The following is a 60,948-nucleotide window of genomic DNA, read 5'->3' on the forward strand; positions in this document are numbered from 1 at the left end:
GCCTGAGGTTTTACCCTCCACGCTCCCATTTCCTTTCTTGATTCAAATTATGGATACTGGTATCGAGTCTCATACTGCATGGAGTATTCGTACTCATGAAAGCTCCCTGATACAACCCGGCGAGTATTACGTGATGTCATCCGTTAGCAAGAGAGCACGAGTGATGCCAGCAGTTTGGAGATTCAATTAATATTGATGTGTTGATTAATGACAAACATAAGACAGACTGTATATTACGTTCTGACAAAATATCAAGAGAAGGAGAAAGTACGTTTGTACGATACCAGTAACTTAATCACCATCAGAGTCAGCCTGATGTCCCTCATTAGTTTAACGGCTCATTGGATACACCTGAGCAGTGCTACATGCTACATGCTACATGCTAAAGAGTTTCAGGGCTAACACAACCAGCGATGCTACATGCTAAACATGATGAGAGCATGTGGTAGCACAGAGCAAGCTCGGCCCCTCTGTCGGCTCTGTGTCCCTCGCAGATGGTTTGTATAAAGAGCATTAATGAGGCTTTATGGTCTTTTGTAAGTTTGTATATCAGCACTGCTGAGCAGCTAAGCTTTAGTTCTCCTACGTAAAAACAAGTGGTATAGGTGCTTCCCCAAATCAAACCATCTGGTCATGTAGGAATGTTTTAATCACTTTGATGTGTTAATAAACCATAAGTCAAGTTGTTTAAGGTGAGGGTTCGCAGTGTGTCTGAGCGGCACTGACAAAACTTTACATCTCCAAAGCTGCTTGTTTGGTAGGAGTTTGTTATCAGATGTCAACAGGCTTCTTCTGCCACTTGAGCCTCGCTGTTATCTGGAAACACCGAGTCGCACACTTCAACAGGATGACCCTTCAGACGATGATACGCTGTGAAAAGCCTAGCTCTCTCTCTCTCTCTCTCTCTCTCTCTCTCTCTCTCTCTCTCTCTCTCTCTCTCTCTCTCTCTCTCTCTCTCTCTCTCTCTCTCTCTCTCTCGCCCATTCAGCTCAGCAGTGGTGTTGAAGGAACTCCAGCTCTGACGTCGGTGAATGAATATTAAATGAAATGTTACACAATATGTCATAAAACCTTACCCAGCCCTCTCTGATCATTACACATGTTTATCGTCATAATGAACATTGGTTAATGGTGGAGGTATTGTTTCGGGGCAGAGTAATCTAAACTACATTACTGATTCAGGGCCTGTGGGACTGTCGGCCAGTTTGAAGGAAGTGTTGGATCCACTTGGTGTCTCTCAAATGTTTGACTAAAGGCCACAGACAGGAATGAACATGGACACTTCAAACGATGCATTACCCACCAGTCAACCTTCACGTCACCTTGACAGCAGATTCTGTTGCTGAATAACTCTAACAGTAATCCAGCAGATGGACATCCGGGTAAAAGAGTGTTCCTTTGATTGGTATTTGCATTTCAACAGATGCAAATGTGTGATTAAAGGTGAGTGTGAGGGCTTAATCAAGCTTCTTGTAGTCTGTAGTTAGATGGACTCTCTTTGCTAAGGACTCGTTTACAGTTTCACACTTCCACGGCAATGGCAGAAATGCTGTCATCTATGTAGTTTTCATGTTGGGCCACTAGTGGGTGCTATTGTTTGTTTTACAATTGAAACCAACCAGACATGCACTCTGTTATCTTTAACAATGGAAGTACATGGACATTCATATGGACAGACGACCAAGTTGGATTTCTATTTGGGGTGAGTCTCAGCTGTAAAACTACCCAAAGAACATGAACTCTGAGTCTTGACCTGCTGAAATCGTCCATCTATTTGCACTTGTGCAGAACAACTGTTGACTGCGGAATGCACCCTGCCACTGTCTCCGCTGTCTCCTGTGTGCATTTGGAGTTGTGCAACAGAGTTGAACCGTTTTCTGAAAGTCTTACCTTGGGAGCCGTTTTCAAAAAGCTGTTTTCAGTGGCTCCAGGCTCCATTGTCGTGTAAACGGACCCCAAAACTAGATAAAAGTTTTCTGTTGTCACTTGAAATTGTTGTCACATAAACGGGGCCTTAATCATTTGATGTGGTAGAATGCATAGTCGTGGTCATCTCAAAGCAGAACTTCACCATAAGAAAGAAAAACAATCTTTACAATTAACAATTTTATAGATTGACTTTGTAGTGACAAAGAGAGGATCGCTCTTTCTTTAATTCTTGTGTAAATTGGACATAATGTTATCCTCTTCACTTTGAATTGTTTCTAAAAGTCCCATGCACCTTGTGGATGATTAAATATTTTTGAAGACATTCATGTTTTGGGGCTGCTGAGCGATGCTGGCAGCTTCCTGCCCTGGCTGAGCTGCTGCTGCCGGTCGCTGCCCTCCAGGAGAATCTGAGTAAGCATTTTGTGATCTGACCGCACTATAGACAGGACGACATCACCGCCTTAAAAATAAGGTCATTTTATGCTACATCACTGTTATGACATTCTCCTGACTGGTACTGCTTCTGCTCCATTGGCCCCGCAGGCTTTAAATGACAAAAAACAAGTTTCATGTCTAGAAGAATATAGCTATTTAATTTACCGTATTTTCTGGACTATAAGTTACACCGGTTACAAATTTGTCCTGAAGTGAAAGATCTATATTAATCATTCTGGTGTGTAAGATTAGTTTCTCCATGTGCAGCTATAACTTCACTGTTGATGATCTTGGTCCAGCAGCTTTTGTTCCAGAAACCTTCTCAGCTCTTAGTCCATGATTAGTCTTCTTCGTTTCCTTCATCACAACAGTTCATCTGCTTTTCTCCAGTCCCTCACAAGTTTCTCCCACTCTCCTCCCTTTATGCTGCTCTTTTTCTGTTCTATTTTTACTTTAAATTTAGCTGTGAACATATCTTAAGTCCAACGATCAGCCAATTAACAATAGCAATTAAAACGCGTAAAGTGAGATTTTAAAAAAGAGGTATTCAAATAAGATTAAGAAAGTGTGTACACATAAAACACATCTAGACAACATGCAGAGAGGCTGCTGTCTTCTAAAGACCTGAAGATATTTTAGACGAACAGATGTGAAGTCTAAAACTCTTCATTTTGTGTTCCAGTCGAGCAACATTTTAAACTTTCAGAGGAAATGATGGCTCATGAAACACCCACGACTGAAATATTACAGAAGAACATTCATAAGATTCAAGGAAACGAGTGCTGTGATTCAGACCACATCTTTTCCAGCGACAGGTTTGTTAACATTCATACGGTGGAGTAAAAGGCATTAAGGTGGCGACGATACATTCCAGCCTGTCACATCTTCCAACACAAATCACACTCTGATCACCACCTGTACCTGACAGTCAATATAAATTTGACATATTATACATTTTAAAAAGGAAACTGCGAAAGAAGTAATGTATGAAACATGAAGAAAAACTATTGGTCTCCTTCATTCTGAAACGCTTCTCGGCTCTTTATTAAAAAGAGCACCTTGGTTGCACATTGGTGAACGAGTTTGATTAACGAGTCTCCCTTCTCTTTCACTTTCAGCAGTGAGTTTGAAGTTCACACTTCATTCCAGCATTTTCATGTTTCAGTGTCACTACTTTATGGAGCTGATGTTGCACTTCCTGTTGAAATGATGACAGGCCACAGCTTTAAGCTGCTTATATGACCGTATCATTAACATAGTCTTCTAGATTATAAGTCTAGAAAAAGTGAGAAATATGAAAGTATACCATTACATACAATCCTTGACCACTAGATGTCACTGTATGACGACAGAAAGCTGATGCAACATCACCGAATGACAACCATTACTGTTTTTGACAGAGGTAGTGAAGTACGACGGTGCCGCAGTGCCGCGTGCTGTGTGCCGCGTGCCGCGTGCTGCAGCCCACTAATCCAATCAGTTATATTTTAATCATGTTGTAACGTCGCTACTGTACGAGCCCCGCAGCTCGTTAACATGCTGGAGGGCGGAGTTACGTGATGCACCTGAAGGCATCACTCAGCTCCTGCATTAAAACCAGACCAACATGGCGGCTCACACACAAACCTTCTCTTTATTACTGAAACAGTTGAGAGAAATGTGTTTCTGAAAACATCGGAAGCGAGAGGTTATTGGAAAATACGGTAGCTGTGAACTGTTCTGAGTTCAATGAAGGCTTTGAAGAACTCATCATGCTCCTTCCACACATCACACTGGATGACTCAGGGGTTGGTTTTCTTTTAAAGTGGGACAAATCAGCCCTGCACAGTAATTGTTTGCTACCCTGCAAGCACAGACTTTCACGGCTGACGCCACGCTGAAATCCATCACAGGGAGTGTGAGAGGATGGATGGGCTGCAGGTGACCGGCACTTGAACCCAAAATAAAACTGCCTCATCTGGACACGAGACCCATATGTACCTCTGTAGCCTTATAATCCCTGCATTTGGTGGCCAAAGACACCCTGCTGAGTTACCCACACTCCTCGTCTAGTGTTCGCCCCGACCTGCTGGACTGTGACTGCACCACATTATCATCTCAGTTTTCTGCCGACGTGCGGCAGCACAATGTGATAAATGTTCCCCCCGTCGATGCTCACAGCAGTTCATAACCACATAATGAAGCTAATGTTTCTATTGGCTGTCCTCCTCGGCTGCTGATGCTTGCCGGCCTTGTCTTTCATGTTTCCTTCTCGACTGCGTCTGCATTTATCAAGTCATCCTGGATCACTCAGCACAGTGACACTGAAAGTCAAAGCGGGACCATAACATCTTGGCCACATGGGGGATTAATGAACAAGCATTTTTTTATATGTGAGAATGAGAACGTGATTTACAGGTGGAATAAACTATCAGCTCTATATACCCCCCCCACCAACTTTTATTGCCATTTGGGTGAAAATGTATAGCCTCCTCACAGCAATTATTGCCACTTCAAAAGCAGATTGCATGAAACATCTTAATAAATTCATTTTAAAATGGAAGTGATGTCGGTTGAGAAACATTAAAGTCAGAAATGGAAGTTCTTTCTCATATTAGAGCAGAAATAAAACTATGACTATCAGCTGATCCTATTTCTACAGTCTTGGCTCTATACAGTTTGTACTAATCTACCAACGTCAATGAACACTGTCAGCAAAGACTATATACAGCCTGATTTATTAAGATGCTGTGTAAAGCATGTTGAATTGGACGCTCATGCAAATAAATTGAGGGTTTGTGCATTTTTGTAGGTGATCACTGAAAACGCAACTGTTTAAGAAGAGCTCCTGATTGTTGAAAATGCTCGGGCGCCATCGCTGTATAAATGAGCCGAAAGCAACACTCAGGCTCAACCTGGAGCAGACAGCAGAAATAATGCCACGGTGAATGTGCCCCACGGAAGTAGTAAATAGTGCTTCTGTACATGTGTGAGTAGACAGACAATAACAACAATGGCGACCTCCGTCGTGCCGTGACTCCCCGTCCATGTTCTCCTGGACTCGGTAGTTCTGTAGTTGACAGTCAGTGTAATAACCATACCAATCTCTGTGTTCTCCCATTGTGAATGTTTAGAGTGTATTGTTCTCTGCAGGCATGTGTGTGTGGTTTCATTACAAGAAAAACCAACAGCGCCAACTTGTGAGCTAACATGCTAACTACATTGTTTTCAGTGTTTGTGCTATTTCTGTGTAAACAGACAAAACCAAAACGATGTGTTTTCACTTGAAACACTTAAAAATATTCAGCAATAACAAGTCTTAAAGGCTCATATTCTCCTAAATCCACTCCCTAAAGGTTCTCCAGCAGTACTACTCGTCCCCATACCTGGACTGACGTCCCAGAAGTGAAGACAGTCTGTCCTCTCTGTCCCTGGCTTGTTTCAGGTTTTAAAAAGTGTGTTGCTCCAAGCAGCCAATCAGAACTCAAACCCTATATAGTGTCATCGGGGGTTTAGCCAATCCCAATCAAGGTAGGCCCTCCCTTTGACTCCTCCCACAATTAGGCAGCTCTGCTCTGGCACATGGCACCACGAGAGGAAGTACTTCCTCCTCTTCCCAAGATGGGCATGTGTGGGCGGAGCCAGTCTTTAAAGTTTCCAAGCATTTCAATGTGTGCCCGATAACAAAACTGATGTTGAAGTAGTTGAGGTTGGAACTGATACCTGTTGTCGGGCTCGGAGCTGCAGACGTGTCAGTGAAAAGCAGCTCGGGCTCTGCTGTTATGTGAAGGTCAGACTAACCTCCTGGCTGGAACAGGCTCTTTGTCATGTGCATTTCTGAGTCTCTGTCTGATCTCTGCCTCCAGTAGATATCAGGTGATGACAGGGATCCGTCTTAAATATCTGCAGAGATATCTGTGGCTTCACTGAGAAAGTTCAGGAAGAAAGTGAAAACAGGATTCTTTTTAGGGAGAAATTTGAGACTGATAATCGAATCCGGCTTTCCATAATGACAGAATGATTGCTCCGTGAGCCGAGCCACAAGGTGTTCGGGACGGACCTTCTGTGCTCGTTTGGCTTGTCAGTGTCAGTGAGGCCTGACAGACTTGGCTGAGATGCATTTAGTCGGCTTCTGGAGCAAAAGGCTGCCTCATCACTGACTGCCTGTTTGCATGTCTTAAACATTAGAGGATGTCTCGAACATTAGAGGGTCTAATCAAGAACCTTTGCTACCACTAATCTCTACAGACACACTCTTCACTCACTATGCCTCGACACTGTTCATTTTTCCACATTTCTTTTTAGACATAATTACACCAAAACATCATTGAGACATACTCAAGCTGAGTGTCAGTGCTTAGAAAGAAAGGTGATTAAAGTGACCTTGAACGCATCATAGTTGTTTTTCTCAGTATTTCACAAACAATTTTTTTCACTTGCAGGAATCTGTAGAGCTTCAAGGGCTGCAAGAGCAGAGATACAATCCAGTGAGCAGCATTGTTCTGGGTGAAGATGTGTGGTTGAAGATGTTGGAGGTCAGAAATGGAAACTGTAGTCAGACTAGTTAGAGATGACAAAGATAGCAGGAACTCGAAAAGTGAACCAGAGGGTAATATTCACATAGATTCACAAACACTGAAAATCTGAATAGAAAATACATCAGATAAAAGAATAAAGTGTCAAAACAAAGCTCTACAACCTCAAGCACATTATATTTCCCTCAAGTCATATTATTTTGGACTTAATGCAGACAAAGCGACGTCTCAAACCACAATAGATGTTACAGGCGCATCAGTTGGTGACTGAACGTTTTTAATTTGATCTAAAAGTGTTTGTCATTGAAATTTGCTTCTCGCTTTGAGACAACGGGGAGCTTAGTTTCATCCTGAGTTTTACCCTCACAAGACATTTCATTGTAGCTTGATCATACAGTGTTCATGACCCCCCCCCCCCCCCCCCCATCTGTCCATAGGTCAAAGACATCCTAATTGTTCCCAGTGGGGGGATTGACTTGCCTTGCATGCTCTCTGCCTCCATTGGTGTTTAGGTGATTGTGACTAACACTGTAAAGTGCACTGGGTACTGTTAAGCCAGTGGAAGTGCTCTAATTAGGAGAAATCCATCATGCAGAGGAGATGACTTTTATCCCTTCCCGCCTTAAAAATAATAAAGCAAAAGGGGGAATATAAAGGCCAGGGGGGAGGGGCTTGGTTGTAATACGCATGGGTCATTTAAACAGCTTGTAAAATCAACCAAAACTTTAAGCATTAATTTTCCCGTCCCAGAGACTTTTGCTCAATACTTTATTTATTAGTGTTGTTTTGTTTGGTGACAAGGTGCAATCCTTCATCAGCCGCCTCTGGAATGACCAGGGAGAGCATCACATGCCAAAAAGGTCACAAGTCGGGGTATTTGAGCAGAAATGGCAGGAAATTTACACTGAAAGGGGCAGCAACTAACTTCTCACTAGAGAGGTGAGGCAGCTTCGGCCCTGTCAGAGCAGAGACATCAGCTGTCGTCTTCTTCAATATGGGTTGATTATTTTAACTCGGCCAAACCACCAGTGAACCTCTTAGTCCAGGACTTTCCCATTATGGGCTCTTTTTAGTCCATACATATGCTCCATTCACACATTTGGCCTGGGTAACCTCACCGGACAACCAAGACTTCAGAAAGCCTCACACAGCATGGAGAGCCACATGGAGAGCCACATGGAGAGCCACATGGAGAGCCACACGGAGAGCCACACGGAGAGCCACACGGAGAGCCACACGGAGAGCCACACGGAGAGCCACACGGAGAGCCACACGGAGAGCCACACGGAGAGCCACACAGCACATCAGTGTCCATGATGGCCGAAGAGCCACAACCAACAACACAACAACCAACAACCAACAACAACCAACAACAACCAACAACCAACAACAACACAACCAACAACACAACAACCAACAACCAACAACAACACAACAACCAACAACAACACAACCAACAACACAACAACCAACCAACAACCAACAACAACCAACAACAACCAACAACCAACAACAACACAACCAACAACACAACAACCAACAACCAACAACAACCAACAACCAACAACAACCAACAACCAACAACAACACAACAACCAACAACAACACAACCAACAACACAACAACCAACAACAACCAACAACAACACAACCAACAACACAACAACCAACCAACAACCAACAACAACACAACCAACAACACAACCAACAACACAACGACACAAACAACAAACAAACAACAAACAACCAACAACACAACAACTGTTTGGAAGGACCAAAATAAAATGTTCACTTGTTTTACATGGTTTGTTATTAAAGTACCATGATGCAGTATGAACAGGTCTAAAAACAGAGACAACTTGGATATTTACAACCTTTTTTTTTTCTTCCAGAAACTCAGCAGGCTGATTGAAGTAAGAACAACGGTCCTGTTGTCTGTGCGTACTCTGAAATCGAATGGTGGCGCTGCCACTGGTCCTCTAAGCTCGGCTGAGTTTAGAAAAGCGTTCAGGCGCACAGCCGAAGTAATTCAAAAGTCGTGCTGCTGTAAAGAACAGAATGAAAAAGTTCTGTCTTCTCATCAGCTGCAAACAGAACTGCTTCATTTCCTGCTAAAACTCATAGATAAAGATTCAATCAATTACCTGAGCAAACCAGTCAGCAGCTGAGAGGGCTACCTTTACATTAGAACGAGTCACATGAAGAAAACACTGAACTCAGTAGGTCACTGTCATCAGAATGGCCTGAATGAATAAGAAACAGTGATTGGTGCATTTTCTATTCCCCTGGAAACTCTGTGACGTTCTCCAACCTCTTCAGAATCTCTCACATTCTCAATGGAACAGAACATCAGTCAGCCTTGACGTGTTTTTCCACCTTGAGATTTCCTTCAGTTACTCGTGCAGTAGTAGTAGTAGACTAAGACTGGGTCGTATTACACTTTGCCAACTATGTGTTAAATGAAAACGTGGTTCTTTTCCTTCCTCTATAAGTGTTCTGAGCAGTGGAGGAGTAAAGTAGAAAACTGTACTTGTAATTTCGGTTCAATTCAGGTTGTTCATATTGTGTGATCTAATGAGGTGTGGTGCTGTGAGAGGAAATGAAGGTGGGCTCACATGTTCCTCCCAGCTGCCGGCGCTGAAGTGATTGATTGGCTGACACTAGCTGAAGCCGGCCCCAGGAAAGGTGGGGTCATACATAAACATGTTCCCACTGCAGCTCCCAAAGCAGCAGGGTTATTAAAGTCTCCATCACTGCCTCACATGACTCTGTCCTCTCCTTCTGTGCTTCACAGGCAACGTGTTTGTGGTGAGCCTGGCCTTCGCCGACTTGGTAGTTGCTTTCTATCCCTACCCTCTGGTGTTGTACGCCATCTTCCACGACGGCTGGTCACTGGGGGAGACCCAGTGCAAGGTGAGCTGTTCGATCTCTGAACATTCTGGAATGGAAAGGGAACTTTTTTTATTTTTATTTAATTTGGCAGTATCAAAACATCATAGAAACAAAAGGCTGAAAGAGTATTTCTCAACATAATTAAGGTTCATTTGTACTCATACATATGCATGAAAACTAATGTGAACTAAAGTAATGTGTTACTGCCCTTTTTCTTCCATTTGTCCTTTACATTGACACGGACATTAAGCTATAGCTCCTGAATAATGCTTTGTTATATTGCAACGTGAAAGCTGGTTAAATGCACTGGCTTAATCCGGTCTATTATTTTGCCACTTTAAAACACATTTGCATGGGAGTAATTCAGATGCAGGTTTGTTGGTATTCATTACTGAACCTTCCTTTTGACAGCTGCCTGGGAGACAAAACAACAGCATGATCGTCCGTGAAAGCAGTTGATGATGGGTAGATTAGTAGAACATGAAATGCACGGTGCACTTCCTGTGGTGCAGCAAGAAAGCAGCTGGGGTGCAAACAGTGGGCGTTGTGTGGTGTACCAGGGAGGGTTTCCACAGCAACAGTTTGTGAAATCAGCTTCCCAGGTGGAACTTTCTGGAAATGCTTGTGCTCCGTCGTTGCAGAAACGGGCTGAATGACTGTTTCTGGAGATATTCTGGCTCCATCTCTGAATCCACAGTTAAAGTAGAGTTTGTCATGCTAACTAGATCGTTTTCAGCGTTTCTGTCACTTCCCTACAAACAGATTTGCTTTTCAGAATGTTGCCATGTAAACGCAAAACTATTCTGAAGCAAAAGCTGAAAAAACGATGACTTTTCACTTCAAACGCCGTCATGTTAACAGGACTTCATTAGCGGTGCATTGATTTAAACAGGTTTTCCTGTAATCCTCTCCAGAGTGTTTGTGAAAACCTTCTCCAGAGGACACCGAACATCTCCTGAAGGCTCATAAAAGGAGATATATTAGGTTTTACAAGTTTGATAGACTTTAGTAGACTTTGGGTTTTGGGATTTTTTTTCAATTACTAGTAGTGTTGGTTTTTGTTTTTTTAAATAATAGTGCACCAATAAAATAATTATCTGCATAATGAGAAAAACAAGTTCAAGTGGTGGAAGAATCCCATGGATAGCAACGGTATAAAGACTCCCAATGGTCCCTTCTTCTTGCTGCTGTTGATGGCTAACATGTATCTGGGAGCTTTGGTGATGTGAAAACAAAAACAGAATTCTCATCTTCGGGCCTAGAAATCATGAACTACAATATTGAACTTCAGCCGAGTTTTTCTTGCAGAGATTTTCTCCAGATTCTCTGATCAGTATCATTTAATGTCACAGTTACTAGAAAAGCCATAAAACTGTATGGTTGAATCTATAAAGCTACGAGGAACAAGTTTATTTTCAATCACAGCGAGTTTATTGTTGGGATGCAGCCGATACCAGTATCCAGTATCGGATGTTAGGTATCGGGTCCAATACTGCATAGAATACTTGTACAAACTTCCACGTACTATGCAAAAGAGCACCAGCGGTGTCAGCAGTTTGGAGATTCTTTAATATTAATGAGAATAGCAAAAATCAGAGAGACTGTAAATAATGTTCTGACAAATTATCAAGAGCACGGAATTCTGAGCTGTGCTACATGCTACATGCTACATGCTAAAGAGTTCGGGGCTTACACTAACCCCAGCGATGCTACTTGCTACACATGATTAAAGTATGACTGATACACTCATTAAGAGTAAGCTGAGCCTGCCGTGGTACACCCTAGGTCTACGGTATGCATAGTGCAGCGTGCAGATAGATTCTACGCACTGCGCTACGCGTACTGTAGATGCAGTCGTGTACCGTTGTCTTCATCGCTGTTGGGGGTACGAGGTGAAGCTGTGCGGAGGTGGTTCATAGCGAATCATAGCCTTTACATATCATTTCCATACGGAGTATGAATTAGGCTTTATGGCATTGAAAAAGTATCTCCAGGTAGGTTAAGGTTAGTACTCGAACGCGTTCCGTAAAAAAGATAGTATCGGTGCATACCCAGTTCATTGTAACCACAAACAACAACAGGAATATACGTGCTTGACTTCAGGCTATGCAGGCCTGCGTTTCTGTAGATTGGAGAACCTTAACTGGCTTTACTTCTGTGAGATTATATTAATATACTACATCATAAAACTGACCTATTGTCAATGATCCTAATAGGTTGAGAAATGCTCCTCAGGCTTTTTTGGATTTACTTGATTTGCCTTTTGTTGCTCTGCAGATGTCTTGATTTGAAATTGTGATGTTTTTTCTTTGACTTGTACCTCCTGGGATTATTTGTTGCCTTTGTCTGATCTGCCTCTCTGCCACAGGTGAGCGGCTTCCTGATGGGCTTGAGCGTCATCGGCTCCATCTTCAATATAACGGGCATCGCCATCAACCGGTACTGCTACATCTGCCACAGCTTCAGCTACGACAAATTATACAGCTACCGCAACACGCTGCTGCTGGTGGCGCTCATCTGGCTGCTGACGGTCATCGCCATCGTGCCCAACTTCTTCGTCGGCTCCCTGCAGTACGACCCGCGGGTCTACTCATGCACGTTTGCGCAGACAGTCAGCACGTCGTACACCATCACCGTGGTGGTCATCCACTTCTTCGTGCCCATCGCCGTGGTCACCTTCTGCTACCTGCGCATCTGGATCCTGGTCATCCAGGTGAGGCGGAGGGTGAAGACCGAGGTGCGTCCTCGCATCAAGCCAAGTGACCTGAGAAATTTCATCACCATGTTCGTGGTGTTTGTGCTCTTTGCAATTTGCTGGGCGCCGCTCAACTTCATCGGGCTTGCCGTCGCTATCAACCCAGAGGCCGTGGCCCCGCGCATCCCCGAGTGGCTCTTTGTGGTCAGCTACTTCATGGCTTACTTCAACAGTTGCCTTAACGCCATCATTTATGGCCTGCTCAACCAGAACTTCCGCAGGGAGTACAAGCGGATCATCACGTCCGTGTGGATGCCGCACCTCTTCTTCCAGGAGACGTCGCGAGGGGGAACTGAAGGCATGAAGAGCAAACCCTCCCCGGGACTGAACAACAACGAGCAAGTGAAAGGAGAGACTCTGTGATGCTCTTTCTTCTCTTCTTTCATTTCCTCATCCCCCTCTAGCCGTCCTCCTCGTCTTCTGTGCTCACTTGTGCGGTGCCATTGATCATATGTGCCAAAGCAATGAACTCCAGACAGCCAGAGTGAGTGAGGCTTTAAGGGGAAAAAAAGCTTAAAAATGCTTATAGACACAATTTGCCGTGGTATAATTTTTATAGTGTGCCATTCACAAAGTCTGAGGCTCATCAATTTTGGTTTGGTTTCACATTTAGTTCTGTGTTTCTTTTACTGGCAGAAACAAGTTTCTACTAAGATGGGATCAAAATTCAGGATAAAGTTGTCAAAAATGTGCAGAACATTTATAGTATGGAAGAATTTCCTTCTTCATGCATACACAATACTTCTCGGGTAATGTTAAGATGTACATTACGTCACATTTCAAATCGGATAGGGTCAGAGGGAAACATTAGAAAGACCCTTTCAGATCCTCGTGGTCAGGGTGGGAACATGGGAAAAACAGGAACTCTGAACGTCCTGAGACTCATGCATCTCATCTACATGACAAATTGGATTTATTTTATTTGGACCTCACCCGTTCTCACAGGAAGTGAAGGGAATCACGTTTAGAAGTCTCAATTATAAACATTAGTGACATTTATTTATCTGAAGGTTTTTTTTTTTCTTACAGCTGGAATCAGACATCAAGATTTTGCAGCCAAGGAACAAATATAAACTCATAAAAGCAGAGAAAGTAAAGAAACGATGCCTTATTGTCAGCGTTGATTTGAAGCACCAGCCTCTTACTGAGTAACTGAAACCTGGAGTCTGTCCAGTCGTGTGACAGTTAGAAAAAAACACTTGAAAGATAGACGTGAATGTTGTTTTTTTAAATGCTTTTTTGTAACAGAACTTTTTAAAGTCAGACACTGACTGATATCTACGTACCAGTTTACTCGACAGCGTTTCAAGTGAAAAAGCAGCTATGATGCTCCTGTGCAGCAGCAGCGCTTCCACCGTCTTCTCCGGACGGAGCTGGAACCTTTCCAGGACGTCTCGTTTTCATCTGTGTTCAAAAAACTCACATTGAGAGCTGTTCTTCCAAAAAAGTTGCATTTCCAGTGGCTCCAAGCACAGTTGTCATGTGAACAGACGTCCAAAAAGTCGTTGCCGTGAAACGAGACTCATCAAGCAAGGTCTTTGTTTGTACGTACGAAGTGAGAAGCTGCAGAGGAATGTCTTTGACCTTCCTGCTCAGCAGAGGCTGGTCTGTCCTCTGGAGAGCAGCTCTGTTACCATTTCACTTAAATCCTCCTTACTGTGGATTGACCCTCGTCATTACTCCTGCACCTGATTTATTCCCTCTGACAGCTGCATGAAAGACAACAGACTCTAAGTAACTCTGACGTTTGGCTTCATCCACAGGACTGTTAGACCGACCGAAGTGAAGTAAACACTTCATGAGTCGACAAGGACTTTCTCAAGTTAATGAAGTTATTTGTAGGATCTTGATGATGTAATCATTACACTCAGGTCTATCGAAGCAGGGCAGTGACCCTCCAGAACCAGGATTGGTTTAGTAATCCATAACATTACGAGAGAAACGTAAGTGTCAAGCTTTCTAAGTTTTGACTTCTTGCAGATTGTGAGTCACTCTTATAAGATCCCAATATGAGAAAACATTGAAGAAGTAATCTAACAATTTGGATTTGGATCACATAAGAATCTGAAGTAGACCAGTTGGACGCTCTCGTTTTAGTGCATCCTATATTCTCTGTCTGGTTCTGGGATTGCTTCTTTACATCCAGTACCAAAGTATGAAATAGAGTCACATGAAGGTCAGGGTGGTGAGTTAGTGTAATGGGATTGCAGAAAAGGCCATTGCCCGACTTCTGGCAGCAATATATAGGCAGGAGTCGAGTCCTGGTTCTGGACGGGACCATGTCCTGCAGGTTTTACATTGTCTCTGTGCCAGCGGTCTACAGGAGCCGGTTTTCAGGCTTTCTGCAGAGCCAGATAAATCTATAGAGAAGCTGAAAATATGTGTGTCAGTGGAATTCAGACCTCGGTCAGAGAACAGTTCCTCAAAAGTCAGTTTTCAAAAGGTTCTGAAGACTTTTAGAAGAAGAGGTGCAGTTAACACGCCGACCTTCAGAGACCTTAAGCTCTGTAGCATTTCATTCCTGCTGGAAATTGATTTTCACTTCATTTTCATTCTGAACTTCCATTCAAAGCCAAAATTGATGAGCCCTTAACAAGTATTGTATGTTATTCAGTGTTCTGCTTTGTACACCTCAGGGTGCCTACCTCCTCTGCTGTTTGGGAAATGTGTGTTTGAAAGCAGGGGGCACCAAACGATTCGGTGTTTTACATCAAGGGGTACATGGCGGTCGCGTGAAGGTCTGCATAGCAGCCTGGTCATACTGCGGGAGTTCTGTACTGTATTAGTAATGTACTACTGTGCTGGATGTAATGGTGTGCCACAGATTTTCAATGGTACTCTGCATACCAGTAGCAGCCAATTCCTTTTTATCAATTTAGTTTCTTTTTCTTTTTTCATACTTTCTTATGAGATCTGTGGAGAAACGCACCACAACACAACGACTCCCTGACAGATGTCTTTCACTTTGTTACTGGTGGTTGCCTCAAATTTCTAATGGGCATTTTCAAGGATTGTCAATAAGGTGCCTGTTTATTGCTCATCGCCTCAAATATAAAGTATTTACCAAAAAACAAAAAAAGAAATGGAAAAAAAATCAACTGTACTGATGGGTTAGGTTCCAGGTATATTGTTACGGACATAACTCATCAGCTTATAGAGTCAAGGTGTGTTCACCCTGAACAGGAAGCATATTTTACAATTCGCATCGGTACGTAGAAAGAAAAGGTTCGAGTGAGCAAAGTCACTTTTATTTTTTTATAAATCAAACTCCTTTCAAGGGTCAAATGTAAAGCAGATCTTTTTTTTTTTTCATTCTCTGATATTGTAAATACCCAACTTCTACAGTACTACATCAATGATACACATAATCAGTTTCAAAGATCTAATCAGAGTTTTCCACAGTAACGGACACCTCTAAACTGCTTATATACATTTTCTTAAAATGATTTCCTTTGAGCCATAATTTGGTAAATATGTTACTCTGAGCCAACTAGTTTAGAGGTTGATGATATTTAATGAGATAGAACGAATCCCCAGTATCTACTACTAACACTTCAAAGTGTGTTTAGCAAACTAAGACTCTTTTTTTAAAGCCTTCATGTCCCAGAAAATGCAAGCTTGTTAATTTATACACGTCTAGTCACGTATGAAGTTTGATGCCAATCCAAGAAAAAAAACATATCCTCATACCCACAGAGAGAAATACTGCTCAGGAGTGTTGAAATGTTGAAATGGACTATATTTTGGATGGATATATAGAAAGAAAAGCATTAATGTGACTCAACTAGAAAAAGCTGCTTTTCAGCGTTTCCACGGAGACAGTGTCGGGGTGTTTTCAAAAAGTTCCACCTCGTGAGCCATTTTCAAAAAGTAGGCATTTCCAGTGGCTCCCAGCAGCATTGTTGTGTAAACAAACACCCAAAACCTGATGGAAGTTTCACATTTTCACCTGAAATACTTGTTGTGTAACCGAAGCCTTAAAGCTTCAGAACGAAGGTCCTGAATCCTGCGTGAGAAGAACTGATGTAATAGGAGTTGTAACACATCTGACTCAGTGATTACTGGGTTTCATTTTGGTATGAGGATAAGTTTGAAATACTTCTATATCACAACAAGAGTTACAGCATTTTTATAGAGAACGATCAGCTTCCATAAAGCCGCTCCTCCCTTCAGTGGGACTATAAAACAGCGACTGTAAAAAGCTGTTAAATTTGTGTTGGATAAAATAAAAGAGCTTCTGGGTTCTGTCTGAACACACCTTTAAACAACAAACTGTTGCAGAACTATTAACCCTGGTTTGTATGTCCAATTCTTAGTAATTTTTAGATATATAAGCTTCATATAAATCCTGACGGTATATAAAAGCACAACTATCTCTGAAGCCCGGACGACAGTGTACTTATGCAGTTTACAGGTTAAAATCTTAGTAAAGTCTTGATCTTAGTAATGAAGAAACTCACCACTTTTCTATGCATTTCATGATTCATGTCACTCCCAGAGAACATGACAGCAAGAGACTCTATTCTGCTCAATGTGAATAATGCTACCGTTTCTATCCAAGTCGATCTTAGTAAAAAAAACAACAATAAAAAAAGGAGTGAATGAGTTGTGCTGCTGTGCAGGTGTGTCCTGTACAGGTGTGTAACGTACAGGTGTGTCCTGTACAGGTGTGTCCTGTACAGGTGTGTAATGTACAGGTGTGTTCTGTACAGGTGTGTCCTGTACAGGTGTGTGCTGTGCAGGTGTGTTCTGTACAGGTGTGTAATGTACAGGTGTGTAATGTACAGGTGTGTCCTGTGCAGGTGTGTAATGTACAGGTGTGTCCTGTACAGGTGTGTCCTGTACAGGTGTGTAATGTACAGGTGTGTCCTGTGCAGGTATGTAATGTACAGGTGTGTCCTCTACAGGTGTGTACTGAGCAGGTGTGTCCTGTACAGGTGTGTAATGTACAGGTGTGTACTGAGCAGGTGTATCCTGTACACGCTGGTGAAAACTGTGCATGAGGTTATGACTGATCTGTTACGTTTGACTTCTTCTCTAGTACATCTAGTACTTCTTCACATCGGGTTTGGAAAACTGTGAAAAATGAAGGTAAATCAGATTATGTGTCACAGGATGAAAAGGACTTTGCACTATTTTCAAAGAAGCACTAAGCGATGTTTCAAATATACAGTGCCTGTAATTATATTATTCACCTCCATGGATGTTTTCTGCTTTCGTTGCTTCAACAAACAGAATCAAGGTCGATTCGTTTGGCTTCTACGACACAAATCTACAAAAAAAAACCTCAAGGCAACAATTTTTCAACAAGATATTATTGAATGAATGAAGATTTGGTTGTAAACTAAGTATTCACAGTAACGTTAATTCACTTCAATTCAATTCTTTACAAAGCGCCGTCAGACAGTGATTCTCCAGATTGTTCGTTATTACGATTTCTGTGCCGCTTTACGAAGCTTCAGGTCTTCGCTGAAAAATAAATCTTCCAAGCTGAAGTTCCCTTGCAGATTAAGTGAGGGTGTCTTTCAGGACCTTTCAGGACCTTTCAGGACCTCCAGGTCTCTCATAGCTTTCTGTGAAGAACCGCATGAAGGCAGCAGTAGAGTGTGATGCTGCCACCACCATGCTCCATAGTGGAGATTGGGTGAGACGCAGTAATAGTTGGAATCTATTCTAATCTCATTAGACCAAAGAACATTCTACCTTGAAGTTCCCCACATGACTGAACACACTGTGAGGTTTAGATTGTATTCATTTCTTCCCCCCTGAAGCAGTTGTCTATAGAATTGGTAAATGTCTGAGATGCTGAATCTTTAAATGAAACTCTTTGTTGCACGGCGGCTCAGTTCTTCAGGACTATAAGTACCTTTACTGAAGTTATTTAAGCCCCTGTTTACTGTATTTTTGGGATTTGTTTCACAAAAGTTTCATATTGAGACAAACAACTTTTTGAAAGTATTTGCCATAGTGAACACCAGGGACGAGGCCACTAGCTTTTGTAAAGCGGCACAGTTTAAAGCTCCAAGCTCCTTCTAGATTTTTCTTTAATGTTCCAGTGACTAGAACTAGATTCTAGTCAGTATCTGGTGAAGAGGGTTTTTCTAGGTTAAGGTTCCAAAGCCACGTTTGACCAGGATTCCATTTATAAAAGCAATAAAAGAGGAGAACATGCAGGGGAGGAATATCTTTACTGGACATGTATGTTTGCTTTAACATTACCTTCTGAAATATGTCAAAACCTGCAGTGCAACACTGTACTGCAGTACAACGCTGTACTGCAGTACAACGCTGTACTGCAGTACAGCGCTGTACTGCAGTACAACGCTGTACTGCAGTACAACGCTGTACTGCAGTACAACGCTGTACTGCAGCACGGGAGACCAACAGCACTGAGGAACCGGTTCTAAAACAACCTGGAAGAAGCGGGAACCTTTTCTTGCTCTCAGCTGCAGAAGGGACCAAGTCTTTCTTTCTACACTTCTTCATATCTGGATTATTTCTGATGTTTCAGCAGGTTTTTATCATTTGTTTATTTTTTTATGCAAACTAAGCACTTCCTAACTCGACCTTGTTCCTTCTTCCTAACTGCTCCTTGCTGTGCTTCAGGAACACCACCCGCTACTGACGGTGGAACGTTGAATTGGATGTCAACTGGACATTTGATGATTTTCTTCCCAGTAGAAATCAATGATGATAAACTGATAAACTACTGATCAACTGCAAACAGGAAGCCTTTTCTTCATGTGTAATTAAGGCCACAGGTTCTGTTACAGCCCACATATTTTACTGCTAAAATCTCATGAAAAACCCAGAGGAGATGAGGAACGCATCATAGAACTAAACCATCAGTGGAGGGATACGCCCACAATCTTTATCCTGTAATTATATCTTCTGTTCTAATAGGGGATTAAACACGAGGACAGTAATTGTGTCCTTGCTTTAAAAAGTTTGTTCTGACTGCAGTTTGGATCAGGTATTCTGGAGCAGGACATGGACGGACGCCTTGTGGGAGGTTCTGCTGTCATCCAAGGACAAACTACAACTTTATCAAGAATTCTAAGAATATCACACGGAGATGTTGGTGGATCAAACAACTGTGGCTGATTCTCACTAAGAATAAATCCCCTGAACAAAACAATGTTTCCCACTGGGACTCTTCATCCCGTCACACACTTCATTCCTCCTTTCCCTCACATTCACACTGCAGCTGCTTTTATATTTTGACGGATGACATTTTAGGAATTAATAGTGAGTTTGAGCAGCTGTCCTTGTGAGGACGTTAAACAGACGTTAAAGAATCAGACCCAAATCCCGGCCTGACCCTGAAAGTCTCACGTGATGTTGGGACGCCCCTCCTTCACTTTCCATCTGGTGTCCAGGAGGTTTTGGTGACGGAGACTCACTGAGTGAGGGACAATTTCAGATCGTCCCAATGTCCAGGATATTTCTGAGCGAGACACGGGAACGCCGTCCAAACATGTCAAAGTTTATGTTGTAACCAACTTGCCTGAAAAGAAGACAACAAATTACTGATGAACAAACTGGAAGAATGTGAAATTAATCATAATAATAATTAAAGTAATCTGCAGAGAGGACTTTACCCAAGGTAGTACAACTGAGGAGACATATTTTGTCTTGTTGTTTTATGCAAATACTTTTCCAGCTGGTCGCTCCATGTAGACTGGATCTACTTTCTGTTCCGGTCTTTGCATCATGTTGGTGAAATGATCCACAAAGACCCGTTTTGTTACACCTTTGATCTGAGCTGATGATAGTTGTTTTTTCTTTAAAATATTCTTAGTACTGCTTTACACGGAGTTTAAAATAAAGCCTGCTCCCCTGAGTGTACTGTGCAAAGGTTTCAGGGACTGTCGTTGTAATACCAGCTTCCTTTGAGTTATTCTGTTCTGAAATGAAGAATAGATAATAAAAGTAAAGCCATGTATATATGATGTCGTTGTGTGTTTAGTCCCTGTGGGCTGGACTGCAGGATGGTAGTGACTGGCTGTGATACCACCACATTTAAAACATACGATCCCTGAGCAGATCAGTCCGTCAGTCGTTTAGTAGAATCAGTCCTTGTTTAGACTAAATGATGTAGAGTGAAAGGAGAAAGGCTCCGAGGGAACAAGGAAGCTGGAAATAAGAATCAGAACCTGTTTGAGTCCCATCATGGTCGTTTTCTTCGACGAAGGAGATTCGGAGCAAATCGTCTGAAATATTTGCGCAGTACCACAAAGTGAAGTTTATTTCAATTCACAAGATGCTGCTCATCCCACAAATGCATATCCTGTCAAATAAACCGATTTATTCAGAGGTACAGCAAAGAAAGTTTCTCATTAGTCTTATTTCCTACCTTTACACTTCGATCAATCTTAACTTGTCTGAATGAGGCGAGGGCCTTGTGACGTGCCGTTGTTATTTTGTACTGTGCTTTGGTTTTTGGTAAAAGTACAGGAAGCAACAGCTCCGACTTCTTCTCTTCTCCTTTGGCCTGCTGGATTTTTAAAACCTCACCAAAGTTCTCACCAACGTTCCGACTCACTCTGAGTCTGGAACCTTTTCAGCCTTCAGTCACTTCCCGTCTCACTAAACACTCCTGACATCTGGATTCCTCCCAGTTCAACTTCTGGCCTCACAAATCGCTCAGCGGTCCTTAGAAGTGGAGAGAAAGGAAACAGAAGGACGCTGTGTTGTTTTACTGATTTTAAAATCCTGATTGAAACATTATTTATAAGTTCACCGTTGTAAATGTGTTTGCCACTGTAAAAAGGTAAAACATCAATAAAAACACTTTATTTTTCATTTTCTTAACTTTGTTTTTGGTTTTTGTGGTTTCCACTGATTAAAGTTCATTTATTTCATTTGATTCTTTTCTGACACACAGAACCAGTTGATCTGGTGTTTTCAGTCTTTATCTTCTTCTGTCACTTGAATGTTAAAACATCCTCTTGTCTCCCGTCTCCTCAGACATGTTCCCTCGTTCTGTGGGTTAGGGTTCCCCCTAACAGCAGTCCATACCAAGAACTAGGCCTATCCTGCCACTAACTTAGTGAATTGGGTCTATGTGACCTGCAGAACAAGGCGGGAAAAGAGTTCTGCCGGTTTCGATGGCGTTGGTGACGGAGGATCTTTGGCCACAAGTGTCACATTGAAGTGTCCGTCTGTCGAACGCTTCGCCAGGTTCCTCTCTGAGTGTGACGCGGCTGACAGACGCCTTTCACCAGAACATACCTGCGTTTAATACATATGTATATTTTTGTCCTTACAACATATAAATTCAAAATAAAGCGAGAATCCCCACAGGTTGAAGCTTCCAGTTTCTTGCTCCTTTATTGTTTCTCTCATCATGTGACCTACGTCGCCTCCACCTCCAACACAGCGTCTCTTTACATGCATGCTCCAGGGCACAGCGTTCAGGAAGTAAAGCAGTGGAGATACTGACATTTTCAAAGTAATACGCTACATTACTTCATTACCCACAAAAGTAATGAGAGTATAGTAACCCATTCGTTTGTAATCTGATGCCCCAACACTGCACAGCACCACCTAGTGGTTGTAATAGCAAGCTGCAGCGTTTTGGTCATTTCGGGTATTTCCATGTGAAGAACTTTTCTTTTCAAAATCTCTATTGTGTTAGAAAATCTTTTATATAAAACCAAAATGCAATTGGCATGGAAATAGAGAATAAAGTCTTAGTTAGAAACCTGAGCTGCGTCTTGCCTGGAGCCCCGGAGCGTTCCCAACGGGCGACTCCATGGCTCAGTTTGCTCGCACACGTCTTACAGTAACTCTCCACCAACGGTGTCGCGGCTCGGACAGAGTAACGTCGGTACGAGGACTGGACGGTCGTGTACAGACGATATGATGTCAGGTTCTTCTGTATAAGATTTGCATGCTCTTCCTGCTCTTGTTTTTTCCACGACCCCCAAAGACACGCTGGATGTTGGCGACCATTAACTGTATGGAACTGTGGTGAAACTCTGCCTCGAGCTCAAAGTAGGACTCTTGTCATTGATAATGTACTCTGTGCATGTGAGGAATAATAAAGGCTGTATTTTTACAATTTTCTCTCTTTATTGATCATGTTCATGCTGTGATTCATGTGTTCTGTCGTTGTAGACTTTCTTCCTCTGTCATCCATTCCTTTCAGAGCCATTCGTCTTATTGCTCATGCAGCAGCTCAGCTGTCGGCCCCCTCTGTGAGCGGCGCCCGAGGCATGATGGGAGATTAATGCATACAAATTGCCTCTGTCGGCCCAAACATTACTTAAGTTCCAGGGTGGCCGTCATCCTGGCGGAGGAGTCGAATAACCGCTGACAGGAGCGGCAGTGGCTACAGGCATGAAGAGATGGCTGAATATTGATTTCCCCTGAAACCTGTGCATCCTGCCATGACAGCAGTGCCTCAGCAATTCAGACTGGAACTCGCCGTCCGGCTCTTATTGTGCACACCTTGCATGTCTAGACACATATTAGCAGGGAAAATGTCCTTGATTCAAAGTCAGCGGTGGAGCGCAGTCATACCTGGAGCGGCGGGGACAATCAGGACTTCGGCATTGAGACATCAGCCCCCCGCCATCAGTCCATCACAAACAAGGACATGTGGCTGACGGGGCTCTCCACATGGAACCACGACTCAGATAAACAGAGACAAATGGGCTTTGTGTTTGGGCGGCTGGGACAGGCTGGGACACGTCAAGTCCTTTATCTGACGTCCTACGTTTGTGAGCCAGATTGTGTTTTCAGACAGTTTGGGAATCTGCAGCTCTGAGCAGGCCGAGCCGCTGGGTTCCGTTTTAAAGAAAGTCTGAAACCTTGTCTGAAGGTTCTTTGTTCCGTTTATCACAGGTCGGTTTGGAGCAGTAAGGTCATCCGTCCTCTACTTGTCCATCAGGAGACGCTTTGGTGTTCTGACTTTGTTTTGTAATTAAAGCAAATTGTCAGCAGGGGTTTTGTAAATGTGTTGAACAGTCCTACCTTATATCTGATGTTTCACTCCGTCAACGTTCAGCAGCCACGTACCGCTTCTTACCCTCGTCCTCTAGAGTCTGGTCAGAAAGACGGTGGTGAGCGGCGGGCTTCCCTCCTTTCACCTTTTCACCATTCTGGAGAGAAGCTGGAAGGAAAACACTGGAATCATAAAGGATGGAGAAACATTAGTAGAGATGAAGTTAAGATGTGCTACATGGAGGACTCACTGTCCTGATTCTGAGGATCGGACCTTCAGGAAACTTCTGAAAACCGGTTGAATCCAGATGTGAGTAGATGTTCTGAGAATTCTGTTTCTGTTCCACAAACACATCTGGAGATAAAGTCCCTGCGAATGTCTGAGGTCCTGCTGACACCACGTCTCAAGTGAAAACAATTTCAGAAAACATTCTGTGTTTACGCTGCAATGTTCTGAAAACGATGTCAGTTTTCCTGTTCGGTCATTAGGGGGCGCTGTTGTTTGTTCATGTAATGAAAACACATGCACACAGTCAGCAATACAATCTAAACTTTAACAACGAGAGTACACGTAAGGACGGATAAGAGACGGGCCCAAGTGTCTCCAGACAGTCTTGGTCTTCCTCTGAGGACAAGCTGTTTTCTAAAAGTTCCACCCTGGTAGCAGTTTAAAATCTTCAGTGGCTCCGTTGTCGTGTAAACGTAACAAACATGCAAAGAAAGGTTTTGGTTTCCACATGAAATCGTCGTAAAGAGAGTGGAGCGCTGGTTCTGACCTGACTGGATGGAGGAGCTGCAGCCTGGAGAGCAGAACAGGAGGGGCGGGGCTAAACGTACTGCAGGGAGAGGGGCGGAGCTAAACGTTCTGCAGGGGAGAGGGGCGGAGCTAAACGTTCTGCAGGGAGAGGGGTGGAGCGCAACGTTCTGCAGGGAGAGGGGCGGAGCTAAACGTTCTGCAGGGAGAGGGGCGGAGCTAAACGTTCTGCAGGGAGAGGGGTGGGGCTAAACGTTCTGCAGGGAGAGGGGCGGAGCTAAACGTACTGCAGGGAGAGGGGTGGAGCTAAACGTTCTGCAGGGAGAGGGGTGGAGCTTCTTCATCAGCTGAGGAACTTTATAGCATCATAAAATGGAGAGGTAGAGTCCTTGCAGTTTGTCCTCATCATTCCACACTCATTAAACATTCAGCGAGCTGCAGAAGAAAAGAAGGAATAACCTGGAGCGGCTGATCCAGCTGCTCGTCACATCTGCTGAACAGAACGTCTTCAAGTCAACCCAGAACCCGAGCAAGTCTGCTGAGAACGTTCCTCATCCTCTCGGTTGGATTCTGACGGAATCACTGCCCGAGTTTCTCCAAAGTAATTCTTGAGTAGATTTACTTCCAGATTAGGATTTATATTATGAGTATCATGGAACATTGAGGAATTCAATTTCCCTCCTTGATGGGAAGTGTTTTGGGCTGTGAAGCAGCCAAACCGATGATGCTCCCTCCACCGTGCTTCATTCCGGTGATGCTCAAGTGTTACTGCTACTCCGTCAATAGTACCCTTCTTTACAGAGTATTTGCCCCGAGGTTCATCAGTTCGTTCACAATTCCAGTTCGGTTTGTAGACTGTGGGATTACCTGTGATTTCCTGAGGAAACTGTAAAATTCCAGAGGTTTACACGAAGTCCTTTGTGTCCCTGTGTGCATTCCTCAATGTCTTTAGGTCGTTCATCCAAAAGAATGTGTGAAACACCACATGGGAACAAACAGATGAAATGTCTCTCGTCAAAGGGAACGCGGCTGTTGGCATTTGTTAGCTGACATATTTATAAAGAAAAGTATCACTCAGCTTCTTTAGAGGCTCTCCCTGTTTCTGCAGGTGTGATAAAGTACTACCGTGAGTACTTCCCTATATATGGAAGCAAGCGTACGTGATGGATGACTAACTGCCGGAACATTGACACAGACTGTTTGGGGTCATTCGGATCTTCACAACTTACAATTCCATTCCTCCACGCTGCGCACACGTTTCCCTTCCTACGAACTCCTGGGTTCTGAAGTCCCGTCATAGAACTCTGTGAAAGCACATCTTGATCCGGGTTATTTTACATTTGAAAAAGATTCTGAAGCTTGTTAGTTTGTATTCGATTCAGTTTTATGAATGAATTCTAGAACAGCAGGTTCCTTTCAGGTGGAGCCGGAACGTCCTGAGTCTCGTTTGTACGCCGACGATTTCTAGTGAAAATGCAACGGATTTTAGGCACTTTTGGGAAATGGCTCCCAGGGTGGAAGTTTTTGAAAATGAACCCAATATGTCTTCTTAGAAACTGTAGAAAACACAACTTTTTGAAAGACAGATGGATGGATGGATGGATGGATGGATGGATGGATGGATGGATGGATGGATGGATGGATGGATGGATAGATGGATGGATAGATGATGGATGGATGGATGGATGGATGGATAGATGATGGATGGATGGATGGATGGATGGATAGATGATGGATGGATGGATGGATGGATGGATGGATGGATGGATGGATGGATAGATGGATGGATAGATGATGGATGGATGGATGGATGGATGGATAGATGATGGATGGATGGATGGATGGATGGATAGATGATGGATGGATTGACTTAAGCAACAGAAAAAGATTCAGAGTTGAGAGTCGAGTCTTTTTAGAAAGTCGAGGCATCAGTATTAGGATGTATCAGGATACGTTGAAATATAAAAACCATTTAGGCCACGAATACAAACTGTCACTGCTTTTCTGATTATTTTAGAAGAAAACTAATCAAATTATATCTGATTTCATTCATCACATCTTCCTTTTTCCTTCACCATTCACAGAGAAAAGCCTTCATTCATTAAGAAATAGGAAGACAGGCTGAGCAGCAGGGATGAAGCGCTGATGCTGCAGTGCCCCCTGGTGGCTGGAAGCCTGTGGTGCTCCTACAAATTGATTTCTAAAGCACCATTCAGACACAAGTCATAATGCTTTACAAAGAAATACAATAAAACAAAGCCATAAAGAAAGGCATGAAAAGGGTGATAAACAAAGTAAAAACTCTATTAAGATAAAGGCAATCAAATAAGTAAAATGTGTTTAATGGAAAGCCTGAGGCAATAATAGTGATTTAAGGTCTGATTTAATAATGTTTAAATCTTTTCATTTTATTTTTCATTTATTGTTTATTTAATTCATTTAAAACAAACAAACTGACTCTGAGAAAACTTCCTGAGGTCTGGAGGTTTCATATTCTACAGATATGAGAAGTTTTCAGTGTTTTGATGTTTAGGTTTTCTTTAAATAATTTCCTGTTTGTGTTTTACATTTGATTCTTTCATCCAACCTTAATTGTCTTTATTTTTTTACATCACATGTTAAGTAGACTTAAGATTTCTGTCTTCATCATGTTGACACACGCAGGTGGACAAGAGAGCTGGAGCAATGTCCACAGCCTGGAGAGTTTTTAATATTTATGAGACAAACTGTAAATAATTTTCTGCAAAAATACCAGGAGGAGGTGAAAGATGAAGAGTGACTGATCCCCTCCTAACCAGCAGGCTGCAGCATGTGGTGGCACACAGTCAGCTTCGTCCTCAGGACTCCGGATCAGCACCGTATCCAGGTAAAGGCTGCTGGTATCGCTGCAGCAACACTTCAGATCCATCAACTAAAATAAGATCGTTTGAAACTCAAAGAGTGTAAAAGAATATTACAGCATATCACAACCAAAGCATTAAGAAAATAAAAGACGGACAACAGGACTTTGCTTAATTAGCTGCATTTTAATCAAAAACAGAATCTTCATTGACTTCAGCCTTTTTTAACAGACTGAACTGTGATTCCTTTGAATCCATATGAAATAAGTTTAATGTCTACTGAGAAGTACTTTATGTTTCTCATGTGACTCGTGTTTCTGCATCGTACCTATTTCAGTCTGCACATGCAAACAGAGTCTGTGGGTTGAATTAAGGATGAACTTAAAAACGAGTTGTCCTGCTTTTGTGTCTCGATCCTCCAGAATCACCGGATCAAACCGGTCTGCGGCTTCGTTTGGTTTAAAAGTGCTTCATAAATAAAGTCATCTGATGACAACAAAGAAAAAGTCTTCAGAAGCTTCGAATCGTTCATAAACAGAGAGATTTACAAAAAAACCACAGCAAAGAAAGAGTGTGAACATACAACATGCTGCTGCAGGAGGTGCAGCTCCTGCAGCTGCAGCTCCTGCAGCTCCGTGCTCCTTTTCTCAGGCCCCATTTACACGACAACAATTTCAAGTGGAATTCCAAAACGTAGTTTGTGTCTGACCACGCGACGCTGCTCGGAGCCACTGAAAACAACGTTTTGAAAAGGAGTTTTCAGAACTTTACTGTGGAAACACAAAAGTTTTCCGAAGCGAAAAAGCAAAAACGTTGAAACGTTGTTGTGTAAACGGGGCGTCGGTCTGGAGCGCTACGATGAGCACAGCCCAGATCAGTCCGTCCTCCACATGGAATGAAAAGAAAACAACGCAAAGAAAGAAAGAAAAGTGAGGAAATCATTTTATACATCATAACTGTGAAAGTTAACAAAGAGAAATGAAAACAGGTCCAGATGTTGTTTGAATTGTCTGTAGAAGTGAACTTCTTCCTCGGGTCAGTAGGACCTCCGGATTTCATAAGGCGACCACGAGCTGACCGCGTCCTCCTTCACCCAGGACGGGTGGGTGTCGGCCGTGACGCCGGCGTGGCTGTCAGCCGACTCCTCCGTCACCATCTTGGACATGAGGTCGGTGACGGAGCTGCTCATGTAGGGGGGGCAGGTGAAGGAGGAGGAGGAGGAGGCGGGGGCGGCGGGGTAGGAGCTGCTGCTGGTTAAAGAGTGGTAGTGGGCGTCCTCCAGGGGGTGCAGGGTGTAGGGCTGCCCGCTGGACACGGGGCACATGGACGAGCCCCGGCTGGGGGAGCGGTACTGGGACGGACTCTCGGGGGCCTCTGGGCTGGGCATGGAGGGCGGCATGGTGATGGGGGCCAGGCTGTCCGTACAGAGGGCGTCCCCCTGGTGGACTGGCTCAGGAACTGTCTGCTCCCACGGATCCCTCTGAGGACAACAGGGACAGGAAGGAATTCATTGATTTCTATTGGGTGTGAAGCAGGAGGACGGAGGGGACACTGCTTCTGTCCCACTGCAATACTACAATACTACCAATACTCGCAATACTACCAATACACCAGAAAATACCAAACAAAGAGTCTGGAGCATTTCAGCCTGTTAACGACCTGAGCCCCTTTGGAAAAATGTATAGCTAATTAATGATTGATTGATTGATTGATTTTCTTTAATATTATTAATGTTATATCGTGCTATTTTCATTATTGTGTGTTCTAGATTTTTATTTCTATTCTTTCATCTCATAGATGCACACTATACTCTGAATAATTGTTGTGTCTGACGAATAAAGGACTTGATTTGACTTGATGTAAAAAAGTACGGATGCACCGATATTGATACTGCATGGAGTACTCGTACTTGTGAAAGCTCCCCGATACCACCCAGTGAGTACTCCATGACGTCATCCGTCAGCAACGGGTAGCCAAGAGACCACAAGGGATTTGGAGATTAATTAATATTATCAATAAACAACAAGCTCAGCCTGCGGCCTGTAAATACTAGATAAACCCGTCCTGTGCCGACTGCAGGCTGCAGGGCTGGTGGAGGAGTGTAGCCTGGGTGCAGGGCTGGTGGAGGAGTGTGGTCTGGGTACAGGGCTGGTGGAGGAGTGTAGCCTGGGTACAGGGCTGATGGAGGAGTGTGGTCTGGGTACAGGGCTGGTGGAGGAGTGTAGCCTGGGTACAGGGCTGGTGGAGGAGTGTGGCCTGGCTGCAGGGCTGATGGAGGAGTGTGGTCTGGGTACAGGGCTGGTGGAGGAGTGTGGCCTGGCTGCAGGGCTGATGGAGGAGTGTGGTCTGGGTACAGGGCTGATGGAGGAGTGTGGTCTGGGTACAGGGCTGGTGGAGGAGTGTAGCCTGGGTACAGGGCTGGTGGAGGAGTGTGGTCTGGGTACAGGGCTGATGGAGGAGTGTGGTCTGGGTACAGGGCTGGTGGAGGAGTGTAGCCTGGGTACAGGGCTGGTGGAGGAGTGTAGCCTGGGTACAGGGCTGGTGGAGGAGTGTGGTCTGGGTACAGGGCTGGTGGAGGAGTGTAGCCTGGGTACAGGGCTGGTGGAGGAGTGTGGTCTGGGTACAGGGCTGATGGAGGAGTGTGGTCTGGGTACAGGGCTGGTGGAGGAGTGTAGCCTGGGTGCAGGGCTGATGGAGGAGTGTGGTCTGGCTGCAGGGCTGGTGGAGGAGTGTAGCCTGGGTACAGGGCTGGTGGAGGAGTGTAGCCTGGGTACAGGGCTGGTGGAGGTGGTTTGTGGTAAAGCAGAGCCTTGGCATATTGCTTGGATATGGAATTAATTTAGGCTTCATGGAATTGAAGTAAATAAGTAATCGACAAGTAGCTAAAGGTTAGTACTCGTCCTTTATAAAATAAAATATTGTTGGTATCGTTGAATCCCTTTAAACAGTAAGTATGGAACAGAGTGGGCATGTGTTTTTTTCTGTTGATTTACTTTATGAACAGGGATGAGCCACTAGTAGTAGTAGTTTGTATTCTTAGTACTTGGAAAGCTGAAAGAGTGACGTGTCTCCATCTCAGGCCAGAGCACATCTCTAGTAATAACCTGCGGTGAGGAAAGATCCAGAAAAGCTGTCCTGAAAGAATACATATTGCCAAAATATAATACACACAGTCCTGTATATTATACTTCTGTCCATGCATTCATTTCTAACCATCGTTTCACCCGACATGTCCTCATGTCCATGGTTCCTGATTGATGACTGAGGTCTTTGGAGTCCATCAGGAATGTTAAATACTGTGATTGTGAAACTCACCAGAAACAAGTGGGACGACTCTCCGCTGAAGGGCGGCAGCAGAGACGACAGGGCGGAGGAGGGCAGGAAGGATCCCGCCGAGGACGAGAAGGCGGCGGCGCTGCGGTAGTCGCCGAAGGTTTCCGGGTAGTAGCTGTCGATGAGGGAGGAGTAGCTGCTCATGGAGGAGGGGTCGCAGGCCAGAGCTTTACCCCCCAGGGAGGAGGAGTAGACGTCAGGAGAGAACTGCTTGGAGGACGAGCAGAAGTCCGAGTCGGAGATGAACGGACGTCTCATGCCGTAATACCCGGGCAGCATGTGGGACCCTGGAAGGACACGTCAGTCAGATCTATAGGACCTATAGGACCTATAGGAACTATAGGACCTATAGGATCTATATGATCTATAGGATCTATAGGATCTATAGGACCCATAGTATCTATAGGACCTATAGGATCTATAGGATCTTTAGGACCTATAGGACCTATAGGACCTATAGGATCTATAGGATCTATATGAACTATAGGATCTATATGACCTATAGGATCTATAGGACCTATAGGATCTATAGGACCTATAGGATCTATAGGACCTATAGGACCTATAGGATCTATAGGATCTATAGGAAATATAGGATCTATATGACCTATAGGATCTATAGGACCTATAGGAACTATAGGATCTATATGATCTATAGGATCTATAGGATCTATAGGACCTACAGGATCTATAGGAACTATAGGACCTACAGGATCTATAGGAACTATAGGACCTATCGGATCTATAGGATCTATAGGACCTATAGGACCTATAGGACCTATAGGATCTATAGGATCTACAGGATCTATAGGAACTATAGGATCTATAGGACCTATAGGACAGCTCTCCACCAAACTGGGGATTATCTTTAGAGTGTCACATGATTCCTTACATATTCTGTACAATCCGGTCAAACACAGTGTACTCTCACTAACAACAGTGACATGAGGTCAAACAGCTAGAGAAAACACTTATGGAGAGCTGTTAATATATTTATTCAACGTACGGCGTTGCACTGATTGTCGAATATTAAAATGGATCACAGATAAATTCAATATTAAATATGTGTAAAGTTTTGCTTGGAAAAGGCCTGAGCTGCGTTTTACACCTGGAACCACCAATAATGTAACAGTCCACACACACACAATAGTGAACATACTAATAATGTAATAAGTTTGTTAATTAGTTTAAATGTAATAAAACTAATATCATAACAACATTTAGAATATCATTGGTTGAAATAGAAAAGCAAAAGAAATCTAGATAATGTGATGAATCCAAACAACAATGTAATAATACATAAATAAAAAACAGCATTTCTTGGAAATAGTTTAGAGCACATGGTTTTTAAAAATAAGTCAAATGGATGACACAGTTGTCGTGTTCATTCGCTGAGTGCAGTACTCTCAATTACAGTTGTAAAAAAAGTTAGAATATTCGAGGATTATTCAGTTTGAATTGGACAGATTTAGCAGTCATGGCCTGGTGTCCCTCAGGGCACACTCTGAGAACCACTGAGGTTACAGCAGGAGAACGAGGCTCTATAATCGAGGTGTTAGAGAAGCTTTATGTTGCTCCTGCATCAGACGAAGATAACGTTTACTGGGAGTTATAAAGAGTTTGGAAGCGGTGCAGACAGACGGAACTGTCTTTCTTCTATATGTGAGTGTGAAAGTGTTGACCAGTAGGAGGCAGCAGAGAGCGGAGCGTTGAGTCTCACCAGGCATCTGCACGTATGCAGGTGGGCTGGAGGATCCCCCCTGTGGACAGACACGAGACGTCCCTTTACTCACTGAGCTTCAACAGCAGAGGACAACAACAACAACAACAACAATAACAACAACAACAACAACAACAACAACAACTCAGCCCAACGTTGGAGATACAAACATTTTAATACAAGTTTAATCTGACGTTTGTAAATGATGTTCTGATCAAGAGGAGGTGAAAGAGACATTGGTCATTTATGGAGAACTGAAACTGAAACACTGAGGTTGTCAAAACTGCATTATTTACTATTTACTGATAATAATTTGAAGTAGCTTTGCTTTTCTTGTAAGTGTGTACATTTACCCCCCACCCCCCCTCCCCTCCCCTCCCCCCCTCCCCTCCCCCCCTCCCCTCCTGCTGGCGTGGCTTCACAAGATGAAGGAAGCTGCGGCGATAAGAAGAAGCAGAGGAGGCGTGTGACAGGAAGAAGTGGAACGTTTCAGCAGAAGATCTGCAGAGGTGCAGTGGTTTACACTGCAGCCTCACATTCAACAATGTCATGGTTCACTTCCAGAGTTTTGCATGTTGTGTGTGTGTGTGTGTGTGTGTGTGTGTGTGTGTGTGTGTGTGTGTGTGTGTGTGTGTGTGTGTGTGTGTGTGTGTGTGTGTGTGTGTGTGTGTGTGTGTGTGTGTGTGTGTCTGGTTTCCTCCCACAGGCCAATGACAGTGGTTTTCTCTTCTGTTGTCTTTATATTTTATACTTTGATGTAAAAACACTCCACATATGTTTGATGTATTTTCTGGATAAACTCTAAACACAGCAGATATGATCAATATTTGTCTTTTTACTTTCATTAGATTACATTTCAAATCGTAGCGTTGCTCTTTAGTAGTTGTTTTTTATCATATTAGAAAGAAAAATCATTCCTACTAAAAACTACTATTCTTATTTTGAATATATTCCACATTGAGTATAATTGTTTTGTAACTATTGATTTGAATTCACAGAGAAAGACGGACTGAAGATTATTAAAAGCCACAGTCACTCACATTATCAGACCTAATGATACCGTGTGTCGTGTCGATGTAAAGTCTGAGGCTTTTATAAACGTTTGTCACAGAAAATAAGTCACCGTTAATAATAAATAATACAACTTCATGGTCCATAAGAAAAACCAACCGAAGGGCTTCGTCAAGAAAAGAAGAAAAGAAAGAGAAGAAAAGAAAAGAAAAGAAGAAAAGAAAGAGAAGAAAAGAAAGAGAAGAGACCAGTAGCAGTTCAACCTCTTTCCTCAGTGTGTTTCCTCCTGATCATCATCAATACATTTCCTCGTGTACTGGGTACTCTTCATAGTATTAATAATAACAGTGTCTGAGACAACAGAGTCTGTTTTCAGGTTGTTTAAAGTTTAAACTTACTGATCTGCACTCATGTGTGATAAAATCATTGAAAGTAATGAAACAGAATTCCTTTACAACAAATTGAATTAACTGTAATTCCTGTAAAATATTACTTCTGTCCCACTGAGAAATGAATGATTTGGCTTAAATAGAACTTCTTAGACACACGACGTGTGTGTAGGATCAACTTTACTGTTTCTGGTCTGGAAGAAACAGGAAGTGTAAAAGGTTTAAAAGTATTTGTGGTTCAAACATGATTCACGACGTTCCTTTTACCTGCCGTGGCCTCATGGTGGAGTTCAGCTTCTAGTTAACAAGGAGCCCATTGGTGCAGGTCACACACACACACACACACACACACACACACACACACACACACACACACACACACACACACACACACACACACACACACACACACACACAGCAGGGCTGGTTTTGCATATTGCTAACATGAAGAAGTCGATATTAAGCCCACGCTGGCTGGGGAACAAGCAAATTTTGAGGCTTGGATTTGAATGTGATTTGCCCGAGCCAAGACTTCCTGGTGCGGCCCGGGTACGGCCCGGTGCATCTCTGAAGGCTGCGTATGGAAATCAGCTCGCTCAGGCTCAGACCGTCGCACACTGAACGTGTGTGTTGTGTTTGTAGTGTGTGTTTTTAGTGTGTGTTTGAGAGTGTGTGTTTGTAGTGTGTGTTTGAGAGTGTGTTTGAGAGTGTGTGTTTGAGAGTGTGTGTTTGAGAGTGTGTGTTTTTAGTGTGTGTTTGTAGTGTGTGTTTGAGATTGTGTGTTTTTAGTGTGTGTTTGTAGTGTGTGTTTGAGAGTGTGTTTGAGAGTGTGTGTTTGAGAGTGTGTGTTTGTAGTGTGTGTTTGAGAGAGCAGGCTCATGATGACAGATTCATTTCAACTTATTCCTCCTTTCTGGCACAAGAGCTGCGTTTCTGTCCTGGAACGACTCGTCACCCGTCCCTGTTTCCCCCGGTTCATTCCCAGGATTGGTCTTTAAATATCTCAGACTTTAGGTTTACAATATGTTTTGTAACTTGTAGGTTCGACTCTTAAAAACTCTCTTCAGACTCACACACTGTCAGGATCTGGAATCTATCACACACACACACACACACACACACACACACACACACACACACACACACACACACACACACACACACACACACACACACACACACACACACACACACACACACACACACACACACCTGAGTTCATTTACGGAATGGCAGCATGTCCGGGCAAACCACCCAGAGTGAGAGAAGCGGCGCTGCAGCGGCGAGATGACATAAGATCTTTGTGTTTCCACGGCGGCCGTCCGTGTTGCAGCCTGAGGAGGACCGGCTCTGTGGTCAGGAGTCACTCTTCTCTCTCTAAGCTCCTTTTTATTCCCGGGATAAAGGCCAGCATGAGCCAACAGAAGGACCTGGACGCTGTTAGTTACTCTGTGCACATTAAGTTGAACACAATAGGATTTACTAACATGCAGGTTTGTTTTGAGGGACCAGACGTCCTCCTCTGCCCCGACACGTTCGCCCCGTCGGCCCGTCGACATCATGACATTTAATGTGAAATCGCATAACTTCTGCAGCTTTGTGCCCGAAAAGTCTCACGTTGACAAAGCAATGTTCTGAAAATGAGTTTACAGGTAATTACAGAAACACTGACGATGATGTAGTGAGCATGTCGGGCCACTAGTGGGCGCTGCTGTTTGTTTTTTGTAATTAAACTACACACACTTCAACAATAACAAAGGGAGAACGCAGACATTCGTGTGGACGGATGATGAAGTTGGATTGTTGTTTCAGTGACTGTCAACAACAACACGACCAAGTCCAGGAGAACATGGAGTCGTGACACTCTGGAGGAAAACGTTGTTATTGTCGTCTACTGAGCATGTGCAGAAGAGCTATTAGCTAGTGCCGTGGTGCGCATGCGCAGTAGCAGCGTTTCCGTCGCCAACAAGGGGAAGGCGTCGTTTTCTCCCGACAACACGATGATGGGAGTTGGATCGATTCCAAAATGTAGCGTTTGTTTCCACAGAAAGCGAGAGTTTTCAAAAAGTTCCACCTGGAGAGGAATTATTCAAAAACCTGCATTTTCAGCGGCTCTGAGCACCGTTGCCGTGGAAACACTCAAAACGCAACCACAGTTTTGCTTTTTCACTTGAAACCACTGTGGCGTCTCCAGCCCCAAAGTCTCCAAACTCCTATTGTGCAACAAACAGCTGAAACTAGAATATATAAACAACATCATTCTCTAATCTTCCACATAAAGCCAAAGCAACAATTAAACAATTAAGGGTATTTCACCATTACAGAGGAGATATACAAAACAGTTTTGGGGATGTTGTATAAATATTCTGACAAAACTAACAATTGTTCTGAGGATCATCCATATGTTTGTTTATTTTCCTGTAAAACTTGAAAAATGATTATTTTGTTGTATTTTGATCGGTAAAAATGTTATTTCAGGCATAAAAAACTAATTTGGTCACATTCTGTTTCATAAGGGGATTTTCTATCAATTCAACATGAGACATGGAGAGAAACTGTAGTGAGAGTAATGAAATGGAATAAATCCAACAATGTAGAACATATATGTGCCAACATTGTAATAACATCCATCCATCCATCCATCCACCCATCCATCCACCCATCCATCCATCCATCCATCCATCCACCCATCCATCCATCCATCCATCCATCCATCCATCCATCCATCCATCCCTCCATCTCCTCCCTCTTATCTGTTCCCGGGTGGTGGTGGTGTCAGTCTGAGCACCGTCACCCAGAGCACATTGACCCATTAAGAACCTTCCTGCAGGTGGAGAGCCCACAGGAAGGTGGAGAGCCCACAGGAAGGTGGAGAGCCTACAGGAAGGTGGAGAGCCCACAGGAAGGTGGAGAGGCTACAGGAAGGTGGAGAGCCCACAGGAAAGTGGAGAGCCCACAGGAAGGTGGAGAGCCCACAGGAAGGTGGAGAGCCCACAGGAAGGTGGAGAGGCTACAGGAAGGTGGAGAGCCCACAGGAAAGTGGAGAGCCCACAGGAAGGTGGAGAGCCCACAGGAAGGTGGAGAGCCCACAGGAAGGTGGAGAGGCTACAGGAAGGTGGAGAGCCCACAGGAAAGTGGAGAGCCCACAGGAAGGTGGAGAGCCCACAGGAAGGTGGAGAGCCCACAGGAAGGTGGAGAGCCCACAGGAAAGTGGAGAGCCCACAGGAAGGTGGAGAGCCCACAGGAAGGTGGAGAGCCCACAGGAAGGTGGAGAGGCTACAGGAAGGTGGAGAGGCTACAGGAAGGTGGAGAGCCCACAGGAAGGTGGAGAGCCTACAGGAAGGTGGAGAGCCCACAGGAAGGTGGAGAGCCCACAGGAAGGTGGAGAGCCCACAGGAAGGTGGAGAGCCCTCAGGAAGGTGGAGAGCCTACAGGAAGGTGGAGAGCCCACAGGAAGGTGGAGAGCCCACAGGAAGGTGGAGAGCCCTCAGGAAGGTGGAGAGCCTACAGGAAGGTGGAGAGCCCACAGGAAGGTGGAGAGCCCACAGGAAGGTGGAGAGCCTACAGGAAGGTGGAGAGCCCACAGGAAGGTGGAGAGCCTACAGGAAGGTGGAGAGCCCACAGGAAGGTGGAGAGCCTACAGGAAGGTAATAACATTCTGGCACTTTGTTAATGAAGCAGAATTTAAAACATCATTAAAATGTAATAACGGTGGAACAAAACTCACTCAGGAGTTCATTTCATTTGCAGTTTTTATCTGAGATTTAGAGCCGAGGTCTGCAACCTTTACCACCTAAAGAGACGGTTTCAAGATTTTACCCTCAATAAAATGTGTCTGGAGCCGCAAAATATGTTAATTATCTGAAATTAAGAAAATACTGAACAAAAACAACAAACAATTGATATTCATATAAAAAAATCTGTCTGCATTCACAAAGTGTCTTTGGTCCAATTTGAATGTAATGAGATTTTTAAAGGTTTATTTTGAAGGATTGTTCTACTTATCTATTTTAACCTCCTTATTGATTAATAGCTGGTTTGTTTCCTGGTCGTTACAGCAGTTTTATCCTAATAATTTCTTTTTCTCTTTTAAATCCCATTTTTTGTTTTTTCCCCTTTCTTCTTCTTCTTTTGACGTTTTGTCGTTATTATTCTCCCTTTTAACTTTTTTTTCTTTAACTCGTAGCTGTTCTGGCTGTTTTAGGTGTTTTACCGTATTTATCTCTTATCAGCAAAACTTAAAACAATTTTATTTTATTTATACTGCATGATATGTATTATCCTCTGTGCTGTTTGTAACTTATACACATAAAGTTCATATAATATTATTCTGAAAGCTTCGTGGGCTCCAGAGCCGCAGGTTGAACACGCGTCTTTCTTTCATTGAGGATAAAAACTGTACAGCAGTTTAAAAATATATATATTTTATCATTTACGCTATTAGTTGTTGTGTTATTGCCTGTATTCCATGTAAAGAAGAAGACTATAATACTATTGTAACATTGGTTGGTAAAAGGCTTCTTAAACACAATTCCAGTGTGATTTAATGATTTTAAGGCTCTTATTAAAATAGATTAGTGTAAAGATCTGTTACTAACCATTCCTGACAGATAAAACCTCTCAGAACCAAACAGCTCAGCGGACTGGAACACGTGAAGCAATAGAATCTGTGATTTAATCTCTTTGTTGTTCCACAGCAAAGAACGTGGATTTATTATTGAAGTCAAACTGAATCTCAACAACATAACTTAACTCGACTTGTTTAACCTGGAAAATGTCCTGGAATGTAACTGTCTTCCAGTATTTCTCCTTGAACCCAAACCAACTCGTGCCGGGGACCTTCACACTCGTTTAAAGTCAAAATATAAAACGTCGCTAGTTTTTGGTGTTCAGAGTTTTTAAAAATGAAACTTGAAAACACTTTGGGCTCCGTCGCTGCTGCTGCTGCTGCTACTGCTACTACTACTACTACTACTACTACTACTACTACTACTGCTGCTGCTGCTGCTGCTGCTGCTGCTGCTGCTACTACTGCTGCTGCTGCTGCTGCTGCTGCTGCTGCTGCTGCTACTGCTGCTGCTGCTGCTGCTGCTACTGCTGCTGCTGCTGCTGCTGCTGCTGCTGCTGCTACTACTACTACTACTACTGCTACTGCTGCTGCTGCTGCTGCTGCTGCTGCTGCTGCTGCTGCTGCTGCTGCTGCTGCTGCTGCTGCTGCTGCTACTGCTACTGCTACTGCTACTGCTACTACTACTACTACTACTACTACTACTGCTGCTGCTGCTGCTGCTGCTGCTGCTGCTGCTGCTGCTGCTACTATTACTACTACTACTGCTGCTGCTGCTGCTGCTGCTGCCGCTGCTGCTGCTGCTGCTACTGCTGCTGCTACTACTACTACTGCTGCTGCTGCCTGGTATCTGCTACTGCTGCTGCTGCTGCTGCTGCTGCTGCTGCTCACACCCACCAAGGCCGTAATAAAGAATTACTCTGCACATGCTCAGTAGATGGACAATAACAACAGGGGGTCGTGACTCCCCGTCCTTCTTCTCCTGGACTTGGTAGTTTTATAGTTGAGAGTCTCTCAGAATAACAAGTCATCTTGGTCGTTTGTCCATACGAGTGTTTGTGTTCTTCCATTGTTAATGTTTAGAACCTTTGTGCTCCGCTGGCATGTGTGTGTGGTTTCATTCCAAAAACAAATAACAGCACCCACTAGTGGCCCAACGTGGAAACTGTCACGGCTCAGGATCGGACCGACTGCTGAGTCATGCACAGAAAGTAAAAGTTCATTGAGTTGATTTCTAAGTCTGTCAGGAAGCAGGCCAGGGTATTCCAGGAACAATCCAGAAGCAGGTGAAGTGAAGTGACTCTCCACAACACGAGTCGATCACAAGGAGGAAATACTCAGAGAAACTCGGGTGTCGTGAGATAAAAGCTGGTCTGGCAGCAGAAACACAAAGGAGAAGGACAGGGAGACAGGAAGGACATGGAGACAGGAAGGACATGGAGACAGGACAGACATGGAGACTGGAGACAGGAAGGACATGGAGACAGGAAGGACATGGAGGCAGGAAGGACATGGAGACAGAAAGGACATGGAGACTGGAGACAGGAAGGACATGGAGACAGGACAGACATGGAGACTGGAGACAGGAAGGACATGGAGACAGGAAGGACATGGAGGCAGGAAGGACATGGAGACAGGAAGGACATGGAGACAGAAAGGACATGGAGACTGGAGACAGGAAGGACATGGAGGCAGGAAGGACATGGAGACAGAAAGGACATGGAGACTGGAGACAGGAAGGACATGGAGACAGGAAGGACATGGAGGCAGGAAGGACATGGAGACAGGAAGGACATGGAGACAGAAAGGACATGGAGACTGGAGACAGGAAGGACATGGAGACAGGAAGGACATGGAGGCAGGAGACAGAAAGGACATGGAGACTGGAGACAGGAAGGACATGGAGACAGGAAGGACATGGAGGCAGGAAGGACATGGAGACAGGAGGGACATGGAGACAGGAAGGACATGGAGACAGAAAGGACACGTGACACTGACAGTGACATCACAAGGGATTCAGAATAAGACAGGAGGAGAAGCAGCAGGAACTCTGACAGAACTCCACATCGTTTTCAGAACGTTGCCATGGAAACGTGAACTTTATCTGAAATGAAAGTGAAGCTTGTGTGAGCGGGTTCTGTGACTCAGCAGATGTTTTCTATCGAGTTCTGCTGGAAGTTTCTCTCCTCAATACTTTATCAAGCAGTCACTGAAATACTTCTTCAGTAGTTTGGTTCTTTTTCCTCCATTAGAGGCTACAGGTAGTCTCACATTCTGAATTAAAACAGAATACATGCCAAGCATATTTATTCAAAACTTGTGTCGCCTGCAAAACTGCGTACAAGTCCGATCTCATGACGTTTAGAAATCGGATGAAAAAAATGTAGTTTTTTTTACTGGAGTTCCAAAGAAAACTTTGGCGGTCTGGATGTCTTGTCCTCTACTCTACTCTACTCTACTCTACTCTACTCTACTCTACTCTACTCGGTACCAGAGTCATACAAGATGGAATTCTACTGTTGTGTTTTGACATTGTCAATAACTTCTAAGGAAACGTTTTTAAGAAAGAAAATTAGGAGTAATGGCCATTTTATAGTGACTTGTTTAATAGTTGAAAGAGTTTTTAAGTTTATTTTAATCAAATGTCAAGTGGTGTGAGATTACTTTGTTTTAACTGGCCTTAAATAAATACATATAGAGAAGGTAATTATGCAATAGTTACATAAGGTATTTTCGAGCATCAGGCAAAATTATTTTTTTGAATATTCAACATAGTTTTGTCCAAGACGGATGACATGTTGGTCTTTTTGCTCCATCACTCTGTTTTTACAAAAATACTTTCAGCCAATGAATGACGCAACAAGAAAAACACAAACCAACATTTGATTATTCTAAAGGTCAGCTGTTCCACTGGATATTCATCGTTCTTACTTTAAACAATTTGACTGTGTGGCTCCATGAAGAATAAAGAGTATTTGAGTCTTGTTGAGACGATGCAGTCAGTAGAAGTTCTTTCAGCAGCAGAGCAGCACTGAAGGCAGAGCGTCCCTCCTGATCTGTGGACAATCATTGTCTGGTCTGTTGGTTCCACTCCACTGGAGATGGAAATCCCAACTGATTGTTCTCAAACACTTGTAGTAGTTTTAAAAAACAACTTTAGTGTTTAATATCCAGCTGGTACAAATGGTAGTCAAACTGAAATAATGCTTTTGTCAGCAGATATGTGGAACTGTAGGTTTAATTCCTGAATATTCACTAAACCAGAGGCTCTTCTCTTTAGATTTTTTTGGTCTTTTGACTATTTCTTGGTAAAAGTTTCACGTTTCCACTTCCTGGACGTTGCTTCATGTTGGTAGTCACCACACACACACCAGTTGTTTGGGAAAAAGCTCTTTTGTTTTTTGGGGAAATTTGAAGTAAAGCATCAGTTTGATTCTAGGAAGATAAAACTCCACCCCGTCAGGAACCAAACTAACAACTCTTCATGGGAGAACATTTTCTAGTGCAGCTGCTCTGGGTTTAGACTGCTGGGAGAGCGACACCGAACCTTTCCTGGTCCTCTCTCTGTATATTAATATGCCGAACACTCATGTAGGCTGTGCTCTCTCTTCTCATATTTTACCTTCCTGCAGATCCTCAGCAGAGCAGAGCAGAGCTGAGCTGAGCAGAGCAGAGCAGAGCAGAGCAGAGCAGAGCAGAGCAGAGAGAGGATGAGCAGAGCAGAACAGAGAGAGGATGAGCAGAGCAGAGCAGAGAGAGGATGAGCTGAGCAGAGAGAGCAGAGCAGAGCAGACAGAGGATGAGCAGAGCAGAGCAGAGAGAGGATGAGCAGAGCAGAGCAGAGCAGAGCAGACAGAGGATGAGCAGAGCAGAGCAGAGAGAGGATGAGCAGAGCAGAGCAGAGCAGAGCTGAGCAGAGCAGAGCAGAGAGAGGATGAGCAGAGCAGAGCTGAGCTGAGCAGAGCAGAGCAGAGAGAGGATGAGCAGAGCAGAGCAGAGCTGAGCTGAGCAGAGCAGAGCAGAGAGAGGATGAGCAGAGCAGAGCAGAGCTGAGCAGAGCAGAGCAGAGAGAGGATGAGCAGAGCAGAGCAGAGCAGAGCAGAGCAGAACTGAGCAGAGCAGAGCAGAGCAGAGCAGACAGAGGAGCAGCTTGTCCTCTCCTCTGCTGTCCTCTAACCTCCAACAGGAAGAGTGAAGACTCTTCTTCTCTCAATCTGCTTCTGCAAAACTCCTTCTGGTTTCTAATTGAACAATTTGCAGAGCTGCTTCACTCCCTGCTGCTCTACTTGTAAATACTTCTCGGTTGAGTATATTTTAATGTTTTAATATTTAGATCTTCTCTCTGTATTTTATTTGTCTGCTAATGTGTGTTTCTCTATTGCTGTCTTAACATTTCACTGCTGCTAACGCTGTTTTAACATTGATAGAGAGTGACAACAAACGAGTTCTATTCTACTCTACTCTACTCTACTCTACTCTATTCTATTCTACTCTACTCTATTCTATTCTATTCTACTCTACTCTATTCCAATCCTGCATTGTGACTGACAGCTGATTGACCCAGGATAAATGAAGAATAGTGAGAAAACATCTTTGGTTCAGTTTTAAAATGCTTCCCAATGATTTTTAAAGAAAGTTTTTAATGCACAGAAAAAAGTAGAGATTGTCTCCACTAGTTTTACCAAGTTGGCTGACATGATCAAATCCTAGCTTTAACATGACCCCGGAGGGACATACAGGTCTGGATTATCAGTAAAATGCGGGGTTCAACATCGTGCAGCTCACATACAGAATAAGATTAAGGGAGTTGTGAGAGATTATTAAATGTTCAAGGTCTAAATTAAAACCAAGTGACTTTAGTTTACATTCATGGTGGACGGCTGGCTGAATTCACATGATGGGAACGAGAATAAAAAGACTGAGATTCTTCTAACACGATGTTGTGACCAGGCTTCTGTACCGGGACAGACAAAGGAGACATTTGGGACTTAAGGCTCATTTACATCATTTCAAGTGAAGTTTAAAAACTATGTGTGCATGTGCCCCATGTCGGTAGGTAGCCCTCCTGCACATGCTCAGTAGATGGACAATAACAATGTTTTCCTCCGTGGTGTGATGACCCCCGGTCCAGATTCTACCCGACTACGTACTGTTATAGTTGAGATTCGTCCGTAATTCCAATGCAAATCCGTCCTCCGTCCATACGAATGTCCGTGTTCTCTTCCTGTTCGTAGCGTATTGTTCTCTGTAAGTGTGGTTTCATTACAAGAACAACCAACCTGCACGCTATCAGAATCGTTTACCTCATTTCTATGTAAAGTGAAACTCATTCGCACGATGTTTCCGTGAAGACTTGAAACTTTCCTGAAATGAAAATGACAAAATTCTGCATTTTCACTCTAAAACGCTGGCGTGTGAGACGAGACCTGCGGCTCTCTGGCGAATGTCTTCTCCACCCTTTGCATAAAAAGTCAGTTTGGCCTCTGCTCATGTTGAATAGTTGAGTTTTCCACGAGGAAGTGAAGCTGGATTGACTGACTGCAGGACTGGACCCCTCTCTGGATGCCCCCCCCCCCCCCCCCCCCCCCCCCCGAGTCATCAGCAGCCTGCATATCTCTAGAGTGGACATGCCGACGCTACACAGCAAACACAAAGTGAATACAGTCCGGAGGAAGAAAGGCCCTCTGACAGGTGGTTAGTGGTGATGAAAAGCCGGTCGTGCTCGTGCATGCAGACGTCGGCGGCGGCGCTGCGGCTTCTGCTTGTTGCGTGCGTTTCTAAGACAACAATGGGAGGTTTGTGTGCGGCAGCGAAACGCCGCATGTGAGCGTGGACAATGTGAGCGGGCAGGTGTGCACGGCTGGGAAAGGAAAAAAAAAGTTTGCATGGACAGCCTGCAGTGTACGGCCGACCTCTCCCTACACTACCTGTCCCTCCACCTCCATCCTCCCGCCCCTCCCCCTCCCCCGCCACCGCGGTGGAGAGCTAACCCTTTGTGAGGTCAGGTTAGCTTTGTGTCCTCCATATTTACCGACGGGCTTTACGAGCGCTGGAGGCGAGTACAGGTGGTCAATGGATGGACGCTGGATTGTTTGCACACAAAACCCAACCGAGTGTAAATAAAGGAGATTTTCTTGGGACGGATTGTCCCACTAACAGAATGTTGTTTTGCAGACGGAGCTGTTTGGTTTGGGGGAGGGGACGGACGGGATCCACTCACGCTGTATCTGGGCCCGCTGGTCTGTCGGGATCGCTTCTCCGCCAGCAGGTCTTTGACCGTGTGCTTGACCCGGACGCCCTGGTACACCCTCTTGGAGTATTCTGGACCAAACACAAGCAGAGAAGAGCTCGGACTCCAGAGAACGTTTTGACTTGTAACACATCGTCATACAAATTTTCATCCATTCCCACAAATGTGTGTTGATTTGAATGCTTCACAGTTTTAGTGACTGTCTGGGATCGCTGTGTAAATGTCATGGAAATCACCTCTGGTGTGGTCAATGCAAATGGACGGCTAAAAACGAGGCAATTAACTACATTACTGCTGAAACCTCACGGTGGGCGAATACTGCAGATTGTACTACCATGAAAAGGCAGATCCAACAACATGTCAGAATAGACTTTTATTTGTGACTTTGCTGCTCATCTTTGATTCCTCTGAAACTTTAACGAGCCGATATTATATATTTGGACACACACTGACTCGTTAGACTAACCTGAAAAAAGGAATTATTAAAATTCTGGAAATACATTTTCGGCAGAGTAAAAATAAAAGAGAACTTTTTCTTGTCTATGGGGTCCGGTAATCTCTCATACAAACATATGGGTCCGGTAATCTCTCATACAAACATTTGCTGGAAAATCCTGCTCCGATGAAAAACCTTGAGAAAAGTTTAAGGCATTCCAGAATAATATGAATTATAATTATATCATTTGTTTTATTGTTTGAGGTATTTTCTTGTGGAGTCTGAGTTTGCATGAAAACTTTTTAAGTGAAAACGCATCGCTTTTGCTTTTTCGTTTCAGAAAAGTTTAGTGTTGACAGAAATGTTCTGAAAACTTCTACAGAAACAACAGAAACGCTGAAAATGAGTTTAGTGTTTGTGTGTTGAAACCACACACACATGCACTGGGAAGGTCACGCAGCATCACTTAACATGGCTGCACATTTACATTAGAGGTGTTGTATCTGGTGCTAAAAGCTAAAAGCTAAAAGCTACGAGCCGTTTAGCTTCAGACGTGTTGGTTGTGTTTGACGTCCAGGAATTCTCCCCGCCTGGATCGGGGAATTTTCCAACTGGAACTTCACAACTGCAGCAGAACGTGAAGCCATTTCTTTTTAAGCTCCTTTTCTCCATGTTCTCTAAATCTGTTGATGTTTCTTTACCAAATGTACCTGACAACGGTTCAAAGAGCAAACAATGCTCATGCTAAGCTAACTGCTACCACCTGGAATATTTTCATGTTACTAAATTATTTAAACAATTAATTAATTAGCCTGACTTTAGATTGTAATGTTGTCTTGTGATTACATTGCACTGATAAAGGATGAGTACAAGTACAAGTACTCACTCTGAGCTACTTGCTGATACCGAGTACCAACACAAGTACTAACTGCCATCAAGCCCAATTCTAACTTAGACAGTATGTGAAGACGCTGCGCTGCCATGACCCTCCTGCTCACAGCCTCTGGGTCGCCGTACGGATCAGTCAGGCTCTAATCAGGTTTAGCATGTAGCATGTAGCATGTAGCACCGCTGCGGTTTGAGCCCTGACACTCTTTAGCATGTAGCATGTAGCATGTAGCACCACTGCGGTTTGAGCCCTGACACTCTTTAGCATGTAGCATGTAGCATGTAGCACCACTGCGGTTTGAGCCCTGACACTCTTTAGCATGTAGCATGTAGCACCGCTGCGGTTTGAGCCCTGACACTCTTTAGCATGTAGCATATAGCACCACTGCGGTTTGAGCCCTGACACTCTTTAGCATGTAGCATGTAGCATGTAGCATGTAGCATGTAGCACGGCTCGGGGTGTAATCCCCCTGGATCCACAGAGCAGCTAAACTAATGAGCGACGTCGGGCTACAACTCCGCTGGTCCAAATGTCTCGAGCGATTAAGTTGCGGTCTTTCGTCTCTTCTTGATATTTCGTCTGTCTTCCTTTCGTCCGTCTCGTTAATATTAAAGAATCTCCTACCGGCTGACATCTCGACCTGAAGGTCTACGTGCTGACAGATGTACGTCCTGTAGTACTCGTCAGGTTGAATAAGAGTATGAGTACTCTATTCAGTATTGGACCCGATACCCAATCCTGGTATTGGTGCTTCCCTGTTTAGAAGTTTAAAATATTTGAGACCCCGTGATGCAGAGTAGAGTCGTGTGAAGTAGAAATATGTGAAACTGTGGTCAAGTTAAAGTTTTATATTGAAACTTGAAAAGCTTCAGCTACTTATTTTTGTTGTTATTTTGTTTAATAATGTATCATGTAATAAATTAGTCTGAATAAAATGTAGGGAAATATTAAAAGCCGTTAACCAACAATTTAAATTTAGCATCACAGAGGAATTAAAATGAAAAGATTCTTTAGTTTCGGCTTCTGGAGCTTAAATTCATCATAACAATGTTATAATGATTAATGGGAAGTATCATGGGGAGGCTTTACCAAGCAGTGACAAAGCCTTTATTGTTTTCATTTAAGCTTTTACATATTAGTATGTGAGAAATAATCATAATTTCAAATTGAAAAAGTAGGAAAAAAAAAAATACAAAAAGTTTAAATATTATATAGTCGTTGCTGTCTAATTCCTCTTAATTCTTAACTTATTGTATTTAATCTTTTTATTCTTCTTTACTTCCGAAACTACTAAATTTAATACGGTTTCTTCCCCTAATGAAGAGGCATTCAACTATGTTGTTGTATATTTCATATACAATTATAATAAAGGCTTTCAATTTCTTTATCCATCTATATAATAAATAAGTTCTTGTATGTACGTTGAATAATATGTACGCCTGACAGACATTTGAGGAATTGGATGAAACATTGGATCAAGTTTGACATAAAAAAATGACAACAAATACTGTGACGTCGTTATAAAAGTAAAACATGTAAAGAACAAAACTGTAAAATCACAAAACGAAACCATAAAGACCAAAGTTAAAAAGTTTAGCCACATTTCTTCAGTCTGTATATGAATGTTCTTACCTGAGTCCATGATGCTGCTGAACAATGTGACACACACACACTGACACACACACACCTCTCTCTCTCTCTCTCTCTCTCTCTCTCTCTCTCTCTCTCTCTCTCTCTCTCTCTCTCTCTCTCTCTCTCTCTCTCTCTCTCTCTCTCTCTCTCTCTCTCTCTCTCTCTCTCTCTCTCTCTCTCTCTCTCTCTCTCTCTCTCTCTCTCTCTCTCTCTCTCTCTCTCTAAAAATGACCTTTATCATTTGTTTAAATGCAAATGTTTGGTGGAGTACGTTGTTCTCCATATTTGCATCGGGAGTAGAGATGAGGGGAACGAAGAGCAGCTCCTCCTCCTCCACTCTGCTCCTCATCATCCTCATTTAAATAGGATTATATAGTTTCTATAGTTTTGATTTAGAACGTGAGGAAATCCAAACCACCACAAAGTTGTGGTTTACGTGTGCAGGTTGATAAAAGGTGATAAGAATATTCCCTTTCCTGAGGACAGAACTGCCACCAGGATTTCATTAAAATGCTAAATGCAAACGTGTCACCTTAAGTCCTATAACATCAGTAATCATTTTATTATATTGCACTTTTCACAGATCGACATCAAAGTATTTCACAAGCGTTAAACACTAAGTTAATTAAACTGCCTTCTGCTGCTTTTTAAAACCAGTATAAAGAGTTACAGTCCAGAAGATAGAAAGTGGGGAGTTTCATCTCAACCTCAGTTTATGAGAAACTCCTCCTATAAGAAGAGTTCAGGGCCAGATGCTCAGGAGACGCTCACCTCATTGATGGACCTGCAGATTAATGTAGAATGTACAATGAAAAGCTTTTTTGATGGTCCCCCAACCTATAATTAAACTATACGTTAAAACGTAGGTACAGAGTAAGTTCAGATAAATAACATGATAAATATGTAATCAAACGTTAATGTTTAGTCTGATGTCTGGGATCAACTTGTCTCAGCGAACATCAACGTTTCACTTTTCATTTTTGTTCCACTGAAGGACAATGTTGTTCCTCCTTTGCTTGATTTATGTCCATTTTTATAAATGAGACAATTTATGAAATTAAGCTTCACATCTGGATGTCGTCAGCATAGACAGTCGAATTATTTCACATCTACGTCGTTACATCAGTGTGTAACAATCAATATTGTAATTATGGCCCAGTACAGATCAATATTTTGCCATTATGGATGAAATAAAGCACAAAATGTAATAAAATAGTAAAGTCTGTTGACTTAATGAATGAATGTGATGACTGTACCTATTTTAGATTTATCATTATCATTTAGTATATTAATGGCTGCAGGTATTATGTCTGGTACAGTTTTTCTAAAGCCACTTCAATCATGTGTTTTCACAGAAATGGATCAAGGTTTTATTACCCTGTTGGCAGGTTCTGACAGTACGGACCTTATTATATCTAAAAAGTCCAACATATTCCAATCTTGGTTGTAACATCTCTAACATGCTGTCTCCTAGATTTAGCTTTTCCCACTTTGACTTTGTGAGGGATTATATTGCATTTAGAGTTGTTGGGTTTTTTTTTTACAACCAAATTCAGATTTATTTTCTTTAATGTTTCAATATGTTTGATATCTTCCACAGAAATATTAAGCTCAAAAGTATCACATGTTATTTTCCATGCAATGATGCACACAAAGCCTTTACTTTATTAATACTCGTGTTACTACCTGATCAATCACAAGCTACGTGAAGCTCTGTACTCACCTGAGCTTGTGATTGATCAGCTTTTTTTACAGCTTCTTAGTGAAGCAGACTGACAGACTGCCGCATCCTCCGCTGGCATGTGGCAGGGGAGTGGCCGCCGGCGAGCCGGAGCATCATATTATTTGGTAAATAAAGGCCGGCGCTGCTGCAGGCTGGGTTGCGGTTGATCCCGCCTCCCTACCTGTCCACAGGTAAGCAGCTACCGCCTGACAATAGAGCCAGCTTATACAAGTTCATTCAGCAGGAGACACTCGTGAAAACCTTTTGTCCTGCACACAAAAGACTGTCCTCAGTACGTTGCTCCGCAGAAACAAAATGGGATATGGGGGTGAAGGAGGGATGTGTGTACAACTCAGCTTCCAAAACACAACACGAGTCAGGAGAAGGAAGACTGAGGACTGTTGAGGAGCGATAATCCTTCAACAAAAGCCACAGGGATGAGGCACAGCAGCAAACCTGGCACAGAGCCAGCTCTTTTGGAGACGTGTCACCGTCATGAAGATAACAATCGGGCATTAAATTACACAAACATGTCAATTTATCTCTTAAAGAAACAACATAAGCTGAATATTTTCAACTGTGGGTGAAATCAGGTCACACAAGTCGCAGGGCAAACACGTCCACACCCTGGGGCAATTCAGGCCCAGTTTCCATGGCAACGGTTCGTCGATTTAGCATTTACAAGACGATGTTTGACAAAAGATATCCGTCCAAACCGTTCAAATCCGTGCAGTGCAAACCACTGCACCAGCAAAAGTAGAGAATTTCATTCAAAAAGGGGAAAACTGCTAAATACTATTTACAGAAGAACAAGGAAGCAAATAAAATGGCTAAAAACAATAGAAAAACATTTAAGGGAAAAACTAAACACACTCACACACTCACACACTCACACACTCACACACTCACACACTCACACACTCACACACTCACCTAGTGGTGATTAAGTTCACCAATTAACCTCTCAGCCATGTTTCCAGACTGAAACCAGAGAAGCCGGAGTAAACGAGTAGAAACCAAGAAGAATTAAACTCTAAACATGAAGGTGTTTGAACCCCCGACGTCTCGCTGTGAGGCGACAGAGCTGACCACTGCTCCACCATGCAGCCGCTTACATTGATCAAGAGTAAATGATGATATATATCCATGAAAACTGAATACTGACGTCCAGATTGCTCAAAATACTTTGAATGTTGAGCTCATAGAAAACTCATGAAAGTGTCCTGGACGGCACAAACAAAAATAAGAAATCAACGTGATTTAAAACATCTGAATTGTTTTATTGTGCTTCCAGGACGTTTCCCGCCGGCGCCACATGACCTAAACCTCTTTTTCCTTTTTTCTCCCAAGCTTTAGGTGTGTGATCCGTCCTCTGCCACTGGGATGTTCTGCTCTTTATTCGGGGATCGTCGCTGTAAGAATCTAATCTACCGACACAATTCTTAACCGCAGGGGCGTCGTGCACGCAACACACATCGCAGTCGAGAGCCTGTAAAACATGAAATTAGCATTAATAACATTTGCATGAGCTTTGAAGAGGACGGAATGTAATTTATACTGCATGTCTGGAAATTGAAGGGGTTTTCACAGCTGTTGTACTCGAATCGGACCGGACACTTTCAGTGAAATACAGCCGCTGACTTCCTTGTGGAGTGCCTGCAGGCACTCTTCTCACCGGTCACCTTATCTGTGCCGGCTTCTGTGCTGACTTTTTTTTTTATCAGTTAATTACTCAGAGATAAGAGGGACACAACCGACACCTGCTGCAGAAGAGGAAGGAGGAGATCCACTCCGTCAGACTCCACCTCCCCACCAGATGTTGTGGCTGTGCAGCCAGTGGGACCTTCATGTTTCTGCTTTCTCCTGTTTAATCTAAAGGAAGGACGACTGTTAAAAACAGTCACAATTAAAACATTGTGCACGTTTAGATGCACGTTGCAGGTTAGCATGTAGCCTCCCTGCCTGCTAAGAACTCCAGGATCATGCCGACTCTGCTAAGCAGACAATTTTTATTTGATCTTAAGGATCCGATTTAATTGCATATTGAAGGATTTCGTTTGTCAATAGCTTAAGATTTCTTAGCAATAAAGTACATTTCAGACACTTTCACGTTAGAAGTTCTGTGTGTTGTCGATAGCCGATCGTCTCACATTCAGGCTCCGTTTACTAAATGGTTCGAGGGAAAACACATCGTTTTTTCTTGGTGTTTGAAAATGAGGAGAGTTTACACAGTAAAACAATGCAGTTCCCATGTTGGGCCACTAGTGGGTGCCGTTGTTTGTTTCTGGCATGAAATCACACACGTGTGCAGAGAACAATATGCTACATTAACAACGGGAGAACCCAAACATATGAACTATAAAACTACCAAGTCGATCATGTGAACTTCCAACATTGATCCACTTGGATCTGGAACTGCTGACATCCTGCACTGCGATTCGTCTTGATCCTGGTTTCATTTCAGGCTTTTTTTCAAGTTTTCATGTTCTACAAATAAACTCAAAGAGAAAATAATGGACTGCCGGGTCAGGAAACGTCTTTCTAAGAGGACATGACATATTTGTTTTCTCTACAATCCTTATAAATTCCATTACTATACCAATTATATTAACTTTTGAAAGAGCTTGATGATGACAACAGAGGTTATATTGGACTTTTATATTCACTGTTGTTACTGTAATGCTAATAAAAAAAAGAAAAAAACTGTTATATTTAGAAAGAAAACTGTGTGAAGTACTGAGTACAGGACTACTCTACCAACCCAGCCTCGGTTTTCTACTCTTTCAATCAGATTTAGAACAGTTTCTCTGTTTTGAAAGGGGGAAAATACTTTTTCAGTTTTGGTTCCAAAATACAGTTTTTGGTTAAACGTGTGGGATTTGGGATTTTGCTCTAGAGCAAAGTTGGCGATGCCTCTTTACTCTAATGTTACATAAACTTTCCATTCCAGTCCTGAGTTGTGTGTCTGTCAGCTGACCTCCAGTGGAGTCCTCCAGTCATCACATGGAGCCCTCAGCAGGAACTCCACCAGAGGGCAATAACAGACAGGTGGAAAGAGTAACAGGCCCCACGCAGACATAGCAGAGCCCGCCAGGTGAAGGACACAGTTTAAACACATTGGATGGAAAGATGAAATCAAGAAGACACCAAAGGAATTTCAGACATCCAAGGATACACAGAGTAAACAGAGCATGAGCTCAGGTGGGCGGGGCGCCGATCCAGTCTCTCTCATCCCTCTGTCATCCCGGGGCTTGTTCAAACAGCTTTTGCTTATCATGCTATACTGCTGAGTCATGGTTTATCACAGGCTGTGTCTGATCACACATCTCCTCTGCTTGCTTCCAGTCTCCACTGTCAACAAAGAACAGACTGTGCTCGGGTCAGGCTGATGTAGCAGCGTTTTATTGGAAACTGGATTTCAGCCAGTCGCCGTCAACAAACAGCTTTTAGCGCCGATGTTGCTATACTGCTAAAAACTCCAACCATCACCGTCTCTCCTCCCAAACTGCCCGTCTCCTGGAAACTACTCTCATGTGTTGCCTAAAAGGACAAGTGGTTGTTCTCCACTGTGGTCGTTTATGTTGTAGATTCTTTTAGGAAGAAGTATGTAAACAACATCCTAAATGTCTAAATCTCAACGCTACGGTCCAGTCGATGAGCGAAATATCAAGCAGCTTCAAAACAACACACACTATCGCTTTAGTGTAGAGATGGGCAACTCTGGTCATTATGAGGGCCACAATATTATGAGCAAGCTCTTATAGTGCAACGATTCATAGGAATTATGGCAAAATTTAATGAAAACGACGTGTGAAATGTTTTTCTCGAGGCTCGATACACCAAAGATCCCCAATACAACCCGACGAGTACTACGTGACAACATGCGTCAGCAACGTCGCTCGCAGGACAGCAGTCTTGAGATTCTTTAAAAATGAATGAGAATGACAAACGTAAGACGGACTGTAAATCATGTTTTGTAAAAATATCAAGAGGAGGTGAAAACCAGGTCCTCCAACAGCAGCAACTTAATCATTAGAGACCTTCGAACCAGCAGAGGTACTCGATGTCGCTCATTAGTTTAACTGCTCAGTAACTCAGGAGAATTTAACTCTGTGTCATGCTACATGCTATGTGCTAAAGCGTTTCAGAACTCATAGTCACACACCAGCGATGCTACATGCTATGTGCTAAAGAGTTTCAGAACTCATAGTCACACACCAGCGATGCTACATGCTAAACCTAAAGTATGACGAATTGAGTCATTAACACCAAATAGGAGCGTGTGGCGGCAGACAGCGTGCTTGGTCACTCGGTCTGCTTGATAGACGATATAGTGATGTACGATATAATGATGTACGATATAGTGATGTACGATGTAGTGATGTACGATGTAGTGATGTACGATATAGTGATGTACGATGTAGTGATGTACGATGTAGTGATGTACAATGTAGTGATGTACGATATAGTGATGTACAATGTAGTGATGTACGATATAGTGATAGACTGTATACGCAGCAGTGTACTGCACCTTTCACACTGATGTTCGCATTCATGAGCCGAGGTTCCACCGCCATCCGAGCCGGAGCGGGGCGGAGCAGTAGGGTACAGTACGGCAAAGCGCACACAGGCCCAACTTTGTCTCGCAGTCCCACCAGAGAGTACGGTTAAAATGTAGGCGAGGTTGTGAACGATGCAGAGATACATCGAGCGAAGAAAGCGGCAGCGGCAGCGGCCGGCGGCAGCCAGCAACTCCACGGCCGTCCGAGTCGTTCTCTGTGACACAGTGAAAACTTTCTCCTTGTGAACAGCAGCGTCCAGCTCCTGCTGAAGCTCCGCCTCCAGTTACTGAGAGGAGGAGCTCCTGCTGAAGCTCCGCCTCCTGTTACTGAGAGGAGGAGCTCCTGCTGAAGCTCCGTCTCCTGCCAAAGCTCCTCCTCCTGTTACTGAGAGGAGGAGCTCCTGCTGAAGCTCGGCCTCCCGCTTAAGCTCCGCCTTCTATTACTGAGAGGAGCGTCTGCACCTCGTTGAAAGACGCCATGTTGTGCCGCGTGCCAACGCTTCAATCAAGCCAGTTAAGAAAACAACCAGTGAGCAAAGCAGCGTATGTAAACAACAACGGAGGGTTTACTGCGATGAAATATTGAAATACTGCGGGCAAGTCAAAAGTGACTATCGTCACTGACCAATCAGCAGACGGCTGCGTTGTCCCTCCTCCTCACAGACCAGCGTTAGGTACCTCAACGGAGAGGTGATGGAAAATCGTAGCTGGTGGTCGTGTTTTTTTGTACCATCCACAACTTTTTCAGTGGAGCCACGTGAAAACCCACCCTGCCCCGCCCCGACACAAACGATGGGACCACGGCTTTACATTGCTTTTGTGTATGAAGTATAGATTAGGCTTAATGGCATTTAATTGGTACATTAATAAGTATTGTTTCAGTAGCTAAAGGTTAGTACTCCTATTGTATTCATCCTTTCAAAAAATGGTATCGGTGCATCCCTTTCCATATGTCCATGTTATCATGATACTTTTTGTGCTTGTAGGCGCTGAACGCTCTGTCCAATCATCTCACAACAAACTCAAACCCTCCTTTGATTACTGCCGTTTGCAGGTGATGTTACTCGTGTTATTCTTAGTTGATCTCCTGAAAGATGCACCCAGACTGAAGGTGCAGTCTATTTGCATACAACTCAGCAGGATGAGTGAATCACACCCTTTGTGTTAAAGCCTGCAGAGCGAGAATAAGATATAGAACCTAGGATATAGAACCTAGGATATAGAACCTAGGATATAGAACCTAGGATATAGAACCTAGGATATAGAACATAGGATATAGAACCTAGGATATAGAACCTAGGATATAGTCAGGCTTATTTCCTGATATCCCAGTACATTTGTCTGCATATTGGAGGTTGTTGTAGTGAAAATGTATAATAACTGCTTCAACTACAAGAATATGAATTCATTTCTTTTCTGCGTTGACAGACCAGAAACATTTCTTTTTTTCTCTCTCTTTTTCCAATCTTAAAATAATCGTGTCGGCTTCCCAGAGCACTAGACTGTCTACATTCTTGACTCCCTTGTTAGAAAGCGATGCTCCTCAGGGCGTCCTCCCTTTTCCACTGCTATCACTTACATAAGACTGAGTAACGAGATGTTGAGGAACAGCAGTTTACCCGTCTGCCTTTCATCCCAACAGTTCTGACATCTTCTTGAAATCAAATCCTGATTTTCAACAATGCTTAGAGCAAAGATTTCAAGTTTAAAGCACTTTTTTTCTTTCCCTGCTCCTGGAACCAATATCCAAGACAACACCTGACCAAATGTGATCTGCGGTGTGCAGCCTGTTTGGAGTCTTTGACCCGACAGCTGAGTCAAATACGCGGGTAAACAAAACCTTCTTGCTATTTCAAGAAAAAGCCCAAATTGTTATTTTCTTCATGAGAGTCGGGGGAATTGTCAGAGGACATGATCTTGGACTGCTGCAGTGGAATTTTCCACAGGATGGAGCAATCACGTCTCGGACGAAGCTGTGTCAAAGAGGATCCTTGGTGGCTTCCTTGTGTGTTTCATGCATATATAGGGATTATCTTCATAAAACAAGATTCCTGCTTGTAAAGCTTTGGTGTTTGCCGGAGCTCAGGCCATTTGCTCTTTCTTGGAATTAAAAAGAAAAAAAAAGGTGCTTCGTCACACTCAAGAGGAATACTTTAGATTCTTCTGAGAGCCTGGAAGATGTATTTTGCTGAGTGGGGTAATATAAATGTTTATTCGAGCGCTGCCTGCACAGATGCTGGCTCTGCTTTGGCCCATGGAGGACACCTCACGTGACACTTGTCCTGAACTGATCTTGGGGCACGTTATTATTTCCACCATTCAGTATTTCACAATGTGCCTCATGCCCTTGATATGCGTTTTAAAAGGGGAAAAAGCACTTTCACCAAATATGGCCCAGAGCATGGTTTTAATTATGAGGAGGAATCCCCTGCAGTAGAAATTCAACACACCAAGGGCCGGCTTTTCTGAGCTCCGGTAGAAAGTGTACCGGACTGCAAGCTTCTGCAGATAGATTGCGTTTTGGTTTGCCTGCCTTTTCCAGGAAAGCAACCGAAAGTAATACAATGAGGGACAGCATGTGCATACAAAAGGTTTCAAATGAGTGGATTAGACTGTGTTTACAAGAGAGATGGTGTAACTTCTGTTATCTTGTGCTCGAGTTTGCTATGGAGTGAATAGTCTGGCCAGAACGCACAGGTAAAGCTGGATGTGGGATTGTGCAGTGCAAAGCATTATGGGATTGATCCACAAACTGAATAGGATGTTATTCTTGATGCACTTGGTCACAATATTATAGCTGATTATCACAAGACTTTGTCTATACATAAACTTTGTCATTTCTGCACTGAAAGAACTGGAAGCATTCTCACCACGCCTACAAAAGATCCATCAAAACTGCAGTTGAAGTTCCCTTTATGAGTGTAATTACGAGAGTATTCTTCATAAGTGTTATTGCCTGTAGGAACAATATCTGTAGCCCTCTGAAAGCAGCAGGTCCTGTACGTCGTGCGTCATCCAGGACCTATTGTCATTTTACGGTCATGAAATGCTAAACCAATAAATCACTGCAAGCAAAGACAGCGAGCGTGCTGTTACATTCAGGCGCTATGTCACAGTACCCAGTTCCTGGACCAGTGCATGGAAACATACTACAGTGAAGGGAATCGAATCCTTTTCTGCAGCACTTTATAAACAATTTGTCTTTTTTAATCCGTGGGAGTGAGAGTGAGCAGGACATGTTATTTAGGAGTCATCTCGAGATGATGAAGCAAGAGATGGAAATATGAGGTAAACTTAGAACGCGCTCCTCGCGGCTTGATGACGTAAGGCAGCAGCGATAAAGTCGTGCCGTTCATGTTAGAATGATTACGTGGTGGGAGGTGAGAATTAAGTCACCTCTCCTGCTTCGTGTCTCGGCCTGTTTGTGGTGATGTCTCCCTGGAGGAAGCTGCTGTGTTGAGATGTGCAGGCGCAGCAAGCAGAGTAGTTTAATCACCCCAGGCAGTGAGCGGAGGTCCGATCGGGCCAACTCAGCTGTGCTCCGAGTGCAGGTGCAGTGGTGAAATTAAAAAAACACAAGGATTTCCTTCGTCGTGACGAAGAGTCTGGACCATGATGCAGACATACCCAATGTCATTCAATCTAATATGATCCAGCTTCACGCTGGTGTTTTCCGGAGTTCTTCAGCTCCTGTTGTTTCATGGTGATGTGCTGACAAAGCTCCGCTCCGTCAGAGGAATGACGCCAACCAACAATGCTCTGCTGGAGGTTTGGGCGGAGAAAAGCAGGTGCAAACCTAATTGTGCACGCACAGACATGTGATGTTTCATGTTGAAGAATACTTCGCTTACGCATTTTCGGTTCAGAAATGTTAACAAGGCAACTTTCTGAAAACGACGTCCATTTACACAGCAGCAGCAGAAACACTGAACATGATGTAGTTAGCATGTCGGGCCACTAGTTGGCGATGGTGTTTGTTTTAGTAATGAAACCACATATACAAATGCGCAGAGAACAATTGGCTATAAACATTAACAATGGCAACGACACTACCTGCACATTTGTATGAACAGATGACCAAGTTGTCATTAAAGGGAGAGTCGACTGGGCGTCTCACACTGGAGGCGGCCATTGTTGTTATTGTCCATCGACTCGTACATGAGCAGAAGAACTATTCACTACAGCCGTGGTGCACATGCACAGTGGCAGTGCTTCCACCATCTACTCAGGACAGAGCATTTCCAGAAAGTGTTGGTTTCACCATTTACAAGACAGCGGGGTCTGAGCGTTTTCAAAAAGTTCCACCTTTTCCATCCAAAAGGTAATGTGGGAAAAAATGCATTTTAACTTGTTTTCAGAAAGTTGCACACGTGGAGTAGAAGCATTTCCTCCATTTCCAAGAAGACAGAGCAATTTCAAAAAGTTGGAACTTGGGAGCCATTTCCAAATTCATAGCTTTCCATAACTTTGGTCATTGAGTATATTTCTCCTCCACCTAAACGGGCTAATTAACCTCCATCCACTCTGTAGCAAAGTTACTTAAAGCCATGAATTTGGAATTGTACCAACAGGTCTTATTGTTCTAAAAAGTGCGTCACAGAAACGTTTCCTTTAATTAATTTAATTTAATTCATTTACACGTCACAATAAAAAGCCTGTGTTCTTAAGAAAAAGTTACAGGAATGTTAAAGCATTTTATTGTTTATTGTTTATAGAGTATTCTCTGTGTGCATGTGTGTGTGGTTTCATTAGAAGAACAAACGGTGGTGCCCCGTCCCCTAAACCCATCCTGGTGTATCATCACTGGACAGAGAGCTCTGGAGATTTAGAACTGCAGGACGTTGTGGGTGACGGAGACATTATTAGATCATGAGAATATAAAGGTTTTTCATTCTGAAACAGAAGGTTAGCTTTAGGTCTGAATACTAAAACAAGCCGTTTTAGTTCCAGCCACCCTCAGTCTGGAACCAACCGTCACTTTTTCTTTTCCAGCTCAAGCTCATGAACATTCCTGCCGCCAGACAAGGTCATCAGATTCTCATCCACACACTTTGGCCCAATTAAAGGATTAAGAGCAGAAGCAAACATTTACGTTCACCTCATGACTGGGCTCTGGATCCCACTGGACTGCGGTACCAGCCGGGCCGCCACAGACTCAGACAGATGCTGCCCTCAGTTCACAGACAGGCCAACGTGCTGTCCGACCCGAGGGGTCGGCATGCGGTGCAGCAAGACGTCAGCGGGCACGACAGGTTCAGCAGAAACACCCCCGAATTAATGGAAGAACTGCAGGAATGTGTGTGTGTGTGTGTGTGTGTGTGTGTGTGTGTGTGTGTGTGTGTGTGTGTGTGTGTGTAACAACAAGACGACAGGGGCATGCAGGAGGCACAGACAGAGGAAGATTTGCACGGTAGATATTTCACCTCTTTCACCTAGTTTCTGTGGTAAAGCTGTCCTGACAGCTTCGGTCAGCCCCTCCCCCCCCCCGAGGGGCTTTGTAGAGCTGCGAGGTCAGACGGTGGCGTGAATTGTGGGCGCAATAATCCGCCAGGCCACCCAGAGTCCAGTGTTTTAGGAGACCCTGCAAGTGAAGCCAAATGGGCTGAGTTAAACCAGGGCTTGTTTCCACTCAGACGGTGGAAAAGCCGTGAGGCGGCGCGGGAGAAGCTGCATTAATGAGCTGATCACAAGATCTTTGTCAAACTGGAACACAAGCAGCAGCTCAGCGAGTCCTGCAAACTTCTCATGGATGGAATCTTTATGAGCCGATCAGACGATGTGACAAATAAAATTTGCACATGAATCTGCGGCACAAAATAAGTGAAAAGCAAGAGAACTCCGGCCCGTTTACACCACAACCATTTCCAGGGAAAATGAAAACAATTTTGAAAACAGCTCTCAATGTGGAACTTTTTAAAAGTGATCCAACTGTGGCTTTCTGGAAATGCTCAGGCTCAGTCCTGGGTAGAGGGTGCGCACCATGGCTGCAGCAAGTAGTTCCTCTACACATGTGGGAGTAGATGAACGATAAGAAGAACGTTTGAGTGTCGTGACTCCAGATCCTCCTCAGACTTTAGCTTTACAGCTGAGACTCACTGTAATAATAATCCAACCTGGTCGTCTGTCCCTACCAACGTCTGTGTGCTCGCCATTGTTAATGTTTATAGCGTCTTCTCTGCGGGCAAGTGTGTGGTTTCATGACAAAAACAGCCAACAGCGCCCACTAGTGGCCTGGTGTGCCCACATCGCGGTCAGTGTTTCTCATGTTGCCGTGTTTTCAGAACGTTGCACAGAAAAACGATGCGTGTTCACTTGACACGTTGTCATGTGAACGAGGTCTTCATGCTGAGGCGTCTGGACTCCCCAGGAACCTTCATCCATCTGGAGGAAGTTCCTCCTGCTGAACAGGCTCGTCTCCATCAGTCCATCAAGCTCCTCAGATCTGCAGACGACGCCACTGTCATAGGACTCATGTCTGGTGAGGACTTTACAGGATCTGTGGTCCTTCTACTTCCTGGATACCAACATGGTGAACACGAGCTCCATCATCAAGGAGGCCGTGCAGAGGACGTACTCCCTGCCAGAGCCTCTGACTGTGAAGCATCACCATCATCGAGTCCATCCTCACCTCCTCCATCACCGCCTGGTATCATCCACTTAGCGGTGAAGGTGATTGGCTGCAGTCTTCCTCGCTCCTGGACCTGAACGTCTCCAGGACAGGAGTGCAGGAAAAGACTGTGGCGAGTAATTAATAAAAGACTTCCTGCAGCACGTTTGCTTTCAGTTCTAATCAAGAGGCACATGAATAAAGGACAATATTATCAGCATAAAGACTTTAATTTTTGCATATTTTTCTTGTTTCTATTCATCCCAAACTAATTTCTGTAGAGTCACAAAGCCCTGAGACTCCGGCTCAGTTTACACAACATTACCAGTGAAATAGATCACTTCTGATTTATCATGTCAGAAAAGTTTTGCTTTCACACAGTAATGTTCTGAAAATAATGTCCCTCCACAGGTCAACAGCAGAAACACTGAAAACGATGTAGTGAGCATGCCAGGCCACAAGTCGGCGCTATTGTTTCCTTTTGTAATGAAACTACACACATATGCATGCAAAAAACTGTATATTATAAACATTAATAATGTGAGTAAATGGACATTCGTATGGACAGACGAGCAAGTTGTATTGTTATTAAAGTGACTCGGCTATAAAACCACCAAGTCCCAGGAGAACATGGACTGGGAGTCCTGACACTCTGGAGGAAAGTATTGTTCTTACTCTTCATCTTCTCGCTCATGTGCTGTGGCAGCATTTCGGTGGTCTACACTGGACGGAGCCCAACCTTTCCCAGAAAGTTTTGTTTTG

The 60,948-nt window shown here is 43.6% G+C and overlaps 2 protein-coding genes across 2 annotated transcripts in view; one reads left to right on the plus strand and one right to left on the minus strand.

Moving 5' to 3' along the window:
* LOC308107352 (melatonin receptor type 1B-B-like) overlaps positions 1-12,887 on the plus strand; it is a gene marked incomplete at both ends in the record, with an annotated part of 71,226 nt that extends 58,339 nt beyond the window's left edge. The window contains 2 exons of the mRNA XM_080459673.1: positions 9,672-9,790; positions 12,138-12,887. Coding sequence (XP_080315799.1) covers positions 9,672-9,790; positions 12,138-12,887 — 869 coding nt within the window. The remainder of the gene's footprint in view (positions 1-9,671; positions 9,791-12,137) is intronic.
* Positions 12,888-27,237: 14,350 nt separating this feature from the next.
* Positions 27,238-47,328, minus strand: pou2af2 (POU class 2 homeobox associating factor 2). The gene is made up of 5 exons (XM_080460112.1): positions 47,296-47,328; positions 44,309-44,409; positions 32,122-32,161; positions 30,384-30,688; positions 27,238-28,548 (listed from the first exon to the last, which is right to left on the minus strand). The coding sequence occupies exons 1-5, from the start codon at positions 47,303-47,305 to the stop codon at positions 28,105-28,107; spliced, it is 900 nt and encodes a 299-aa protein (XP_080316238.1). The 5' UTR covers positions 47,306-47,328; the 3' UTR covers positions 27,238-28,104.
* Between the last annotated feature and the right edge of the window lie 13,620 nt (positions 47,329-60,948).

Source organism: Lipophrys pholis (assembly GCF_963383615.2).
Source record: "Lipophrys pholis genome assembly, chromosome: 3".
NCBI lineage: Eukaryota > Metazoa > Chordata > Actinopteri > Blenniiformes > Blenniidae > Lipophrys > Lipophrys pholis.

Excerpts from the sequence above, each read along its gene's own strand:
- pou2af2 (XM_080460112.1), bottom strand. Across the intron at positions 32,162-44,308 it reads CCAGCGGGCCCAGATACAGC|GGGGGATCCTCCAGCCCACC; the intron begins GTGAGTGGATCC and ends GTCTGTCCACAG. Across the intron at positions 30,689-32,121 it reads TGCATACGTGCAGATGCCTG|GGTCCCACATGCTGCCCGGG; the intron begins GTGAGACTCAAC and ends GTGTCCTTCCAG.